General features: G+C 31.5%; 3 protein-coding genes and 1 pseudogene across 8 annotated transcripts; 1 reads left to right on the top strand and 3 right to left on the bottom strand.

Annotated features, from left to right (window-relative positions):
- Positions 1 to 20,566: 20,566 nt before the first annotated feature.
- On the top strand, positions 20,567 to 23,219 carry LOC118035365 (uncharacterized). 3 transcript variants are annotated; one of them, XM_035040914.2, is made up of 3 exons: positions 20,567 to 20,787; positions 21,072 to 21,168; positions 21,636 to 23,219. In XM_035040914.2, exon 3 carries the CDS (start codon positions 21,655 to 21,657, stop codon positions 22,951 to 22,953), a length of 1,299 nt encoding a protein of 432 aa, XP_034896805.1. In that variant the 5' UTR covers positions 20,567 to 20,787; positions 21,072 to 21,168; positions 21,636 to 21,654; the 3' UTR covers positions 22,954 to 23,219. The 3 variants fall into 3 exon arrangements, with proteins under 3 accessions (XP_034896805.1, XP_034896806.1, XP_034896804.1); XM_035040915.2 differs by having other exon boundaries at positions 21,066 to 21,168; XM_035040913.2 differs by lacking the exon at positions 21,072 to 21,168 and having other exon boundaries at positions 20,568 to 20,787.
- Positions 23,220 to 29,503: 6,284 nt separating this feature from the next.
- LOC118035363 (uncharacterized) lies at positions 29,504 to 33,797 on the bottom strand. Of its 2 annotated transcripts, none has more exons than XM_035040911.2 (5): positions 33,450 to 33,797; positions 33,209 to 33,333; positions 32,717 to 32,944; positions 31,100 to 32,300; positions 29,504 to 30,138 (listed from the first exon to the last, which is right to left on the bottom strand). In XM_035040911.2, exons 3-5 carry the CDS (start codon positions 32,936 to 32,938, stop codon positions 30,125 to 30,127), a joined length of 1,437 nt encoding a protein of 478 aa, XP_034896802.1. In that variant the 5' UTR covers positions 32,939 to 32,944; positions 33,209 to 33,333; positions 33,450 to 33,797; the 3' UTR covers positions 29,504 to 30,124. The 2 variants fall into 2 exon arrangements, with proteins under 2 accessions (XP_034896802.1, XP_034896801.1); XM_035040910.2 differs by having other exon boundaries at positions 29,504 to 30,089.
- A 9,821-nt stretch (positions 33,798 to 43,618) lies between these two features.
- On the bottom strand, positions 43,619 to 45,800 carry LOC118035382 (uncharacterized; annotated as a pseudogene).
- Positions 45,801 to 56,595: 10,795 nt separating this feature from the next.
- On the bottom strand, positions 56,596 to 63,741 carry LOC118035362 (probable WRKY transcription factor 20). 3 transcript variants are annotated; one of them, XM_035040909.2, is made up of 7 exons: positions 63,204 to 63,741; positions 61,722 to 61,880; positions 61,121 to 61,217; positions 60,674 to 61,027; positions 60,429 to 60,564; positions 60,190 to 60,348; positions 56,596 to 57,243 (listed from the first exon to the last, which is right to left on the bottom strand). In XM_035040909.2, the coding sequence occupies exons 1-7, from the start codon at positions 63,399 to 63,401 to the stop codon at positions 56,751 to 56,753; spliced, it is 1,596 nt and encodes a 531-aa protein (XP_034896800.1). In that variant the 5' UTR covers positions 63,402 to 63,741; the 3' UTR covers positions 56,596 to 56,750. The 3 variants fall into 3 exon arrangements, with proteins under 3 accessions (XP_034896800.1, XP_034896797.1, XP_073268795.1); XM_035040906.2 differs by having other exon boundaries at positions 60,674 to 61,217; XM_073412694.1 differs by having other exon boundaries at positions 60,674 to 61,217; positions 61,722 to 62,490; positions 63,204 to 63,335.
- Between the last annotated feature and the right edge of the window lie 8,348 nt (positions 63,742 to 72,089).

The raw sequence follows: 72,089 nt of genomic DNA, 5'->3' as shown, positions 1-72,089 counted from the left end.
ATTACTATTTGTTTTGCTTTTAATATTTTTTTAACTTTATTTGTTTTTCAATTTCATCCCTGAGCATTTTTTTATCCAATGTGACTCTCATTCTTTTTATTGCTGTTTTTTTTTTCATTTTCTTGATTTTTTTTTTTTAATTTCATCCCTCATCTTGATCTCATGACGGTCACTAGTTTCGAGGGTTAGTCGAGTTGACTCGGGTTTTTTTTTTACATTTCTTATTTTACTTTGGTCTTTTCTTCCGGATCCTTTTTTTTTTAATATTTTTTTATCCTAATCTCATATTGCAAATCGTAGGTTAATTGAGTTAACTAGGGTTCACTCATTTTTTTTATATAATTTTTTTAAAATTAATTTTTTAAATTTTATTATTTGACATTTAAATTATTGAACTTTGAGCTTCGTGCTTTTTTTTTTTCTATGGAGTTTGACCCATGTCGCCAATTAGTCAAGTTAACTTGGGTTTATTCAAAACAGAAGTCAATGTTCTTTTCCATTGATTTAACTTCATTTTATTTCCATATCATTTTAAAAAATAAATTTATCATAATCTCATTTTGCTGGTATTGGGTTGTCGAGTAAGCCTGGATTGACTCCGATTTTTTTCTTAGATGTTTCTTCTTTATTTTTTTATTTTTTTAATTTTATTTTTTAACATTAGATTATTGGGCCTTAAACTTAATATTTTTTTCTCTTTTCTTTTTACATGGTTTTATTGATTTATTATCCTGGATTGTAAGTTAGTTAAATTAACCCAACTTAATTTGGATTATCATCGCCTAGGTTTTTTTTCATATAAGAAAAATTTTTACTCAGCTTACATCATAGTGGGAATACCAATCTAGTTTAACCTAAATTTATTTCTAAATTCTCAAGACGCCCAACTGCAGCCTCAAAGATTGACCTCTTCATCATGGGAGGGTTGCGGCATCTATTAAAAATTTTGTTGACAATATAATTATGAATGAGAAATTTAGCAGGTTAATTATGTTTTAAGTTAATTGATTTTTACAAGAAAATAAAATAAAATAAAAGATATGTTTTTCTAAATAATATGGGCATGTTAGTCAAATATTTGTTTTCTTCTTTATTTCTTGTTATTACATTATATTTTTTATTTTTATTTTTTTATATTTAATATTTTTAATATTTGTAACTAAATTCTCACTTATATTTTTTAATTGGATGATGAATCTCTATGGTTTATTTTTTTAATTCAATTTTTCTTATATTTTTATACATGTAGTTTAATTTTTTAAACAATGAATTTATTAGTGAATATAGAATTTTTTGACGAGTATCACATGATTTAATAGGATTGGATAGAAGAAAGGACACATTAACATAATGCATAGTAATTGAATAGAATCTATAAAATATTTTTTACATTGGAAAATTCCATTAAGAAATAAAAATACAATGAAAAACATGTCATTAACTTATTTTTATTGATTAAATACATAAATGATTGACACGTGATCTTTTAACTAAGAAACAAATATATATATATATATGTTTGATATATATAGAATTCATAAACAATTTGTATAGGAACAAAATCCATTAAAAATAAAAATAGAATAATAGAATAAATAATTAACTCATAAAAAATATATAGCATTCCAAGTTTCAAAAGAAAGGTTGGGATGATAAAAATCAAATTAGTGTTACTTATCAAATAAAAAAAAAAGTATATAAAGTGACAAAATACCCCGCATTGTTAACCTACAAACCAAGATAAATTGAGCACCATATTTCCATCTTCTCAGTGTTTTTTCTTTTTACTTAATTCATGAATTATTGAAAAATAAAACTAATTCTTCTAGGAAAATTACTGTTTTACCAAAACTTGATTACTTGTAATGGTATAATCATTAATTGTTTTTACAGATTGATTTGTCATTTTATTTTCTTTTTTATATTAAAATTACTAATATAATGCCTACCACCGAAGAATATTTTTGTAGTTTTTCTTAAAAATAATATAATTATTTTGATGCTTTTTAAGATAAAATTAACAAAACTCTCATTCAAATTTTTTTTTTTTATCATTTTACTTTGATTTTATTCTATATTCTAAAGATATTTAGAGGTATTTACATTTGTTAAATATTTTTTTATAAAAACAAAACCCTGTTGGGCAGGCATTTAGAAGGTCTTGACAATCTTGATGCCATGGGATGGCGCTTACCCCTAATATGTATAAGGTTTATTGTTGACGATCATTTCTTTGTTTTTCCTTTTACTCTCTCCCTTCCCTCGAATCTCGCACTAGCCCTTTTAAAAAATCATACCAACCACTGTAAATTATTTTTTCTTTATATTTGGTTTTTATCCTTTTAATTATTATTTGTTTTTTTTTAAATAAGCCATGAAATTATAAATGTTTTTCAATTTTTTACCTCTCTTTTAATTTTTAATCTTTCAGATTTGGTTCTATTTTTTTATTAATATTTTTTAAAAAATAAGCTATAAATTACAATTGTTTTTCAATTTCAAACCCCCTTTCATTTTTTTTTTTATCTTTCAAATTTAGTTTTCATTCTTTTGATTGCTATTTATTTTTTTGAGATAATTTCTTAAGTTGTTTTTTTTTTTAATTTCATCCTCCATGAGTTTTTATTTATTTCAAATTCGATCCCTATTCTTTTTATTGCTATTTTTTTGACAAGTTTTTTTAATTTATTATTTTTCATGATTTTACCATTCAAAATTAAATTAGTTCAGAATTAAGTTTCTTGATTAAACCCAGTTCAAGGATTTCATGGGTTCTAAGTTTTAGATAATAGACTGGGTATAGGAGATTTGTTGGAATTAGCTTGGTTGTTTTCTTTTTTAAAAGCTAATGTTTTTTTATTCTTTATTTAGAGATTTGCTTTATTATTTTTTTACGGTTTACTTTCTATGGAATTAATCTCGAGTTCATGATTTCAAAGGTTAACATGGGTTACCTTTTGTTCTTTTGGTCCTTTTTTAAAATTGAATAATTTCAATTTTAATTTTCAACATTTATTTTATTTGAAATTGGTATTCCTATCTTTTGTTTTCTTCTATTGGGTTATCTTGATCATATACCTATGATCACGGGGTTTGCGGGTTTACCGGGGTTTGCGGGTTAACTAAAATTTTGTTTCATTGCTTTGGGGTTAATCCTGGGTTTAGGACCTAGGTCACTGGTTTCAAAGGTTAATATAAATTGATTTTTTAAAAAAATAATTAAATTATTTCAATTTTATTTTTTAGCATTTGATTTATTGGAAATTGATTTTTGTAAAAAAAAATTTATCATTTTTTTTAATTGGGTTATCTTGTTTATTTTTTTTTTCACAATCTCATTTATTATAAGTTTTTTTTCTATCAAATTTGATCCATATTCTTTTTATTGCTATCGTTTTTTCTGTTGGAAAGTTTTCTAAATTGATATTTTATTTTACAATTTTATCATTCAAAATTAAATTGGTTAGAAATTAATCTTTTTTTATTGAACTCAGTTAAATAAATTTCACTATTTTCATGGTTGCAGGGTTTGTTGGTTAACTCAAGTTGACTTATATATTTTTTCATTATTTTTTAAAATTAAATTTCTTTTTTATTTTTTGTCCATTAACGTGTTAATTAAGTTCTATGGTATTGTTCAATTTTCTTTGGAATGCTCAAATAGTTTTTTTTTTTTACTTTTTAAATTATATTTTTTCTTAATTTTCATCATTTAAAATTTTATTTGCTAGATAATAAGCCTTACTTTTTTCCTTCTTTTTTTTTTTTAGTTATGTTCTCATTTGATTTATTAAAAATTGATATTCCAACTTTTTTATTATTTTTTTATATGAGATTATCCAATCTTATATCCATGGTCGCAAAGTTTACGAGTTAACCTTATTTAACTAGATTTTTTTTTGTTGTTCTTTTTTAATTTTGTCTGTTATCATTGAGTTGTTTAATAATATAGTTGTTTAATTTTTATTGTTATTATTTTATTTATTTATTTATTGTTATTATATTTTTTTAATTAGATCATTTAAAATTATCAATTTAACTAATGAACAGATCTCGGATTTTTTTTTTCTTAACAATTATTTTTTTAGAATGAAAAAAAGGGTGTCCGGCCGGCAGGCTTGATATGAAAGAGTAATGTAAACGTAGATATTCGGAAAAAGTATACTTAAAAAGGTCTCATCCATCTCTATCATCCTATCATCTTTGTAAGAGAAACTAAGCTCCGTGTTCATGTCTATCATGGGACGCTTTTTATTTACTAGTTTCACCTTAGAGTAAAGGGAAAAGGACAGTATACTCTTTTGATTAATTGAATGCCAATCTCCTCCAAAGTCTACTTCCACTTTTGTCATCTTCTCAGTCTGTGTGCCTTCTTTACAAGAACAACACTCAAACTCTGATCAGCACACCCTATCCTAGGCGTCTGCTATAATGTCAATGATTCGGATCATATATATATAGAGAGAGAGTAGAGAAAACGAAATTTAATAGCGTTATCAAAGCCGCAGTGATGACATCCATTAAATATTTTTAAAAAATATGATGAAATAAATTCAACGACAATAAGAAAAACAACAAATGATGATGTGGTATAAATTGTTCTTAAGCAACTGAGTTCGGGTATTATTAAATAGCTCATATGTCTCCCTCTAATTTTTATTAATAATTTTTTTATTATCAAGATTTTTATTGTTATATTGATATATATCATTATCAGAATTTTAATATATCTTTAATTTCTTTTTCTTTCTTTTATTTTTATCTTTTTTCTTCATAATTTATTTAGCATTTAACATGTTTGACTAATGAGTCACATATATCATACTCACTAAACTTTATTATTCCCCTAAACATTTTTCAAACTTAGTTATTTTTCTATTCTTTTATTGTAATTAAATCATAGACTATTGTAATCAAATGACACATGATTTAAATATAAAAATATTTTACACTTCAATTCTTCTATATAACAACACATTACTTCTATATTACAACAATTTTTATTACCAAATTGCCCATGCTACCGTCCACTTAACTAAGGTAATTGATTGAATGACATGTAATTGATAGTTTCTTCCATGTAAAGAAAGGGAAAAAAAGAAAAAAAAATAGTTTTAAAATATAAATAAAAATAAAGAAAAGAAAAGAAAAGAAAATCCTTTTTTAAGCTAGACAATATTCATCAACACAAATAAATCAATAAATCTTAGATATGAACAAGTAAAACTCAACTCAAATTATCAATTAGACACTTAAGCGTGTAATTCAAGGACAAACTTGACTCAATTGAAATATAAGGATATATTCTGTGTAATAAGAGGAAAAACTCATTTAACTTGAACTTAGGGGTGAGAAGGTTTTTTCTTGAGATCTACTAGTTATTATAAAAAAAAGAGAGAGTTAATCAATATTTTTACATCTTTGTTACACATTGTAATTACTAAAATACTTTTTTAAAAAAATATATTTTTATTAGGTAGAGGGGCTTTTTCAAGTTTTTTTAATTTTTTTATACAATGCAATTACTTATACAATAATCTTTTTTGACTTTAAATACAAAGACACTTAAGTTATTTTCTATTGGTTTTTTTATTATTATTCTAACTTGGGGTCAAGTCTAATTGGGTTTTTAATATATATATATATTAAATTAAATTAAATTAAAAATGGTTGACTTATGCCTAGCATGAGCCTGAATGTGGGCATCATTTATACCCTTTATATGACATATGTTGTGCCAAAACAACTCTGAACATCGTTGTCTAGGATGATGTTCGATGCTCTTCACTACCCCCATGACTGTGATGAGATGTGTGCTATCAGAAGATCAGCAGTTGAGCTACATCCACATATTTTTTATTTCCTTCCTCTTTCCTCTCTCTCTCTCTCCCCTTCTAAAAAAAACATGTTGGTCATTATAAAAAAAAATAAAATAATAAAGAAGTCTGGTTTTTTGTTTGTTGAATCAAATTAAGTCTTTATTCTTTTGATTATGCAATTGGTCTTGAATCTTTTATTGAATTAATTTTTTTTTTCATTTTATTCTTTGATATTTAATTTGTATATCAAATTTGATCTTCATTATTTTTAATTACAATGTATTTGGTCTTGAGTTTTTTTATTGATTTTTTTTCAATTTTATTTCTTGATGTTTGATTTTTACATCAAATTTGGTTCTCATTCTTTTTTTTGTTATTTTTTAGTTTTTTTTTCTTAATTGAATTTTTTTTTTTCAATTTTATCCTTTATGATTTGATTTGATTTTTTTATTTGTCAAATTTGATTCTTATTCTTTTTAAAATCTACATTTTTTTTTCTTTTTTTATCCCTTTTTTGTTGATTTTTTTTTAATTTTATCCCTAAATTATTTTGATTGGTTGAGAATTTGAGATTATTATTGTTCTGGATTTGCCTTTTATATTGTAATTCGACCTCATTATCAGTGTCACAAGTTCTGAAGGATGGACCAGGTTAGCTTCAACTATGTTTATTTTTTTTTTAATTTTATCCATCATTATTGGGTTTGTTGGAAATTGCTATTCTTTATTTCTTTACCTTTATTTTCTATAATGTTATCCTAATATTATGTCTTAGATCATGGATTCTGCAGGTTGACAAGGTTTGACTCGAGTTTTTTTTTCATTGCTTTTAATTGTTTTTAAAATTTTGCATTTCCTTATTAGATTGGTTTGAAAATTGAGTTTTATAGTTTTATCCAGTTTGCTTTTCATAAGGTTATCCTGGTCCCACAACTAGGTTTTGGATTTGGTTTAATTTTTATTCAAGCCGGATGATAAAACATTATCATGTCCAGTTTTGTTGGAGGATGTATTTTTAAAAATTCATAAATGTGCTGACTCAGACAAACTCATGTCAATTTTTTTTATTTTAAATTGTTTTCTTTTTAATTTTATCATTCAACATTTTATTTGCTAAGAATTAAGATTATTTTATTTTTCTTTCCATGCAATTATCTCATTATTATTTAATTTTTACTTTGTTAACAAATAAGATCATTGCGATGTTTTAGAAATATTATAAAGATATATTTCCATAATATTAGCAAGCGTTCACCTTCTACATTGAATCGTTATTTTTTTTTTGTTATTGATATCTTATTTTATAATCATATTATTAAATCAATCAAGCTTATTAAATCTATGCAAGTCAATGACCATAATCTCAATTTTTTTCTCTTTTTTTTGAAAATATTTATATCATCTTGATATCTTTTTTATGATGAAAAAATAGGTTGGCCCGTAGCATAACACATACTATATATATATATGAGCTAAAACATTTTCATATATGTTAACAAAAATTCATTTTACTTTAAAAATAATTTAAAAAATATTATGATTGGAAAAAAAATATTATTTTAATTTTTTGAACGTTAAAGATTAAATGATTATGGAGAACGTAAATTAAGCTAAAATGCATCCATTTTTATAGGAAGCTTTGAGGAAATCATATAAATTTACCTAAGTAATCTTAGGGTGGCTCTCCAAATATTTGCATATATATTCACCAAAACTAACTTATTTTAAGCTTGGTGGAGTGTTTTGTATTCAATCATGCAAACATCATAGAAACTTGTCCAACTAAAAAATTTATGATTTTTATGGACTTAAGGAAAAAAAAATTGGAAGCATTGTAACTTATTTTCTAATGGTTCAATAATAAAAAAAAAATTATTTTTAGCTAAAGAGAAATCATTCTCAAGAGTTAAGAAGATGAGTAGATCTTCTCCAAATAATTTTAGAGTCAACTGAGCAACACATTATTATTGTTATAGGAAGGATACTTAACTAGAATTTTATGCTCTAAATATTGAGGCAGCCTTATAGAATACTCGATTGATAAAATGAAAGAAAAGAAACTAGAGGATTTAATCAAATGACTATTAATTGATCTTTCATTATCTGAAAGGTATATAAGATACTTTCTTGGTATATAAAAGACATGTTGATTTTGTTAGTTATGCTGACTCTAATTATACTGAAGATTTTGATTGTTGAGGATATATATCACAAGTTATATACTTTCTTGGTATGTCATATTGTAATCTATTATTGCATTGTCTACCATAAAAGTTGAAAGGTTTTTAGCAACTTAAGTATACAAATAGCTATTTGGTTGAGAGGTTTGTTTAGTGAACTCAATTTAGAACAGGATATGACTTTGTGCATGATAGTCTAAATGTCATACATCTAACTAAATACCATATGTTTAATAAGAGGACAAATATATTGATGTCCCCATTTCGTTTGGGTTATTACTACTTTTAAATGATGCTCTTGTGAAAAATGTTGTTATTACAATTAACTCAATTAATATGTTGACAATATTACTTTTTTTATACAAGTTTAAGTAGTGCTTAGATTTTATATGTGTTATTAAAGTGGCATAACTTAGCCTTGGAGGTGTTTGAATGCAAGGTGAAGTGTTTTTAACTCTAGTAGAATTCAACTAGTATGAAGACTTGTTGAGTATATATTGTATTATAGGGCTAATGTTATATGACAAAATGACCCACTTCAATTAGATAGTCTAAAGGTGTGGTGACATTACTCCCATAATATAAACCTTTTATGGTTGTATGGCCTAATATACCTTTGGATTATACTAAATATATGGTGTACTTTGTTTATATGTTATACAAGACATTTATCATGTGTTATGAGGATTGCAAATACTTGAAAATAGAGTTAAAATTGTCCCAACTTGTGCTAATTCAAAATAATAAAATTTTCTCCTTTTTGCATGTGGATGTATGCATGAACAAACTTGTAAAACACTCTACTTATGTGTGATTGTTTTGTTTCTGTTTATAATGACTATTTTATTTGTCAGGTTGTGTGATTTTAATGAAAAAACCTTATATAATTAATTAATTGAGCATGAAGTTCAAAAGAAATTAATATATAATTTATCTATTATTGTTTTTGTTGTTGTTGTTGTTGTTAAACCTTATTTCTTGTATATATCCTATATATTATATGAACCATGACTTGTAATTCTTTTGGCATTTGCTACCTAGCTTTTGAGATTTTAATTTATTTTTATGAATTTTTTATATTTAATAAATTATATGCATAATTATTTTCCATCCTTTGTTGCACTGCAAATGTGGTTGTGTAAGTTTAATAAAATGGTCATCAACTTTATATTTTGAAAAAAACATATTATACAAAGAAAGTTTCATACAAATAGTGATAACAAGTGATTAAGTGATGAATTATTAGTATCCACCAAGGGCAAATGGTCTTCCCAATATCTCCCAAATTCTATAATGCACACCTTTAAAAGGTTTTCTAGTATTTGGATGGTCCTTTTTTATTGACCATCTATTTGTGGATGGTAAGGTGTGCTCAATTTCAGTCTTGTTCGCAAGACATTTTAGAAGTTGGGTTATAGTTTAGAAGTAAACCGTGGGTCTCTGTCTGAGACTATGTAAATTGGAATACCACACAATCTAACCACCTCATTTACATACATCCTGGTTAGCTTATCTATTAGATCTGTCATCTTTATGGGTAGAAATAGGATAGACTTTGTAAGTCTATCTACAATCACCCACATTGTGTCATTCCCCTCTTACTCTTTGCTAGTCCCATCACAAAACATTTCCATTCTGAAATTGAAAGGGTTCGTAACCCACCTGTAAGCTTCTGATATTTGATCTTTACTTGTTGATTTATTGCATATTTAGCCACAAACTTTGCTATTTCCTTTTTTATTTTAAGCCATCAATAAAAACTCTTTAAATCCCTATACATCTTCATACTACTTGGATGGGTTGCTAGTTTCAACTCGTGTGCCTCTTTAAGTATTTCTTCCATCAGACTCTTATCATCGGGCATCTATATCCTATTCTTCATCCTTAATATTTTATTTTCCATCATCCCATATGGAGAATCCTTACTCCCCTCATGCGACTTGTGATTCTTCTTGGTACTAGTATTTGTTTATGGACACTTGCTATGACTTGTCCTATGTGCTAGTATTTGTTTAAGGGCACTCATCATGACTATTGTGCTAGGATCCTAAGCTAACCAATATGAATTCTCTTAATGTTAAAAAAATACTGATGCAACCATATTATTCGATAGTTTTACTTATATTTACCTAATATTTTGTTCATGTTTTATATATAAAATGGCTTAATAATCTTTATTTTATGTTTTGAAGGTATTTTTGGATGTGAGATTAAAAAAGAAGTAAATTAGAGATAAAATTAAGACCATGTTCCCACCCGTATTGAATATTGACAAATTTGATCTCTAATCAATGTTTTTATGCAGAACTTGAGTTGTAAAGGTCGAAATGAAGTGAATCCACTAGCATTAGAAAGATACATCCATACCTTTCTATACATATATGGCAAGAAAAACAAAAAAAGAAAGAGGATGGAAATTATAGCCTTAAAAGAAACATCTCGCATTGTGCTAGTTTTGACCTTCACCATTCCGACTTGAATATCTTGAGTTAGAGAAGTTCATTTAATACAAACACAATGTTTTTAGATTTCTGAATTAATGACCTATTATCCTGCAAACGTTTAGCTGAAAAAGAGATTATATGAGAGAGATATGTTTTTTATAAGACAACCTATAAATTCTGTCAGCATACAAGTTTTATGAAGAAACAAGTCCAACTTACTTAAATGTAGATTGTTTACTTTAGAAAGAATTGTTTTTATATGTTTTAGGAGAATGCAAATGGATTGGAGGGATGTGGGGATTAGGGCTTCCTATCAAATAAAAAGAAAAAGAAAAGAAGGGGCCGATCAGGTTTTTCTCTTGATAAGTTTCAGATTTATTTAATTTAGCTTGATTTTTTATCCTGTTTACCATAGCATGGCCTAAATAATCTCAAAACCCCCCAAGTTTGAATCATCTAGCATAAAGACCTGAACTAGATCTTCCTCGTGGGATTGACCTTTTACTTGCTCTATACTATCTTGTTTGTTTAAGCTAGGGTAATTAATTTGTGTGACCACAACATCGTAACACATTTTGGCGTTGTTGCTAGGGAAGTGATTCTAGTTAACTCTTATGTTATGATTGTTATTTATTTAGTTCAAAAGAAAATAGAAAAAAAAAATTGAATTTTTTGGTGGAATTAGGCTTTGACATTTAGTTTTCTAAAGAAAAACGACGTTCTGAGCGAGACTAATTGCTTTTAGCTACTAGCTCCACCCTCTCGAGGCCAAATTCCAATATTTTCTAGGGGTTTTATGCAATTTTATTGATATTAATAAAAGTCAGTATTACAAAAAATAAGGGAAAGTGATAAATTAAATTATAAGAATGATGATATATTCGAGAATCTAAATTAAAATATTTTGTTCAAGTGTTAATATATATAGATAAATAAATAAACACGAAAATGTGAATAAATTTTTTTTAGAAGTGAATTTCATGAAACTAAAAGTACCAACGAGTAACTTAGTGAAATTCAATATAACTCGAGCAAGAATTGACATAAACAGTATCAGGATTCAAGAAATTTTACCCAAAAACTTAAAAGTTAATGTTGAAGGATATAGAAGGCATTTAAAACAAAAGTTAAAGAAATAATATGTGTGCTAAAGTGTGTGCGCGGAAGAAAACATTTAGGGACATGGATGGTATTTTTTTAAAAACTTATATATATATAGTGTAGGTGTGTGTGTTGTAAGGAGAAAAAAAAAACAACAAAACTTGTTTTTCAAAGAGAAAGAAGAAGCATTCAGCCAGGAGAGGAAAAACAAATTTAGGCAAGGAAAATTTCTCAATACAAAAGTGTTAAAGCTTTGGCTATTGCTTGGTAAGGTGCCCTCACATTTTTAAATAAGATTCTTGAAGAATTAATGCTTTAAATTGGTTGAACTTTGTGAAATGAGGAATTAGGGTTCATGATAAATTTTGGGAAAAATTACAATTGATTGTGAAATTATGTTAAGATTGTTAAACTGAGTAGAGAAAGTAATAAATTATGGTATTTGAAGTAAAATTTTAGGTCTTCTTGAAGAAGGGATTTTTTTTTGGAAAAATAATAATAAGAAGAATAAAATTTAAGAATTTGAATAAGATGATGGGATTATATAGGAAAGAGATGATATTAATGTTAAAGAGTGAATGAATCATGAAATTTTTTTTATGTTTTTCTTTAATTTAAATTTTGGTAAAATAAATTAAATATACATTTAAAGAATATATATATATATATATATATATATATATATATATATATATATATATATATTGTTTTGAATGATGAAATTTTGTGTGTTACAATGTGGAAATTGAAAGAATTGGAAGGGAATTTACAAAAGAAAGAAGGGAATTTTTCATGTTTCCCTTTAAAATTTATTTTGGCAAATGAAAGGATAATTGGAAGGATTTTATTTATTGAGTGTGTTGATATGGAAAGTAGAATAATGATGTGATATACATGTCAATTCAGGAGAGGCTACCAAGCCGACACCACAACAGGGAACTTCGGCTCGAGCTCAATCGTCAAGTAATTACACGATGCCCGAATTTAATATTGGTCAATATGTATTTTTTTTATCTGATTAATTGTGGTTGATATATTAGAAATTATTATGTTATTTACTTGAGAAAATAAGATATGCGATATGATGAATTAATTCCCGAATTAATGGGATTAATTCCTGAATTAAAGGGATTAATGCCTTGGTGAATGGATGTGATAAGAAATTAATTCTGTGGTTAATGGGATTAGAACCCTGGTGATTGAGCAAATCGTTGAATTAATTACTAAATTAATGAGTTTAATGTCCAGGCGAATGGGTGTGATGAGGAATTGAGTCCTTGATTAATGGGATTAGTATCCTAGTAAATGGGTAAATTGTTGAACTAATTCCTGATTTAATGGAATTAGTGCCCTGGCAAATGGGCGAGATGAATAATTAATTCCTTGGTTAATGAGATTTGTACCCTGATGAATGGGCGAAATGTTTTTTTCTACTGATGACAATAATGCTTGTTCAATGGATTGGTAGCAAAAGTAGTCATCTATTAGTGAATGTAATGTCGTGTTAATTGGGCGACAGAAATAATTATATTTTGTTGATGTAAAAAAATAAAATAAAAAATCATAGATTATTCTGAAATTTAATTGATATATAATACTAGATGAGCAAGTTAATTTAATGATCTTTTGACTAAATTTACAAAAAGAAAGGAAGAAAGAAAGAAAGTACAAAGAATTTTATGAATGTCTTTTTTTTTCATTTGTCTAATTGAATTATTGTATTAAATCTTTTTTCAGGTACATCCCCCTAACGGACTGAATAATAGATTAGTTTCCTTATATTTTGTTGGATATCATGTTGTAATGAATGAATTTATCATTTTATTATGTAATATAATGCGTCCACAATTTATCGAAAGCTCTTTTGTGTAGTATAATCTTAATTATGAATTTCTTCTTTAATTATGAACTTATTTCGATTATAATTTCGTTAATGGTCTTTATTTGTAAATCTTTGAATTGTGTAATGTACTTCAGTTATCATTTTTAGAATAATTCTTTAGATTGCATCCGTGTAAATGTGGGATATTGAATTGTTTAGACATGTGTGAATTTGATTATTGAAAAGTTGTGATGTAATGAGAGGAGGATGTCTTGGATGATAGGACAAGTAAGAGATTTGTTAATTGAGGATTGTGGAAGAAGAGTCTATAACTTGGTACCTAAAAATATAGAGAAAATTCTGTCGAATTTTTATTGATTATAGAAAAAAAAATCCCTTATCTTAATTGAATTATTATGTCCTTGCTCTTTGTTTTGAATACAAATGTTGGGGTTGTTACACCACCACTCCAAAGGTAAGTCCTAACTTAATGAATTTCAATTTCATGAAAATCCCTTTATTTCCTTTGAGTTCTTCTAAGTTTAGGAAAGAAGACAAAGAAAAATAGATTTTAGAGGCTTTCAAGAAAGTAGAACTCAACATTCTTTTGATTGATGTTATCAAAAAAATTCCTAATTATGTCAACTTTTTGAAGGAGTTGTGTACTACCAAAAGAGCTTACAAGTTAAAAGGCCACAAAATGGTAAGTATGGGTGAAGTTGTATCTGTTGTTGCTCAAAAGAATTTGCCTTTAAAGAAAAAAGACCTGGGTGTGTTTACTATCCCTTGTGTTATTGATAATGCTAGCTTTAAAAGGGCTTTATGTGATTTTAGTGCATCCATTAGTGTTTTGCCTAACATGTCTTATGATTCTTTTAATCTTGAGCCTTTGATTAAAACTAGTATTGTAATACAACTTGTGGATCGTAGTTTTGTTTATCCTCTTGGTGTGATAAAAGATATCATAGTCAAGATTGATAGTTTGTTTATTCCATGTTACTTTTATATTTTTGTTATGGAACGTGATTCCTCAAATAACAACACTCTTATTTTGTTTGGAAGACCATTCTTGAAAACTGTCAACACTAAAATTAATTGTGGTAAGGATACTTTGTCTATGGACATAGGAGATGAAGTAATTGAATTTAACTTTAATGATGTAATCAAATATCCTTACAATAATGTTTATTCTATCACATGCTATGACTAAATTGATGAGTATGGGCAACAAGTTCTTGATTTTGATTACGAGGGTAGATTAAATGTGGCATTGAGCTATGATGTTGATTTTACCAAGATAAATAAGATAGAGAGGAATGTATATGTTCCCTAAAATATGCAAGAATCAACCTTGACTTTGCAAGCTTTACAAACCGCCCCCTCTAGCAATGTTTTTGTTGATTTAGTACTTTCATGTAAAAAGCTTTCGTTATCTATTTTACAGGTACCCGAGTTAGAATTGAAACCTTTTCCCGATAATTTGAAGTATGTATTCATTAACGACAACAATACACTCACCGTTATCATAGCAAAAGGTTTGCCAAGTGCGTAAGAGGAAAAACTTGTCAGATTATAGAGGAATCATAAAACAACCATTGGTTAGACTTTAGCCAAAATCAAGGGTATTAGTCCCTCAATATGTATGTATCACATACTATTAGAGGACAATGCAAAACCAATAAGGAAAATACAAAGAAGGTTGAATCCGTCAATGATGGAGGTAATGAAAGCTCAATTTTAGAAACTATTAGATACATAGGTCATTTACCCCATCATGGACAATAAGTGGGTGGTGCTAATCCAAGTGCTGCCCTAAAAGACCAGAATCATGTTGGTAAAAAAAAAGATGATGAATTCATTTCTAATTGCATCTCGAGTGGTTAGAGGATGTGTATTGATTATAGAAAGCTTAACCTTTCTACAAGCAAAGATCACTTCCTAATACCATTCATAGATCAAATGTTTGAACACCTAGCAGGTATGTCTTTTTATTGCTTTCTTGATGGATATGGTAGATATAATTAGATTGTTATTAATCCTGAAGATTAAAAAAGAACTACCTTTACATGCCTATTTGGTGCATATGTATATAGAAGAATGCTTTTTGGTTTGTGTAATGCACCCACAACTTTTCAAAGATGCATGATGAGTATTTCTTTTTACTATATTGAAAAAATAATTGATGTTACCATGCAACTTTGAGGTATCTTTTGCATAAAATAGAATCCAAACCCAGATTGATTAGGTGAATCTTGCTTTCACTAGAATTTGATCTTGAGATCAAAAACAAAAAAGGTGTCGAGAATCATGTAGCTAATCACTTAAGATGATTGCGGCCCAAAGATATACAAACCAAAAAAGTCAGAGAGACATTCCCAGACGAGTAGTTTTATATTTACATTCCTCTGTAAAACCATGGTATACTGATTTGATGAACTATGTAGTCACTAAATAATTCCCTTCAGTTTTGTCTAAATCTCAAAAAGACAAGTTATGAGTTGATGCTAAATATTATTTTTGGGACACTTCTTATTTGTGGAAATTTTGTGCGGATAAAGTAGTTAGAAGATGTGTACCACATGATGGATTTCATTCTATTCTCACCTTTTGTCATTCTCATTCTTGTGGTGGGTATTTTGGAGCAAAAAGAACAACCCATAAGGAATTTGAGGATACATATCCCTTTTATAAATCATGTGAAAAATATCAAAGAACTAGCAATATCACTTATAAGAATCAAATGCAAAGAATATTTTTGTTTGTGAAATTTTTTATGTTTGGGGTATTATTTTCATGGGTCCATTTTCTTCTTCTTTTGATAATATTTATATCCTTCTTGTTGTTGATTATGTGTCTATATGAATTAAGGCAAAAGCCACGCGAACTAACAATGATAAAGTTGTTTTAGATTTTGTCTAGACTCGTATACTTGACAAGTTTGGAATCCCTAAAGCTATCATTAGTGATCATGACACTTGTTTTTGCAATCGTTCAATGGGAGCATTACTATGCAAGTATCATGTGACTCATCAGACTTTTATAGTCTACAATCCTCAAACGAATGGCTAAGCTGAAATTAAGAAATCAAGTTTATTTTGAAGAAGGTAGTGTAACCTAATCGGTAAGATTGAAGTATGTGATTTGTTGATACACTTTGGACTTATCGCACTGCTTATAAATCACCTTTAGGAATGTCACCTTATAGGATGATTTCCAAGAAAGCATGTCATCTACCAGTAGAGCTTGGACACAAAGCGTTTTAGGCATTAAGCAATGCAAATTGGATTTTGAGAATATGAGTATTATGTACAAGAATTAGTTGAGATAAATAAAAATATAAATCAAATGAATGAGTGTGCATACAAGTTTTAAAGTTTAATTAGTTTAGGGATTGACTTTGAAAATATATCATGTTGACTTAATAATGTTGTACCAATGTAAGTTTTTAAGCCCTTAGCATTATATTTTTTTTATTGTGCATTCTTTCAATGATATTTTTTTTTATTCATGTATAGCTTGTAATATTTTAGTAATGAAGATGAGATTGAAAAGCAAGCTTATGGTAGAACATATTCATTGATTGAATTAGAGAGATTTGAATGCATAAGCCCTAAACACGTGAGTGTTTGAGTGTATATCAATGAGAGGACCTATCACTTTGACATGACATATATTTCATTTAAATCCTAATGATTAATTGAGTTTTGAAGTTTGCATGTAAATAAATTCATGAAAATTTATGGTTTTACCCTTGTTGATTGTATTCTTGTTTATAATACATGTACTGTTGGACATTGATGAAAGATTACGAGATTAGTCACAATTATTTTATTTATTTATGCTTTTGTCTCCCTGAAGTTTGATTTTATCTCTCCTTTCTCAAGGACAAGCAAGAGTTAAGTGTGGGGGTATTTGATGCAACCATATTATTCAATAGTTTTACCCATATTTACCTAGTCTTTGGTTCACATATATATATATATATATATATATATATATATATATATAATGTCTTGATAATATTTGTTTTATATTTTGAAGGTATTTTTGGATATGAGATTAAAAAAAAGTAAATTGGAGATAAAATTCAGACTATGTTCCAAATTGTGTTAAATATTGATAGATTTGACGTATGATTGATGTTTTATGCAAAACTTGAGTTGTAGAGGTTGAAATGAAGTGATTCTAGTGGCATTAGAAATGTAAAATCCATACCTTTCTATATATATATGGCAAGAAAAAGAAAAAGAAAATCAAGAGAATAGAAATCACAGTCTTCTAAGACAAGTCTTGTATTTTGTCAAGTTTGATTTTTGACAATTCCAACTTAAATATCTTGAGTTATAGAAGTCTATTTGATGCAAATATAATTGTTTTGAACTCTTGACTCAAATACCTATCATCCTGCAAAATTATAGCTGAAAAAAGAGTTCATATAAGAGATATGAGTTTCTCTAAGATAAACTATAAATTCTGTTAGCAGATAAGTTTTGTGAAGAAACAAGTCCAACTTACTTATATGTAGATTGTTTACTTTGAAAATGACTATTTTTATATTTTTTTTAGGAGAATACAAACGGATTGGAGGGATGTGGGGATTAATATTTCCTATCAAATAAAAAGAAAAAGAAAAAGAAAAAGAGGGGGCAAAAAGAAGAAGAAAAACTCCACCATTTTCTCATATACCTGAAATTATGCTCTCATCTATTATATTATTATTTTTTCAAAAGACATGCAAGGAAAAATTATTTTTAGTTTGTATGATGACTATGAATGTTTTTCTATGTTTATTTCCTATGATTATTTAGTTTGATTATTAAAGCGGACTCTAAATTATTATTCTAAACCAATTTTACTACTAAGTTATGTTATCAAAATCAAAGTTGTGATATTTAAACTTATAAAATGACCAGATTTAATAATTATGACGGATTTATGTTATGAATCTTAGAAAAACATTACGAGGAACTTTATCTTAATCCCCTGCATCGTCTCTTTCTGTTTCCTTTCATGTACAAATCCTCAACTCTATATTTGCCTTCTCTTTCACCTCCGACCTATCCCTCGCATGAAGGGTAGATGAAGCCTATAAAAGGCAAACCATATGAATGCAAAAGGAAAGCAAAGACCAAGTTCTCACATTGCATCTCTAGTCAATGTCGCTTCATCATCAAGAAGCATCCCACACTTATCCTTGCAAATACACTCAGCTTCTTCTTCCATACTCTTGCAAAGCCTTGTCAACCTAACAATATAGAGAAAAGAAGTAAATGGAACCATTCACAAAAAGATCATGTTCATATTTATGCTTCGCATGCTCTGGTTAGAAACACCAACAGCAGGGTCAGACAGAAATTGATAGACAAAACAAACTAGTACTAAGCACACATTTATGCAAGGCCCAAATTTCCACAAGAAATATATGACTAGGATCAACCAAGCCAATTCTCTAACATTAATTAAAATTTTAATTGATATCATAGTTGTGAATAGAATATCATTTAAAATTTGATTTGTTGTAGTCCTTTATAATCATAATATTTAATAAACTTTAAAAAACACATCCCAATGCTATCTCATTATAGCTTATAAATATATATTAGTTCGCATTCATATAATGTTTTTTTCTTCCTTAAAGTAACAATTTTTTTATTAGAATTATATTTGATTGCTCATAACTATCATAATTATGGAGTAATTAGCTAAATTATGAAAATATATGATAATTGTTTTTGGTATATTAAGTGATTCTATATAACTTTTCATAATTATCTACTTCTTACGAACTGAAAATTATTTATTTTTCTTTTGCAGGTAATATGCTTCGAGCTAGAACCATCCAATAATATTAGTGATGGTGCCACCAATCCTATATTAACTAGGAAACGAGGGGCTTGTTGTTTATAAGCATAAAATGCATCTCTCTTTAAAAAAAAAGACAAAACTCACTATGTGAGTTAAAAGAGATAATATTTTTTAGAAGATTTATCATGGTAAATATTCATACATATCATTAATTAGTAATTAATATATTTATTTATTTATATATTTTAAAAGAGTTTTTGAAAAAAATTTAATTTTTAAATTTTTTTTTTTTAAATTAATTTTTTTATTTCAAATTAATTTTTTTAATGTTTTCAGATTGTTTTGATGTTGTAATATTAAAAATAAAAAATATTATTTTAAATAAAAAATAATTTAAAAAACAATAATAAGTACACCATTAAAATTTTGTTTTCGCTTTTAGGCCCTGTGATTTTCTCATCCCAAGGCATTCTAACAAAAGTTCAATTGCGAAGCCCTTAAATCAGCCGTAGTTTTCCAATTAAAATGGCTTGAAGTGGGGCCTACCATTCCTTAACTATTTCTTTGAAAAAAGTCGGGATTGACTTGGTGTCCCTACCTATAAAAACGCAGATATATCCCTTCCCATTGGTCCGTTGCTTGCCACCGCGTGGGGCGGTGTCTCTTCTCTTCCTCTATTTATTAACCTGTATCAATAATGTACATGCCATGCCGTCCCGTCTCCATCTCTCTTCTTCTTGATTACCAAGAGTTAATAAATTAAAAAATATAATTGAAAAACTATTAAAAATACAGTGAAGCTGCAATTCCAAACACCACCTCTGTATTCTACCCGGACGTATCATCGTCACAAAAAAAGTGGAAAAGGGAGAATGATCCAGTATAACTACATAAGCTCAAACATTGTACGTATTTATTTACACTGCAAAGGCTGCCGACAAGACGCCCGTCGCTCATTCTGTATTTTGTTGGATTGTTATCTAACTTTATAAGTATTTTGTCGAGGTTTTTTTTTTTATATATTACTCGGTGTTTGAGATTGTACTCTTGAAGAGTTTTAATTTTAAATTAATTAATTTTTAATTTTTTTAATTACTTTAATATATTAATATCAAAAATAAAATTTTAAAAATAAAAATATTATTATAATATATTTCCAAGTAAAAACAATTTTTACTAAAACCTAACTTTAAAAATATTTTATCAGGTGTTTTTATATATATCACTGGTTTTTATTATTTTTTTTAAAAAATAATTTTAAATTATTTTTTTATATACTTAAAATGTTTTAAAATATTAATATTAAAAAATTATATCATAAAATATTTTATTAAAGTAAAAATATTTTAAAAGACAATATCTTTTCCGCAGGATAAATATATGATCATCCGAAAGAAGAGAAAAGAGAGCAGTAGCGAAGTGGTAGATTTTATTCCTTTCTTTTCAGCCTATTATTTGTACGAGTTTTCACTTGCTAGCGAACTCTTATTTGAACAACAAAAGCAAAAGCAAAAGCAAACACCCCGTCATCAATAACAATAAGACCCGATTCACGAACTGGGTCTTGTCCAGATCTTGTATTAGAACCTCACTTCATCTTAACTTTGTTGCTACAGGTGAGTTTTTTTTTTTTTAAATAAATTTTCTCTGTTTTGGTTAGTTCCTTTTCTTACTTTCTTTGGTATTTATTGAGGGGTTTCGAGGAGAATTTTAGTGGGTTTTGTTTTTCAAACCTCGTTAACTGTGTCATCTTTGGCCTTTAGTTAATTACGGCTTGTTTCTGGCTTTCCCTGTTTCACTCTCTTGGATTCCGGTTTCGGTGTGGAAAAAGTTGATAGCTTTATTGATATCTTGTCATGTCGCATAATTGTTGATTGGTCTTCCTTACTTTAAGTTTCAGGGTCAGGGTATACAGCATTTGTTCTCTAGAAACTCTCAATTTTCAGGGTTTCTGGCTTCTGGGTTTTTGAGAAGTTGGGGACTGCCTTCTGCTTTAGGTGGGTTTAGGTTTGTACGCTTGTTTATTGTTTTTATTAGGGTTTTTTTAGTAGTTCATGTTCAAGGTCTCTTTTTTGGGTTTTGGGATTTGATGATTCTGTTAAATCGAACTTCATTTTGTTAATTTGAAGGTTGGTTTGGGGTTCTGCAGTTGATCTTGTAGAAGCTTAAGGTTATATTTCTTTGGGTTGTGGCTTCTGGGTTTGAGAATTTTTATATTCACACCTGCTCAACAAGGGGGGGCTACAGCGGTTTGCTTGCTTCTGAGTTTTATAGTTGACTGAATTTTAAGAATTTGTGGTTGTTTTAGCTCAGACTTGGTGTTAGAAAAAGTGTTTCAATCATCAAAGACCTCCTATTTTGGGATTTAATATATGGAATTGAATTTTTAGTGCAGGGTGTAGAGTACTAAAAAACATAGTATCTGCCGTTTTTTCAAATAATAACTTGTTTTGTGCTTTGCCAGGTCTATTATCGGTGCAGTTATGGATTCCCCTCAATCTGTTGTGTCACCATTCAAGACCTCTGTTGGCTTTGAGACAGAGAAGCAGAAGTATGATTATCCAGTTCAGAGCACTGGCAGCTTCTCCAAGGGAAGTGAGATCCCCAGAAACGATGCTGTGGTTGGCAATCTCGAAGATTTTGTTGGTGTAGTTGAGGTTTACATACACCAGGCTAGGGACATCCAAAACATATGCATTTACCACAAGCAAGATGTTTATGCTAAGTTTTGCCTGACTAGCGATCCTGAGCACACTGTCTCCACCAAAATCATCAATGGTGGTGGGAGGAATCCAGTCTTCAATGACAGTCTGCGGCTCAATGTTAAGACTATTGATTCCTCCCTTAAATGTGAGGTATTCATGATGAGCAGGGTGAGGAATTATCTGGAGGATCAGCTGTTAGGTTTTGCTCTGGTGCCTTTGTCCGAAGTACTAATCAACAATGGGAATTTGGACAAAGAGTTCTCTCTTTCTTCAACTGATTTGTTCCACTCTCCCGCGGGGTTTGTTCAATTATCTCTATCATACAGTGGAGCTTCACCAGAGGTAATGGCGATTCCAGCAATACCCACTGCTTTAGCTGCAAATGGAACTATTCAGGATTCAGAGATACAGGAATCACTTCCTTGTGAATTGGACAAGATTGAGTTCCCGGATCCAAAGGTTGTGAATGAAAACCAGATGATGGTCTCTGAGTATTTTGGAATTCCATGTTCCAGTCTGGATTCTGAAGCCTCTGAGAGCTTGGCCACCTCTGATACTGAGAATTATCTGAGTTCAGAAAATGGAGTTCATTTCGTGGAAAGCTTCTCAGCTGCCACTTCCGATTCATTTCAACTTCCGAAGCTTGGCTCTCCTCCAAGCAGTGTGTCAACTAACGGTGTTTCTTCTTCTTCTGTTGATGCAAGTTCAGAAACCTCTGACAGCCCAGCAGCTTCTAAAACACCAAATCTGGACCGTGTCTCAGACCGTAAAGAGAGAGAGAGTACAAATGTCAGAGATGGTGAGACTGATTCCTCTGGTGGAGCATCAAATGAGAGAATTGCCAAACCTGTTATTACAGTAAACATTGAGCCGGAAACAAATATGGTTCAGCAGGACATAGTAGACATGTACATGAAAAGCATGCAACAATTCACAGAGTCACTGGCCAAGATGAAGCTTCCTTTGGACATTGATAGTGGACCAGCTAGTTCAGGAAGTTCGAGCTCTGATCAGAAGGTGCAGGCATCAAAGAACACTGGTTCCCGTGTGTTTTATGGGAGTAGAGCTTTCTTCTGAGCTTTGACTTTTCTATTTAAGAGGAAAACACACAGGTGACTTTAGACTTTAGCTTGGTGACTAAACTAATAGTGAAGTGTAATAATGTATCATGTAGTGTGTTGTTTCCTTCTGTATGTTGAGATGACGGGGAAATCATGACTTGTATGTGTTATCAGCTTTGTTTCATAACAACTGCTGTTATTCATGAAAATTCCCTCTTTCGTTGTTACTTTCCTCTATGTTTATTCAAGTCTTAAATAATTATGAAATTGATTTTCATCTAATTATAAGCTAATAATGAGTGTAATCATATTGGTGTCCGCATTCACATGGTGATTTTAGTCGAATAGTCAAGAGTGGCTAAAGCTTCCATGATTTTGCTTCTGGCAATTTTGAAAAATTGTGTCCACAAATATCAGTCGACATTAATGTCGTCTTCTTCTCTCCATGCTCGGACTATGCTAGTGTGTCCTCCCAAGGAAAACATTTCCCTCTAACTAGACAGGTTTTTCTTCCAATTTGTCTGCTATGCTGGCATCGATATTTGCTATTATTATTATTGTTATTTTTAAATTGTAATGTGGACATTAGGGAACAATTGTCTTAAAAATGGATTCTTCCGATACCTATATGACATTACATTTTGATCTATTTCGCGAATTTATATAACCAGTATTATATTAAAGAATCACTACAAGCTGGAATGGAGGAGGTCATTCTGTCACCCTTTCTTTCGAAACAACCGCTACTGAAGACAACATGCATGCATATATAATGAAGAAAAACAAGAACGAGAAACACCATTTCCCATACTTTCATGCATCTCAATAATTTTAAATGGGTACTTCAATTATTTCATTCGCCCTCATAGCATGCCCCCCACAGAAGCATGCAATTTGCTCATCAACTCTATCTAAACTCTCCACAATCCAAACTTCTCTGCAATATCCTTTCCAGTTGAGCACCTGCGGTCCCTTAAAAAACCCACCAACCACTGCTAAGCTGCTCTTAAATCTTGTTTCATGTCTCTTGAGCTTTCTGCAGCCCTGCTTCTGTTCCTCCTGCTTTGTGCTGCAGCCCCCACAGCTCAAGCAGCAACTGCTCCTGCTGCGCTACGTTCAAAAGGGAAGAGCCAGTCAGATGGGCTCCTTCTCTGCTCAAATCTGGCATCATCTCCCCCATTGCAGTTGCCAGATGCGCTCCTATCTTGAGAGAAAATGTTACAAATTTCATGAATATCTTCATGTATGGAGCCGAACTCTTTACTGCCATGTTATCAACCTGCATCACTTCACAACCAATCTGATCTTCAACAACATGGATTTCCCCCCTAAATTCACAAAACATGTGCAGACAAAGTGCAGTCATTCCAGAAATCATGTTGGTGATCAATCTTCTCGAGTAATTTTCTGTTCTAATAGGAAAGAAAAAGCGTGGCACTTTCCTTTTAAACTTGGTTATTGCAGCTCACAAGGTAATTAATTCACTTTGCGTTGAAGTTCAATAAGGAGTCTGCGCTCATAGAATTTCAGTCTTGTATCTCCTGTTTCAAATCTCATATTTCTTGTTCAATGATCTTGAGTCTCTGCAATAATTGTTCCCCCCTTTGCAATTCCAGCAAAGCTTGGAACCACTTTGTCAGGTATGATGCAGGACAAAAAATAAAAGAATTAAAACAGGAAAGAAAGAAGCTTTTAAAGAAAAAAAAAAGTTAAAAAAAGAAGATAAATAAGGATCGGAGATATGCAAAGTCTACAATATTTTTATTAATCATCAAAATTGTCTAACATTTATAAAAGTAGGATATAAATATTAAAACCGTAATTAGAACAAACGATTGATTTTATGACCCACTAAATAAAATATCCAACAATAATTAAATCAAACCCAACAAATAAAGCCAAATTATAAACCTCAACTAAAAGTTCATATAAATTAAACCAAAAAAATGAGCTAAAGTCCAATTTATCAATGGTTTGGGCTATCCTCCATCGTCTATGATCATACGCATGCGTAAACAATATTTCTAGTTCGGTGTCCCCACCAATTTTCCTGGGGTTGGAAGAACTTGATCCCTTTGAGTATAGGTCAAGGTGACTGCGATAATACTATCAAAGATAAGGATCAAGTTATTGTGATGCCTTTCTGATAATTTAAATATAATCTGAATCTAATCGTCGAGCCAATATATTGGGATTTGCTGAAGTTCACCATCCTTGGTAAAAACAACTTATGTATTCAAAGTAGCATTAATAAGTTCCTTTTATGCCAAAGATAAGGATAATGAGGCAAGGGTTTCAAAAGGAGCATCAGGGATAGGCTGTTGTGTTTTATATATAACAAGGTCTTTTATGTCAAAACTAGAGCTAATATCAAAGTTTAATGGCAATTTAAAGACATCATTATTTGATTCAATCATTTGCAACACTTTGAATGGCCTAGCACTACTTACTTGCAATTTATGATCGATTCTCAAAGTACATCGTTTAGGTCTAATCTGTATCATTAAATAATCTCCAACATTAAGTGCATCATGGTACTTAAGTAAATCAACTCAAAATTTGTATTGTTTGTTGCTTGCTTGAATTTGTTTCATGATTTTAATATGCAAATTATGAACTCTACATGCTAACGACTCAACTGACTTAGACATCCTATCGTAAGGAGATCTGGAAAGGTGTTCTATAAGCTTCTCGGGTTTGTAAGTGTGACGCTAAATGATAGGGGGGTGTGGAATAAGACAAACATTGTTTGAAACCTGTGTAGATATGATATGACGACAATCAAGTAAACTAGGATTATCTTCATCTTCATCTTCCTTATCACGTGCATGAGGTAAAGGATCAGGAAGCTCAACATGTTGCTTTAAACTTATGATATGCCAGACACCAGGCATGTGGGGGTAAGGAATCAGGTAGTTTAGGAAGACTAATATCATGAGACTTTTCTAAGTCTATACTTATTCTATAGGTGATTCCACTGAAGAGTTCCCTAAAACTTCCTCTACCATTAAAGCAGACATATCAGACTCCTTCTAAACCTCATTCTCAAGCTCACGTTGACTTATTATGTTAAGTCCCTTTTTTTGCACATCCTCGTCATCTAGGTCACTAAAATCCTCAAGATTAGGCTCATACACTTCAACACTACAATATTCCTCTTTACTTATATCCTTATATTTTTGGACGACTAAGGGTTTAGAGATCCAATCTAAAAAGATATGACCAAAACCTAGACAATTAGTACACCTAACCTTTGAACTCACCTTAGACACTTCATTGACAACTTGTTTGTCCTTTTCTTTCTTAACCTCTGATGGGTTTTGTTCATAGCACAATTCTAGTTTCAACATCTTCATCATGAGGTCACTTGCCTCAAAGCTTTCAAATACTTTCGAACAAGCATGCTGCTAATGAATCCACTCTCCAAGAACTTTACTTTCTAACATCTAATTTTACTAGTTGGCTAAGAGCTTCATTGTAGAACCACTCACGATCTAGCATAAGGACACCTATGAGATGAAGGCAAATAGCAACAGCCTTCATCCTTATTTCCACCTTACCTTTATTATCATGTCTTGATCGAATTCTCCATGGTGGAATCTTCACTTGGGAAAGCTCATCATATTATTTCCACTTCATTGTAACAGGCTTGTTCTAATTATCTGCTCTCTAGTCTCATAAAATTTGAAATAGGTCATTGCAAGGTTGATAAACTCTGGACAATTTGTGGGGAATTGTCTTGTTTGTCTTTTGAAGTTGATGAGCGAGTTTGATACGGGACTAATTAGAGATTTAAGAAAAGTAAGACGAGAGAAGTAAAAACTATTTAGTTTGGCTTTAAACTAAATTAAAGCCTTAAAATAAAATTAAATCTAATAGCAAAACTAAGAGTTTAAATAATCTGAAAAAGCATAAGATAAAGTCCAATCTTCAAACCAATGAACTATGATTAGGCTATCCTCTAAAATGAAAGGTCATATGCGTTCATCAAGCATGTCTTGAGTCCAATATCTTTACTAGAGTTTATTAACTGATACAAAGAATCTTGCATCAACTGTGAATAAAATGGGATATAAGTTAGTGAACCCTAAAAACTATTCTCATACTCACTGAATTGAATTCAGAGTAAGCAGTGGGTTTTGTGATGGTTGATTAATTTTATCAAAATGTGTAAGAATTATAGTTACCTTTGGTAACATGCATTACAGGAGTCAAAGGTTGTTAAAAACACATTTTTAATACGATATGAAAAAAATATAATATAAATTCAGATCATAAAAAAGTAAGTAAAATCTTCTAACTAATTATATAGACAATTTCAATAAAATAATAAATAACAATATAACACAATTAAGACAAAAGTGAAATAAACAATATAAAAATTCGAGCACCTTACAATACTTAGTTAAAAAAAAACCTATACATAGTTAAATTTAAAAATCCCTTACCATATAATTATGTCCATAGAATTTCATTAACAAATAATCAACAAGCCTAAAATAAATAATTTGTTAGTGTGTCATATAAATTAAAAACAACATTATTGACTTTATCTTCCTTCTTATTTTTAAGATATTCATCAAGATCATTACCATCTAAAAAATTATTAGTGTTGTTGCTAGTACCAACACCAATATTTTGAACATTAGTTCTACTACTAGTACCAACACTATTATTGTCAACAATATTTAACTCAAAACTTCTTGAATTCTTTGAATTGACATCAATTTGAATATCTAAATCATCTTTATTATCATGACTCTCCATTTTAACATCATTAGAAATTTTTTCTTCATCACTTTCATCTTCTTTACCATTTTTTCTTTTTTTTACGCTATCAATAACACCAAGAAAATCAAAGTTTGATGAACCAACATGATTTTCTCTTTAGTTATTCAATCATCATCAGATGAGAGTTCATTTGGAACTTTATCAAAATTATCAGCAAGCTTTTTGACTTGGTTGTCATTCAATTTCAAATTGAACATTACAAACACCAAGTCATTTATTTTTTTCATAGTGCAAACAATTTTTTTTATTTTATTTTGTATGAACCTAAGCAACTAATTTAAATTTATAACTTATTATATTCTTATTAAATATAAAAAAATAAAAATAAAAAATAAAAAAATTCACCATCTTAAATGCATTCTAGTTACGCTCACATCTAGAATGTATTTAAGGAATCAAGTAATAAGTTGTTGCTGCATTTAAAGATATGTAAAGTTGAAGTTCCCATCTTGCATCAATAATATTTCATATACGTGTATAACTACAAAATAATAATAATAAGAATATTAATAACAAGTTAAATAATACAAAATTAAAATAAACATAAATGATCAACTACTAGTAATAAATAAATAGTTAACAAGATAGATAATTGGTACCTTTTTTTCACGGAACCAGAACTCATTTTGTATCTTCATTTTTGTTGATCCATTGCTTCATATTGAAACTCATTAGTTGATTTATTATCTGAATCTACTAATTGAAATAAGAAACTTTTTAATTTAAAGGATCTTTATATAAAATGTTCCAATATCAAGTCTATATAATGAGTAACATATGGTGTCCAAAATATTCCTTTTCTCTTGTTCATCACAATTGTCCTGTTGCCTTTAATGTTTAATGTGTTTTAATTATTTTGAATTTTAGTTACTTGTAAACATGTAATTTGTAGTGCTTGTGGTTTAATTAGTAAAAAGAACATGGGTGTATGTGTTTGTATTTTTTATTTTTATTTTTATTTATGTTTTTAAATATTTAAAACCAATAAGATAAAAAGAATTAAATGTTTTAATTGCATATACCTAGGTGTCTTAAAAATATAAAGAAAATCATATTGCATAGTATTTCCATACAAAAATTCAAAATATATATTCACATGGATTTTAGAATTTAATAGCTAGTTTATTAAATTCATGAAAATTTGACTAATATTTCAATAAACCACTATTTTTTTAATCCATGAAAATTAATAGTTAAAAATCCTGGTATAGAACGTTAACCTATAAATGAGGCTGGCATTTGAAATATTTGAATTGACTAGAAAATTTTTAAAGTTATTTTAAATATTTATCAATTTTAATTGAGAATATTTTTCACCGTAATACAAAAATTACAAAGAACCTTTTTTTAAGAATTTATTTGGATACATGATCCATAATAAATTCTTAAACGCCGAGTTTATTTATAAGAGTAAATCTCAAATCCTAAACCACAAATAGTCCACCAACTAAAAAACTATCAAAACTTTTAAACCACACCAAACCACAAAACAACGTACCTTAGATAAAATACATTAGGGGTGTTAATATCTTCTCTAGCCATAACCAATTCCTTACCCTCAAATCTCTGATAAGACCAATATATCCGATTTTTTTGAGATCCCGAACCAAACAACCAAGTAGCGACTCCAAACACCGCGTGTCCACGTGCAATTGGCATTTTGCACAAAATATTTATTTATGCTACCTAATAATTATAGAACCATATGAGGGTAATAACAAGCAATCGCAATCAGAATCTCGCATTCATTTAAATACATGAAAGAACAGCATCCATCCGAGTGTGAACTTGCTTGTATAGTACTGTCAATTAATAAAAAATGAATCAGAATATTATGTAACTTATTTCTGGGGGTGGGGATCGTAAAAGAACATCCCTTCCTTATAATGTTTCACACTAGCAGATAAGAAAAAACCTCAAATACAATCTGGGAGAGACAAATAAAGAGGAGCAAAAATACTGACAGCAACCAGCACCTTAGGCAGGCAAAATCAAAAAAGAAAATGAAAGAAAATCCTTCTTCTTCTTTTTTTAACCAACTACCACTACCACAGGGGCACCTCGCTGAAGATGCACGTACATTTATGGAACCAATCTTCCTGAGTATATGTCCCACAATCCGATTTTACACCTCACTCAAATGCCAAAGGAACCTAAGCTTTTGACTAATGTAGAAAGAAAAAAATAATCAAATCTCAAACCTTACACAAAATCCCTTGTAACTGCTTTCTCTCAATGTGTATAATGCAAATCAAGAACCCTCGTTAGCTCTGTAAGATAAATTTCTTTATAAGCTGAACGTAATCAAGACGGGACGTATGAAATTCACAATTCTTCACCTGTTTAAAGAGATTCCTTCACCTACAATTATCAAGTGATATCCATTAACAGATCTCCTAGGTAGCAATTCCTGAAGCAAGTACCAATTAAAAGAAAAGCTAAAATTAGTACCAGATGTTAGCAATTAGCTACCGAATATCAGCACCCAAAATAGCTAAAAGCTGAAGATGTGTCTTAATATTTTATTATATCTTTTAAAACTCAGATTGCTCAAATGCATGTCTGGACAAGTCAATGTTTTAGATGAACTCGCATATTTAGATAGACATACACACATGTCCACTAAGTCAAACATAGCATAGGAATACCTTTTGAATTTATAGATTATTGACGTCCACTTCCACTCCCAAATGAAAGAATGAGAGAACTATATATATATAAAAACCTTCTGCGCAGTTCTTAATGCAAGTGAATTCCAGCATAAGAGAATTACACAATATATAAATAGGCCTACCAATTGGTTAAAAATCTGGAAATGTAAAATAAAGTTCTGATATGTCATCGATCCAAATTGTTAAGAACTCAAGGATTATATGCAAGACAAGGTCAGTCAAAATAATTTTTTTAAAAAAATCAATGTAGAATCAACACGTCTAGAAAATTACTAAAGCATGTCATATATCATGTGTAGTCGAGGCAGCAATGTGGATCCTTTTCAACAAAAATGCAGGTTAAGGGAAATAAAAAGTTACGATACTAATCCAAAGATATTAATATTGATAAGGGCATGTCTACATGGAAATAACATCGTTCAATGAGATAAAACCATCTTTTACTTTATAAGCAAAACTAATTGAGATTTTGCTATGAACTTGTCAATGCAAAAGAAATAAAAGAGCGCCCAAACATCATATAATTGTTTTGATGCTCCAGTAAAAGAATTCTTCTAGAAGTTTTCACTCAACATAAATGTTTGTGACAATTGCAGACACACAGATGCCCATGTGCACTAGCATATATGTTTATATAGTTCTATTAGATTTTATTTACAACCTAATCTATTTCAAAGAATGTTCAAAGGAAAGTGTTACCTCTATTTGACTGTCTACTTGTAACACCATAACTTCCAATATAACCCTCAGAACTCTTAGTTGTAACATCTGAAGCTACATCTCCGAGTCCATAACCAAATGATCCGGACCCATCTAGCTCAGGGATTGCAGTTCGCCAAGTTGAATCACCATAAACTGAACCACTACGGTAAAGTTCCCCATAGGACCCCTCATAACCACCAATTGAACCAGAGAATGATGAAGTTGGTGGTACACTAGCTCCACTGTTTCTTGCATATCCTGACCCACCAAAACTATAATTGCTGTCACCATTCCCATAACCCATGCTGCCACTAGTATAGCCAGAAGCAATCCCTCCACCTTGAGATGAAACAGTTGAGGTGCCCCAATTTTCTCCACTATTCCCAAATGAAACTCCAAAACTTCCAGATCTAGATCCCAACAGAGGACCAGGGCTGCCAGGATTTGTGGCAGTGTTGAGGCCCCCATTTCCCCAAACATTCCGAGTAGTAGGGCTCGAGAGAGAATCATTTCTTGCATTCCCAACACCATAACCTATTGGGGTGCTGTACCTGCTTGGATTACTACTATAATAGGGACTTGAGATCCGCCCATATGCAGGAGCATTGCCAAAGTTGGAACCTCCACCATAGCTTGGACTCAAGACTGGCTCTAAATTCATACTCGTTGCAAAACCACTGGTGCCAAATGGAGCAAAGCCACTTCGACCAGTGGCAAGTGGATTAAACCTACCATCCATCCTCATTCCAAAACCTCCAACAGAGCTCATATTATATCCCTGAGCATATGAATTAAGAAAGTTGTTGGCCCTAGTCAAACCATAGTTGTACCCCATCAGAGGGCTCCGACTAGGCCCTGGTGATAACTCCTTTGGGACTGCCCGCTTGACCTCAACCATTTTACCATTGAGTTCATGAAATGTTTTATGCAGAACTCTGTCAACTGCTTCCTCTGAATCATAAGTGATGAAGCCAAAGCCTCTTGGCCTTTGAGTGTTATGATCATACATCACCACAACGTCAATAATAATACCATACTGCTCAAAGTACTTCTTAAATTCATTTTCGGTAACTGTAGATGCCAGGCCTCCAACAAAAATCTTTTTGGTGCGTCCAGGACCTGGAGAACCATGAATATTACTAAAGTTTCTACTTAAAATGTGCTGATCATCCCTAGGAACAGCCTTCTTTGCTTCAACCTGAGACATTGAGAGTGGAGTATCTAAAATCAAGCAGTTACATTTCATTCTAGTTTCTAGTGTCTAGCATACAATAAGTTACATTTCATTCTACTCCAGACCAAAATTGGTTTACATTTCTCACCATGGTCGGAGACCATATAACCATAAAGTCTCTTTCACTCTTTAATACAGAGTACTAAACTTGAAGTTGATACATTTCAAAACATTCCGCAACTAAATTAAAATACGAATATTTTAATCGTCCTAATATTAATTTCACAATACTAACTCAGAGTTCAACATGGGAGAAAGAGCATGTTCAACTCATGAATTTGGACATCTAAACAAATATGATCTGAATTAGAACAAGAAAGTTAACATTGCGCCATAAATTTTCACAATGCACAGAAGATTTTTGCAATCAAGCTACTCACCGTGCGGCCGTCAATCACATGCTTCTCCATGATGACCCTCTCGGCAACAGTAAGATCTGCAAAGACAACAAAACCAAAGCCACGGGCACGGCCTGTTGCTCGATCTCTCATTATCACTGCCTCAACCACTTCCCCATACTTGCTAAAATATTCCTTTAGACGTTCCTCATCAGTGTCCCATGAAATCCCACCAATGAAGAGCTTACCAAGATCTGATTCCATCTCTTGCTACAAGAATCCATTACAACAAATTCCCTCATCCATTGCGAATACCAATCAAAAGAAAAGGTAGTTCAAAATATAACATCCAAATCAAACAAAATTTATAATTCAGTTGATAATCTTATAATCATTAGCTTAATTAGTAGTAAACAAATATGAATTATACAAGTGAATAAATACTTCGATGCTAATGTTCAATGTTTACCAATAGAATAAGAACAGATTAATCTGTCAATAAGAACAGTCAGAGAAGCAAAGAAAAAAGAATACCCGTTTAAAATGATTTAGATAGAATCTGATTGATGCCCAGTCAAAAAAGGAAGGTGGGTGTTTAACAAATCCAATCTAGGACCATCTGATCCTTCTAGCACCAATCAAAAGCCAATCCATGATAACTGATGAACCAAAAAAATAATAATAATAAGCACAGGAATTGTTGTGGATGTATCACGACCCAGATAATGCTTGATTGAGATCAGGAGAAAAGAAGAGTGAAAGATTAATAATTTACCATATTGGAGAGGACCAAGATGGGAAATTTGAGAGAAGCTAAGATCTAAAGGGAGGAATTGTTGAAATGTAAACAGAGGAAGAGGTGCTCATGCTTTGAAGAGAGGCTTTTATGTGTCTCTCTCCGTTTTTTTCTTTTTTATCTTTTCTTAGTTATTCCACTCCTCTTAATTAAACGAAAAGAAAAGAAATGGAATTTGTAGCTGAGAACCGTGAGAGAGAGAATATATTTATATAATACAAAAATGGAGAGAGATATTGAGATTTGGCAATCCTCTGTTGCGAGAATATTTGAAGGAGCTTAAACAGTGAAGACAGGAGAGAGGATTTTTTTTTTTTTTTACCTTTTTTTTTTCTTTTTAGATTCAAGAGGGATGATGATTTCATTTAAAAAAAAATAAAAATTCCACAGGCACATAATTTATTTTCGTGCTATTTTACTACATTACATTTTAAATATTTCTGTGGAGCATAATGTTTCCTTCTTCTTCTTCTTCTTCTTTACAATGCATGAGTAGCATAATAATGGTTAATTTGCACTATTTTGTTGAAATCTTAGAGGATGGAGCTAAAGGCTTGTGGGAGATGTTGAATTTGAGATTATGTGAACGTATCATATAACTATTTCCTGCTTGGATTGGATGCGAGAACCAAATCTTAAATACAACTTTTTTCATTTTTCAGCACATGCTCTCTCTTTTTTATGTACATTTCTTTCTTTCTTAAGATGAAATTAAATTTAAAATTCTTTTTTCCCCTCCCATTTCTCATTTAAGTTTCATACATTTGGACCAAATATATTATAGGAGATGATTAATATCCAAATTGATGTAACTACGGCACTTTCTTACTTCTGACATTATATGATTCAAAACCTAGATGATAATATGATTTTAATGTGGTTTTAGGTTGCACATTTGTCTTTATACACCTTACCATTGTTATATATATATATATATATATATATATATATGAATTTCCTCACCTATCGAATTGAGGAAGTGCTTAATTGACAATATGAGAATGCACAGGCACATAATAAAATACTTCGCAAAATTGCTAAGCAAACATAAAAATAAATTGAGGAACAACTCCATAAAGCTTTACCTATCATGGAGCAAACAACTCAATAGATTTCCAAGATAATTCATCATTTACATGTAGAGTTAATTCATATGGTGTCCTTGGCCACCTCTTTCACTCTAGTTATGATGGCTAAAGAATCTAAACTCAAAAACCTGCCAAGTTAACTTCATAATGATTGGATTTCTGAATATTATATATATAGCGGAAATAATAAAATAAAATTATTTGAGAGTTTCTAAGATCTTTTTAGAAAGATTTAGAATTATTTAAGGATTTATTGCCTGAAAATATGATCTTTTTTTACTTTCAATAATTCTTTAAAGGCTGAGTTGTCCCAAATCACAAATCGTCTAATTATCTAGCCTCCAACAATAATCCAAGTGAACTACCAGTAAAAAATCTCTTAAATCTTTATGTAAACAAAAAAAAAAAGTTAAGACAAAAATGACTTCACTGTGACTGCTGATTTCTGAATCAACAACAACACTGTTTTGGTTGACGACTGTTGCTACCCAATTTTTGACCCATGTTTTGATAAATTTTCAGAAAAATCCAAAAATAGAGAAAAACAATGAAAATTCAAAAAATATGTATTTTTAATATATTTTCATCATTTTAGCATTTTCAACGTCGTCTAAAACAAGAATTTAAATTTTTAAGGGTCTTTCGAACGCGTTCGACTTTTCACGCGTCATTTTTAAAATTATTGATTTTCCTCATCGAGTCAACGTTGATATTGCTCGTTTTCAAAAAATATAAAAAAAAATAAGAAAAAAAATCAAACTTACAAAAAGAAAGAAATTGAGGGACCAAGTTTGGAAACCTAGCAATATTTTTACCTATAAATATTGGTCTCTACAACACACACAAGGGGGGGCAATTTTGAAACATCAGAAAAATACGAAAAAAAAAAAACCCTAAACCCTAAAAAACCTAAACACAGCTGCCCCTACCTTGGCCTTTGATTTTCCACACCAGCCAAACAGCAACCCCCCGACTTGAATTTCTTCTCCCCCCTCAGCCAGTTGATTATCCATCCCTCACAAACCCAAACTATCTCGCCGCCAGCCATACTTAAACAGTCCAAACACAGCAGCTCCAAAGCCCCCCCTTCCACTTTCAAACCCTCCCCTTCCACTTTCAAACCCTCAGCCACGCTTATCTCCTTCTCCAAGACACAACCATCTCCCCTTAGCATTTCCCTCTCCAAGACAGCCTCTCCACCCCAACAACAGCCAAACCAGTCGCCAGCTCCACCGTAGCTTCAATAGCCCCATCTCAGCCCCACGCTGAACAGAGACCAGCACCGTCCCCCTTCACTCTCCCCTCTCACCGGCCGCCTGCTTCTCCTCCCCCGATCTCTTCATCTCCATCGACAACGAAGCCAGCCGAATGGACAACAGCAGTGCAGTGACCACAACCGCGACCCCCTTTGTAACCGCTAGATTGGCCACCGAAAGCAGAGAAGAAGGCAAAACTAGAAGAAAAGCAGATAAAAAAAGAGAAGCAAATCCAAAATGGTGAAGAAGAGAAAGAAAAACAGATCTGTAAAGGAAAGAAAAATTAAAACGGACTGTTGTTTGTGTGTTGCTTTTTATTGTTGCAGGTGGCGGTGACCCTCACCGCCGGCGTAGGGAGACAGAGGAGAGGAAGACGTTCCCAATCCACCGGTTGCGCCACCTTCATCGGCGGTGACGCGTGAACCCACGCGCCGCCATTGGCGGTGGCGTGTGGGAAGACGCGTTGCCACTGTTCATGCTATTCTAAAGGGCTTCCCAGCACTGTTATGGATTTTTGAGGGGTTATTTTGTAATTTTCAAATTGTTTAATATAATATTTGTTTAGTTTGAATTTTTATTTGTATGTTGTAAATGTGGATGTAACAAAAAAAGAAAAGAAAAAAAATATAGTGAAAGTGTATGTGTGTGTTTGTATTTGTTTTACGGAGTTGTTATTTTTTTTATATATTTTTTATGATAAAATCGCAAAGGCAAAAGAAGAATTTAATATTTTGATTGGCTCACGGTTCAAAATTATTAACTTATACGTAAGTTGTATTTCTAATATCTGATGAAAAAACAAAATTTTAAAACTTCTTTAACACGTCAAAGCCACGAAGCAGCTTACCTCAGGTAGGGTGCATTAGGGGTGCTAATACCTTCCCTAACCACAACCAATCCCTACTCGCGAATCTCTGACAATGCCAATATATCCGGTTTCCTAGTAGCCTTCAATAAATTACTAGGTGGCGACTCCCAATGAATCCAATCAAACGCAACGCATAACAGATGAAAAATTGCCAGCTGACACTGCACGGATTTTGACATGCGACAACGATTTCTGAGCAACAAGGGTTGTGTGCGCTAACGAATACACGTGTTAGCTGTGGAAGTAGTTTTGTTGATGATTTCTGAGTTAGAAACGACTCAGTTTTTATTGATGATTTTTTAGTCAACAGGGGTTGTATGAGCTAACGATTTCATGTGTCAGTTGTGGAAGTAGTTTCGTTGACAATTTCTAAATCGACATCGACTCAATTTTTGTTGATGATTTCTAAGTCAATAAGAGTTGTATGCGTTGATGAATCCATGCATTAGTTGTGGAAGCAATTTTGTTGATGATTTTTAAGTCGGCAATAACTCTATTTTTGTTGATGATTTTTTAGTCAACAGTGGTTGTTTAAGATGACAAATCCATGTGTTTTGTAAAACCCGACAAAAAAATTTAGTCCTTAACTGACTAATATTTGGAAGAATTGAAGGATATAAACTAGCTAGTCTTAGAGAAAATCCTAGAGTAAGAGGGTTGGCCTATCCTAAGAGAGAATTGGAATATAAACTAGCCCAAAATAACCATAAAAAAGGGATACGGCCTTGACCTACACCCAAACACCTCCACCTCATTAAAGAAGGGGTATAAATGCAAGGAGGAGAGAGAAGGTGGCCCTTTCTCTTCCCAAAAACTAACTCCAATTGCTACATGTGCCTGCATGCTCTTGTTTCTCTTCCTCTTTCTCAAAGAAAACCTAACAAAACCCCAACTATATGCAAACCTCCTTGGGTGCTGAGTGAGAAGAGACTTAGAAAAAAAAAAGAGAAAACCATGAAAGGAAAGTGAGTTGAAAGGGCCGACTACAATCACTAGAGGATGAAAAGGAGAAAACCGAGATTTAAGGGAAGAACCATACCACCAAAACCTGCTCACAAGTTTTCTAAAAACATGAGGTAAGATCAATATCCTTTCCTTAGATGGTTGTTACCCCAAATTTCAAACAAAAAGGAAAGGAAGAAAACTCGAAAATGAAAGAGGTAGTGTTCTTGCACCTTAACTCAAGGAATCTTGACTAAATGGACATACCTAAGTAGAACAAAGAATGAATGAACACATGCACAAACCCTTACCCAAGAAACATGAACGATTTTGAATACATGAACCTATGGGAGGGCTGACCATAGTGAGGGTAGACAAAATGTGTTTGTGCGATGAAATGCAAAGATGATGACCTTGTTAGAGTTGTTTGATCATATGAAACTGAAATAAAAATTTATACATGTGTTAATGACATAAATTATACATATATTTGATGAAATGGTGTGAAAATATGTCTGAAGGATGTAATGCACAAAATTATAACCTTGTTGAACCTTTAAAATGATGTAATGCACAAAATTAAGACCTTGTTGAACCTTTAGAAGGATGTTTGAGCTAAAACAGAATTCATGTTGAAGTTAATACTTTGAATTTGTCATGTAAATGGCAAAATTGCATGGTTATGAACCAAGTGAATAAATTTATAATTATAGCATGTTGTTGTGAATACACTGGTGTTAAAAATAAAGAATTACATGTGTAAACTAGGGAGAAAATGGACAACAATGTCTGGTCAAAGAAGAGAGAAAAATCATAAAGGAAACTATGCATGATGAACACATTTAGAATAACATGAGATGGAATGAAAATAGAACCCTTATGTGTTGTAGAATTGTATTAATTGTGCAGGCGCATTACCATGATACAATTATGAATATAAGAATGTATGGTTGTAGCAAAGCTACGTGTTGGTCTTGGAAGTGATGACTTGGGAGAAACTTTGGCAAATGTACTTACGGAGATGTTGTTTTTGTGTTGCGTAATAATATATGATGATAGGAGTATGGTTGGTGATGTTTATATTCAGCTAAGTCAGAATATATGTAAGGAAAAACACGTAGCGTAAACCTTACGAGTAGCCCGGAGAGAAGGAAAAACTAGAAATGACTCACCTTGTCGTTAATAATTTCTAAATTGGTAGTGACTTAGTTTATGTTGATGATTTCTAAGTAGGCAACAACTCAGTTTTCATCAATGATTTCTCTGTTTATAGTAGGATATGTGCACTGATGATTTTAGCACCAATTGTATAAATAGATTGCGTTGATGATTTCTGGGTCAGCAGTGACTCAGTTCTCGTCAATGATTCCTGAGTCAATAGTAGCTTATGTGCATTGATGATTTTAGCATCAGCCCTTTTTGGATTGCGTTGATAATTTCTGAATCGTCAGTGAATCATTTTTTGCTGATGAGTTTTGGGCCACCAGCGAACCAGTTTTCGTTGTCCAATTCTGTGCCACCAGCAAACCAGCTTTCATTGTTGATGTTCTGCAACAGACTTCCATATCAGAATTGACTTAAATACTTATAACGATTTCATTGTATAATCGTGTAATATTTGGAACACTTGAATATGAACATGCGTATTTTTTGAATATGTAGGGTGATGAGTTATGTGATTATAAAATTCAAATGTGCTGATTTGTGATCATTGATGTGTTAGGTGGTACGATCGGGATCAGACTTGTGACTGGATAAGTACACCCCTAAGTGAATTTATTACGAAGGGTCTTTTATTGTGTTATAGCTAGTACGTTCAAATTACCATAAAAAAGTAAAAAACATAAAAGACAGAAAGAAAGCAGTTTAAAATAGACAGATGAGCTATGCAGATATTCAAAGAAGACCTCTTAAGTTTATTATGGGTGATCGAGTATACTTGAAGGTTGCTCCTTGAAAACACATGTTAAGATTTGGTATGAAGGGGAAATTGGCCCCAAGGTATATTGGTCCCTACGAAGTCATCGAAAAGATTAGACTAGTGGTTTACAGATTGGCTTTGCCCCCACATCTGAATAAGATCAATTGCATATTTCATGTTTCGATGTCAATAAAAGATTAAGTGGATCCATCTCAAGTACTACCATAAGTTTCTTTAGAGGTTGTAGAAGACTTGAATCTAGAAGTAAAACAAGTTAAGGTGTTGGATTATATTGAGAAAAAACTAAAGAATAAAAAAAATTCCTATAATTAAGGTGTTATGGATAAGTTCACAAATCAAAGAAGTAACGTGGAAAAGGGAGTTCAGAGTTCAAAATGAGAAGGAAGTATCCTGAGTTATTATTGAATACTGGTAAGGAGCTAATGATAAAAGGGTATATTTATAAGAGTATGAACCTTGTATTGTGCTAGTGTTACTTGTTTATTAAGAATGATGGAATATGAAGGATGTGCGTTGATTGTCGAACCATCAACAACATAACGATAAAGTATAGACATCATATTCTTAGGCTTGATGACATGTTAAATGAGTTATATGGATCATGTATTTTTTCTAAAATTGATTTGAAAAGTGGGTATGATCATATTAGGATGAAAGAAGGGGATAAATGAAAAACTGCATTTAAGACTAAGCATGGTTTGTATAAATGGTTAATTATGTCATTTAGACTTACAAATACACCTAGTATATTAATGAAGATAATGAATCATCTATTGCATGCATTTATAAATTAATTTATGGTTGTATATTTTGATGACATCCTGATCTATAACAAGAACATGAATGAGAATCTTAATCATTTGTGTAATGTACTTAATGTATTGCTTAATGACTAATTATATGCTAATTTTAAGAAGTGTACCTTTTGCGTGGAAAAAATTGTGTTTTTTAGAAATGTTATAACTACATAGGGTATCAAGATAGATGATGACAAGGTTAAGGTCATCTAAAATTGGCCTACACCTAAATTTATAGTTGAGTTAAAGAGTTTACATGGTCTAACTAGTTTTAATAGATGTTTTGTGAAGGATTTTAGTACTGTAGTTACACCATTAATTAAGACAGTGAAACATTCTATTAGTTTTAAATGGGATGATCAACAAGATATGGTTTTTAACTTACAGATAGATAAATTATACATTTCTCATGTTTTAGCTTCGCCATTCTTTAAAAAAGCTTTCGAGATTGAATGTGATGCTTCAAGTATAGGTATTGAAGCCATGTTAATGCAGGATAAAAGGAACATTGAGCTACCTTATATATGAAAATGAGTTTTATACCTTGGTAAGAATGTTGGAGACATGACAACATTATTTTTTGGCCTAAGGTTAAGAAAGAATTTTTTTTTTGTATCGCTTAAATTTGTGTTTTGAGATGTATTTCGGGATGTTTTTGGTTGAAAAAATAATTTATTGAGGTTTCTAGGGTGTTTATTGGTTGTTTTTAAGTGAGAATGGGTTGAAAAATAGGTTTTGAAATTAAAAAAAATAATTCTATTAGCCCTATTTTTCACCTTAAAACAAAAATTAACCTCATTTTTTACAACTATTTAGATGGTTAGAAGCTAGGCAAGCAAGCAAAGCATTATCTACTTTTGTATTTAAAGAAAAGAAAAAGGATTGACAATGCATTTTAAAAAGAAAAACAAAAGTCCCAGACCTTTAGGTCTAGCTTGATTTTTAATGGGCCATGTGTGATAGATCATTTAGCCTTGCATGCTTGGCTTGTTTTAGTCCTCTATTTTTTTTTTTAATTTTAATGTTGTTTTTCAATTCAAATTTGATTTCTTTAAAAAGTAAATAATTAAAAAGATGTTAGATATATTAATTTATTAAATTCTTAAATTAATTCGGAATATATTTCAGGTATTATTTTATTAAATACCATTCAATTTTTGTTTTGCTTTCAAATAATATTATAGCTATCATTTTATAACATTAACAATCATTCTTTTTGGCATAACCCATAATAATTAATTTTTCTAAATCTATTTAGTGATTTTTCTACAAACATCTATTTTTATTATCATATAATTAAATAAAAAATATTTTTTTAATAAATTATTAAAATAAGCTATGTACATAATCTATATTGTTGATTTAACGAGTTAACTCAAGTTAATTCAGGTTGTTCTAAGACATCATTATCTCAATTTAAAAAAAAATATCTAAAATTATTTTTTTAAGTCTATCCAACCTCATTAAGGATAAATCTTAAACTCAGATGAGGCAAGGGGCTGGGTTAAAGGTCTTCAAGTTGACTTGTTAAGCCTAGTTTAGTAACATTATCAAAGAGTTCCCAAAACAACTAATTAATGTTGGATTGTTTTTATGATTTCTCATTAGATTTGCATCAAAATTATTAGAATATTTGTTTTTTAATTAAAGTTAAAAAAGAGTTGTTAACAAGAGTTCTAATAATACTAGTTGATATGCCCGCACGTTGCAGCGGGCTTATGTCATGCTTGTGCGTTGTTATGGATTTGTAAAAAAATTTATAAAAAAACAATTATATGGAGAAACACTATTGCAATCTATAATATTTTCAATAAAAAATAAACTAAAAAGCTAAATTCTCAATTAGCTTAATATTAAAATAATAAAATAGACAAAAATAATTTTGAAAAAAAAATCATAAGAAAAAAAAACAAAAGGAAAAAAAATCATGTAAGGAAACAATGCAGCAATCTATAGTGTTTTGTGAGGAAATATACAATTATAACTCAATATTAAAAAAATAAAATCAATAAAAATAATTTTGAAAAAAATCATAAAAAAAAACAAAAGAAAAAAAACTATATAAGAAAACACTAAAGCAATCTATAATGTTTCATGAGAAAATCTACAGTTGTAATTTTTAATCAATTCAATATTAAAAACAATAAAATCGATAAAGATAATTTTAAAAAAAAAATTATAACAAAAAAATCATATAGGAAAACACTTTAGCAATCAGCGGTGTTTTAAAAAAATATATAAAAAAATAAAATAAAGGAACAAACATGTGGGGAAAGTTAAAGCTAAATTCTCAAATAATAATAATTCAGAAAAGATAATTTAAAAAAAAAAACATGTAGAGAAATATTGTATCAAAACAAAAACTATAGGGGGGAAATACTATAGTAATCTATAATGTTTTTTTTATATAAAAAAATTACAAAACTAAATTATCAACCATCTTAATATGAAAAAAAAAAAACTGAAAAGGACTATTTTGAAAAAAAAAATCATAAAAAGAAAGAAAAAAAAATCATAAAGGGAAACATTGTAGTAATCTACAATGTTTTTTTTTTTTTTAAATAACAAAACTAAATTTTCAACCAATTCAATATTAGAAAAAAATCAACAAAAATAATTTTGAAAATATATATATAAAAGAAGTCAATCATGAGAAAAGAAATAAAAATATGTAAAAAAAAAAAGAAAATAAATATTGGTATAATGAAAATAAAAAATGTGGAAAAAGCTATATTACTTTCCCATATGTTTTAAAGTATTGTTAATAGAGAAGAAGATTTTGAGTTCACAATTCAAGATATTATGATGGATCAATTGTGTTAATAAATATTAAAAAGAAGGTGTCGAATATTATAAATAATGTTATCTACAAACATAATGAAAGGAAATAAATCAAAATGTACTGGTTAATAATTCTGAATAAAATAACTAAAAGAAAGATTTCATTCTTTTATTGGGTATTGGAATATCTCTCGATCAATCCTTGGTATTCTTTTCGAAAAGGCAGATAGCCAAATCATTAGATGCGTACATTAATTATATAAGCAGAAAGAAGAAAGGATTATGCAAGACATTGGTTGGCAAAGTAAATACATCAAAGGTCAACTCTCACTCTTCATTGATGTAGTCGGCTCCTGCCTTCATTCGCAGTTACAGGCTTGGACAGGCTGTTTATTACATAGAATATTAAATCATGCGATTGAGATGTCTTCGTACGTAAAAGCCAGATGACCAAATCAAAAAGAAGGGGGAGAAAAGAGAAAAGAAAGAGAGGGAAAAAGCTCCTAGTACTGGATCAAAGAAATGCCGTCCGTGGTCACTAATTTGAGCCCGGAGTATCCCTAGTCTCAGGTATGACAGAGTGAAGTATGCACCACTGTAGTGGACTGGATAGTATTGAGCCCATGGAAGAAATAGTGAATTCCTCATTTGCATTCACTATCTTCTCCATCACTTCTCCCATGGCTGGCCGCTCTTCCGGTGATTTTGATACACATTTGAGAGAGATATTGAGCAAAGGGAATGCATATTGCCTCACAGCGTGATTGAACTCCTTGTCGAAAACTTCTCCTGTCCATTCCTCCCTTACTATGGATCTGACCCATTTAGGAAGGTCTATCCCACTCTTCTCCACAGTTTTTCCTGTTAGTAACTCAAGCATAATTATTCCAAAACTGAAAGCATCGCCTTGTTCCGACAAGATTTTCTCAGGGGCTGCATAACCGTTGGAGGAAAAGGACCAAACTCTCTTGGGGTCCAAAAATGTTGAAAATCCGTACTCACTGATTAGTGGTTCTTGATTTTCATCCCGCAGGATATTTGAAAGCTTAATGTTCCCATGAGGTTTGATCTCAAGCTCAATAGGATTCCTATATATGAAGTCCAAACCCCTTGCAATGCCAATTGCCATTGACAGCCGATGCATGTTTCCATGGGAACTCCCTCTTGCCTTCAATGTAGTCTGCAGGTTACCAACAACAATCAGCTGAGATACGTGTATGCATGTAGGAAAGTAACACATTTCAAGATCTGAACGTGCTGGTCATAAGAATATGGGTCACTTGATACTGTGTTGTTCTTTATATCTCAACCTCGTTAGTTACAACGAAAACCGAACATTAATTCTCTTAAGAATATATTCTGAATGGAAAGACATGCATAAACTATATTCGAGAAGCAAACAAGTTCAGACATTCTTTTATTCTCTTTAATTTGATGAATGTGGAACAATTTCAGACATGGGAGAGAAGTTCCAGAGTGGCCAAGCATGCCGCCTTTTACACTTCTCAGGCCTGAAATGGCTTGCACAGATCCTTTTGCATTTGAACACCCACGTGTGTGCATGCATGCTTGCTTCTCCGAGTCTGAGTGCTTTTGTGTGTGCAGCAAGCATGTTAGGGACAATTTTAAATCAAGAATAGCAAAACTTACCCTCTAGCAGGTTTAGCAGGCTTCCACTGCTTTGATACTTGTATATTAGAAGTTTTTCCTCATCAGTGGAATTGTAACCAACAAGGGGTAGAATGTTTGGGTGCTTCAAAGTCCCAATCTGCCTCATTGTTTGGCCAAACTCCTCAAATGATACCTGCAATATTACCAAGCTTCACCTTGTACAGACTGCTGCTAGGGGTCTGGCTTTGTAAGTCAGCGGTAGCTTCAAAGAGGTCATCCAATCCGAATCTTTCTTTCTCTTCAACAAAGAAAACGAGCTCTGAGCATCTTTCTTTAGGCTTCAAGTCTTCTTGAGGCACAGGTGGAGGAGTTTTCTGAGGAGAATGTGCCAGAGATTTCAGAATCTCCCTCTCTTTGGCCGAATCAGAGAACTTCTTATTCACAAAATAAGCTAATACAGAGAGAAATACAATGCCAAAAGCTAACGGGACGACGTATATGGCTTTGTCGAACCATTTCCTTTTGCCAGAACCAGGCTTGCTTCCATTAGATGGGTCTGCAGGATGTTCGACGGAACCAGCGTCAGTGCTATTTAGGGCCACGGAGTCTGCCACTATTGCCAATTTTTGAAGATTGTACATCTTCACTGCACCATGTTTCATAGAATAATTTTTTAGATGCTTGATTCCAGTTCGGGACGAGGAATAATTACAGTTAAATAATTGTAAGAGATATCCAAGGTCCGGAGATATTTCAACTTGAATAGAGGCACGGGCACCCTCCCAGTCAAAAAATTACAGCTTAGATTTAAAAAGGTCAGGCTTCTGCAATTCAATATGGAGTGAGGAATATTTCCTTGGATGTGATTCTTTGCTAAGCGCAGGACTTGCAGGTGTTGGAGCCCACAAAGGGAGTCTGCCAGGGCCTTGAAAGTGAAGAAAGACTCATTTTCGGACAACTCACCTCCTGAACATGCTGTGATGAAGAAAAACACGATGATGTGTGCCAGGGCCTTCAATTGCAGATAGCAATTCGTCCTCCACATTTTGCTAACATCTACTTATTTTTTTGGACATTCGAAAACAGGATGAAAATGTGATCAAGGTGGAAAAGTTTTAATCAGCAGTTTTTTCACTTTCTTTTAAGGTATGTCAGATCAGAGAAATGGACTGATACTACAAACATCACTCCTCCATTGTTTTTGTTCCTCAGACGAAGACATTTCTTTCATCATTTCCAAAGATTATGTAGATATGGCCAAAGTTTTAAATATTGTTCAATACTTCGTTGTCTTCTATGGGATACCGAAAAGCATATTAGAGATTCTTCACTATAGATATAATCAAAGTTGAGATTGACCCACAACCAGAGAAGGCTGCGAATCCAGGCTCAGTCTTTGCTTTACTGATAACAGTTTGAAGTTGGCCTTGCATGATTGTTCTTCTGAAATTATCACATTAATGAATGTTTGTAAAACCTCGGGTTAGCGTAGGCCAAATTATAAGAAAAAATTACCCTGAAGTTTGGATGAAATTGAATTTAGTTTTTGGATTTTAAATTTTAATCGTTTGAATACCTCAAACTATTTTTTATAAAAACAGTTTTTTTTTAATTAATTTTGATGTGAAAACATATTATTTTTTTAAAAAAATAACAAAGTGATGGAAACCTCAACAGAGAGGATTGTTTTTTATAAAAAATAGTTCATTGTATTTAATTAAAAAACTTAAAATTCAATAACTAATAAACCTAAAATTCATGATAACGTACTTTGAGTAACTTATGCCATTAGCATAACATGTCACAAACATCAGAATCAAAGAGATATGTAGAGAGGATATTTTGTAGAAAGCAATGCATTCTTTTGGAACTTCGGTCTCAAAGAACACGCATTTTCAAAGCTGCCATCATTTAATTTATCGATTAAAAAAGAAAAAAGAAAAAATTTGTGGGAATTTCTTCAACTTCAATTACAACGGAATTTTTCAATATTTTACTCCAAGCCGTGAATTAAAAAACCAAAAAAACATGTTTACATTTGAATCACTTAAGCTCATCGTAGGGATATCAGAAGCTGTCAGTGCTGGAGACCGAGAAAAACCTTTTGGGTTGGAAAAGCATGTGGATGTTTTTGCATCTGTTCATCATGTTAGGATTATTCATAGCATTTCATCACCACTTCTATGAAGTGATTCAAATGTTTATATTTGGCTAAAGAAGGAAACACAAGTGAAATTACTTTATATTTGGCTAATAATAATGAGAAATCAAGAAGGATTATTGCCCTTCGCTAGTAACGGCTTTGATTTGCTTGCGTAGGACTCCTATAAACAACAAACTGGTGCCAGGGGATAAGGGTGGAAATGCAGATGTGCCGTGCCGTTCAGTCCATAATTATTAGCTGTCGTTTGTATGTATATCAGTTTCATTTGCGATAAGGTTCACTGAACCTCACAAGGATGATATTTCTTCCGAAGTTGATCATTAGGCTAAAATGTTGAGAATAGATTATTAGATATTTGAATCACGAACATTTATAAAACAAGGTTTTTCTTCTCTTCTCTTTTTTTCTTTTTTTTTTTTGGATAAGGTAAGTAAATTAACAAAAAAATAAGTAAAATAAAACCTCACAGAACTCGAAAACGCAAACAAAACTCTACCTAACCTTAAGCAATAAACAAGAAAGTAAAAACATACCCGGAAGATAGAGGCTAAGATAGCATGCCTTCAAAACCTAAACAAAAAACAAATCAACAAGAAATTAAAATATCATCAGAAAATCACCATAAAATATGAAATAGTCTATTAGTATTAAAAAATATCATATTACGAAGATGATTAACTTTAAAAACAATACAATGAACAATAGCATTATAAACAATTGAATTGTTACGAGGAGCTTCACCATGGAGTCGAGCATTGCTCTCCCTCTAAATATCGTAAACCGCAACATCTAATATCAATATTGTTATCAACAATTTAGGAGAGCTACCTCCACCTAAAGAAGAAAGCCATAAAATGGTACTGACCCAGGATCGACACCTAAAAAGAATGAGGCATTTAAAACAAAAATCATACCAAATACGATGAAAGAACATGCAATCAAAAAATAAATGATCAACATCTTCCCTACCACCCCTACATAAAAGGCACTAGTTAACCTAAATGAAACCGTAGGACATGAGCTTATCCCAGGTTGAAAGTGCCTCGTGAATAGCAAGCCATAAGATGAAAGAGAATCGCAAGATAGCATGTTTATGTCATACAAGCTCTCACAACTCCACTTTGTTGTATAATGGAAGAATAGAATTTCAAATACTATGAATGGAGAAAATACTTCTAGGATCATCCTTCCAACACACATTATCAAACATCCTAACATCCAAGTGAAAAGAAACAGGGGTACATCAAATAAGCTCAATCCACTCAGGAGATCTAGTAAGAGGCCAAGTCTACTCTTGACTAACAATAATACAACTCAACCTTACGTCTCTACCTAAGCTAGAGTCAATAATAATTTTGTCTCTAAAAACCTTCACCAAGTGACCCCCAAGATGCCAATTATCAAACCATAGAGAAATGGAACAACCATCACCTACACGGTAGCATATAAACCTTCAAATAAGACTGCGAAGACCAATAATCTTCCTCCAACTCCAAGAATAGTTCTTAAGACAAATCACCTCCCAAATACTCTTACCTTGCAACAAGTATGATTGTATCTAAGATGATTAAATTGAATGAACTAGTCTAGTGCGTATAGCCCATAAGTGTTTAACCATGGCGGCTTGATTCCAAACCTTCATATTTATACCACCTAAGCCCCCTTCCTCCTTTGGTAAGCAAATCTTATCCTAAGAAATTTTAGCACCTCCTAAAGCAAGATTACTATCATTCCAAAAAAAAGATCTCAACAAAGAAATGATTCTTTGAAATAATAATAGAGATGACCAGTACACTTGAATAAAGAAGAGAAAGGATTTGATAAACTGAAGTCTAGCTGGATATAAAAGAGTGAGATTCATTCAACTCTTAGCCTTAGCCATAATACAGTCCACATGGATCAAACAATTAGGGGATATGAGTTTTGTAGTAATAAGAGCAACACCAAGGTACCTAATTAGCAACTTCCCTTCCTTGTAACCGAGAACATCAAAAAGTTAATGTCGCACCCGACATCACAGCGGCCTTAAAAATAATCTCAGTGTTGGAAAAAAAAAATAGATTTTTGGCATCTTATTCTTTTAGGGGAAAATGTCTTGTTTAAGAAGTCGCCACTTAGTATTATGGTCACTAGGAACCCTGACTGGTAAGCAGAGATTCTATGGTACGAGATTGGTTATGTAAGAGGAAATATATTATCACCCCTTAAACGTCTGCCTGAGGTAGGCTGCATTTCTAATTTTATCATAAATTGCTAATATTTTGTTGGTTTATGCTATGATGGTTTGCATGTGATATTCATGACTCTAGCGCCAGTGAATATTTAACTACGAATACTTCCACTCTGCGTTGGTAAATATTACGTAGTTATAAAACAAAATAAATTTAAATCCATATTTTTATTCGTAACTCTAGCGTCAGTGAATAAAAACAAAAAACAAAATTTATTTTTATGCATACACATATTTTTTTATTTTTATATAGCTAAAATAAAATAAAATAAATTTAAATCAGTATTTTTATTCCTGACTCTAGCGTTAGTGAATAAACCAATAAATCTATATTTTTTTATTTATACATACACATATTTTTTTATTTTTTATTTTTTATTTTTATTATTTTTTATTTTTTATTTTTAGACTGGACCCAACTCATCTTATATAGATTGGGCTGGGCTAGACCTAGCCGACCCAACCTGGTCATTGGCCAAGCCAGTGACCAGGCGGCTTTCACCTACCAGCATGCTTGAATTGTTCACGCACGCTGACTACAGTCATTGTTACTTAAATTTCAACTGCACATTGTTGGGGAATTATTTTGCAGAACTAGAGACACTTACCTGAGAGCAGGATGAAGGCGAGGGCGTGTTGTTCCTCCTTTTGTTTTCTTAGCTTCTTTCTCTGTTTTGCTATGTTCTTCCCACGTTTATTTTTGTTCGTCCCTCTGTTTCGTTCCTCTGTTCTCTCCTCTCGGTCCGTTCTTTTCTTTTGTTTTTCCCTTGGTTCCCTTCTTTTCTTTTTATCTTTGTTCTTGCGTTCCGGGGACGAAGGCAACGCTGACTTTTATTCTCTCCACCTTTCTCTTTTTTTGTTCTCTAGTCTCTCTCTAAATACTCTGTCTTTTTTCTGTATCCATCTATTCTGCTTTTTTTCTCCGTTCTTCTCCTTCTGGTCCTCTTTTTTTTTTTTATGCTTTTCGTGATCCGCCCCCCTGTTTTTGCCTCTGGTTCTCGGCCCCTGTTTTGTTCCTCCCCCTGTCTTCTCTTTTTTTATCTTCTGTTTTGGCTTTCCCTGTTCGTTCCTTTGTGTTTTTTTTTTGTCCCCCCTGTCTGTTCTTTTTCTCTGGCTTTTATAAAGCCAGAGAATGTGGTAATCATTTTGGGAGTGAGCCATGTTCGTCCATGCGTGCTTCAGAAAAGAAAAGAAAAGAAAACTGAGGACGTCGACTGCATTGTGTCCCACGATCTGCAGTTAAAATTTCTTGTTAAAACGGTCTTGGGCGACGAAGAAGGTGAAGCAAAGTGGATTCAAAAATGACGTCGTTCATATCTGGAAATGGCTATTTTCAACTTGGCCTCTAAACTTCTGGCATTTAACAATTGGATCCTTGATTTCATTAATTAAACAATTTCAAGTTCAATTAAGTCCCTAAACTTTCAATTTATCTTGTCTTTTCCCAAATTTCAATTTATTCCTCATTTTTATCATTTCACATATTATTTTTTTATAAAATAGAAGAAGAAAAAAATTAGGTTATGACAACTGCATTTTAGTTTCAAGCTTAACACCACATAGGAACATGTTACTCTTGTTATTATTAGGAGACAAACTAGACAAAAGTCAAAATTGATCAAGGTTATACTTAATTAAGGAAACCATAATCACCTTAGCTCGATAAAAAATCATCAAATCATTAGCAAAACATAAGTGAGTAAGATGTTCCCTCTCACAATGCCAGTGAAATCTAAAGTCATTTTCTCTAACCATCCAACCCATCAAACTTGAGAAAACTTCCATAGCAAGAATAAACATGTAAGGCAATACAAGATCTCCCTACCTTAACCCTTTACCACTAGCAAAGAAACCATAAACCTCACAATTGATAGAGACCGAAAATATAGTAATAGAGATACATTCAACAATCCATTTAACCAAACGAGATGGAAAACCAAACATATGAAGAACAACCAATAAGAAGTCCCACCTAACTGAATCATAAGTTTTTATCAATTCCACCTTCAAAAAACACCTAGAAGGACTCTCTCTCTAATGATAATTATGAAGAAGCTTTTGAAATGATAAGATGTTATCACTAATATTTTGTCTCTCAATAAATGCATAATGAAATAGGCCAACCAAATCTGGAAGCACACTCTTAACTCTATTAGCAATAATCTTTGCAATGCATTTGTAATGGATTACAACAATAAATAGGCATAAAATCCTTAACCCTTGAAGGATGAGGAGCTTTTGGAATTAAAGCGATAGTAGTAGCATTCACCTGTTTGAGTAACTGACCAAAATTGAAGAAATACTAAACAACATTAATAGTGTCTCAACTAACAATACTCCAAGCTTTCTTAAAGAAACCCATATTAAACCTATATGGATCAAGATTCTTATTATCTTTAAGAGAGAAGAGGACCTTTTAAATTTCATCATCACTAATATGAGTTTCAAGATTCATGGTTTAAGAAAAAGATAACCATCGAGGAAAAGCCTTAGAAATAAAAGAATAATCAATATGAGAATTTTACCGAGACGCTTAAAAAATTCTCAAAATAGTTAACAATGGTGTCATTTACCTCCTTTGAATCAGTAATAAAAGTGTCAATATCAATATGAAAATAAATAATTTTTTTCTATGACAGTTACGATTCTTGACCAAGTTAAAGGAAAACTTTGAATTCTTATCCCTTAAATCCAGCCATGGAACTTGATATTTTTGCCTAATACCAGAATTTGAACGAGACCCCCCAAAAGATTCTCAAAGTAGTTAATAATGGTGTCATTTACCTCATTTGCATCAGTAATAAAAGTTTCAATGTCATTATGAATGGAAAGAATTTTTTTGTGATAATGATGATACTTGACCGAGTTAAAGGAAAACTTTGAATTGTAATCCCTTAAATTCAGCCATTGAACCCAATATTTTTGCCTAATAAACCTCTCCTTAGCTTGAGCAAGTCTCACATACTCCTTTACCAATATAGACTCAGTACTATAAGTATCCAAATCAAAAGGGTTTTCCTACACCAGATATTAAGCATTTTTTTATGGCTTTCTTAGCCATCAAAACCCTCTTCGGTATCTTAATAAAAAACTTCTTATTAAATTCATTCAAAACAACCTTAACATGCTTTAACTTTTTACACAAAATGAACATCGGAGTACCAATAACTTCCTCCTCCTAGGCCTTGACAATAATCTGTACAAAATAAGAATAATCAACCTAAAAACCTTCCTTTTAGGCATGTACACAAGCTTAACTAATATTAAAAAATGATTCGAGATACCAAAAGGAAGAAAAAAAAGCTTCAAAAACTGCAAAATCACACTTCCATTTCATATTAATAAGCATATTATTACATTGCTGATTATTCCAAGTAAACATAGAACCAAAGAATCTAAGATCCTCTAAACCTAATTGAATAAGACAATTATTAAGGTCATTTTTCAAGGCATCCACCATATAGCACCACCTCTTTTCTTATCTAGAGAATAAATGTCATATCCCACATCGGCGGGTGAGGAATTGGTAGCTGGCCTTATTAAGAGTGCCGGTTACTAACTTATCATACGTGTTTTAAGGCATGAGGCTCAGATGTGGGCTCGTGTCACTAGGAACAAAACCGTGAGAGTGGTAAGGCCCAAAGCAAACAACATATGGCAAGTTGGGTCGGGCTGTTACATTTGGTATCAGAGCTGATATCATTGGTTGTTTGGTTGTGCCAATGGGGTCGTTGGGCTCCTTAAAGAGGGTGGATTGTCACCACATCGGTGACTCTGATACCAAATGTAACAACCCGACCCAATTTGCCATATATTGTCTGCTTTGGGCGTTACCGCCCTCACGGTTTTGTTTCTGGTGACGCGAGCCCACATCTGAGCCTGATGCCCCAAAACGCGTATGACAAGTTAGCAACCAACACTCTTAATAAGGCCAGCTACCAATCCCTCACCCGTCGATGTGGGATATGACAATAAATAGCATTAAAATCACCTATAAGAATCGATGAAGTGGACTCCCAACAATCATTATAACTCACAATATCAAATCATAAAGCCTCACATTTAAACAAACTATTATCTCTATAAATGATAGAAGCATTAAAGCAAGTATTGGTACCCAACATATAAACACAAACATAAATAAACTAATCCGAACTACCAAAAACATCCACCTTCACCACATTAACATCCCAACAAATTCAAATTCGAATGCAATATGAGAAATCATAATAATACAAGAAAGACCAATTTTGAATAAGAAGAAATCTAGAAACACTAACTTTATTTCTTTCTCTAACTTGAGTTTCAACCAACCCAAAAAATCCACCTTTTCATGCTGGACAAGAAGATGCAATTATGAATGCTTTATAGGATCATTCAAACCTCTAACATTACAACATTTGATAAACATTGAAAATGTAGAGAGGAAGACAAACAACAACACAAAGATTACCTCAACTTACCCTCGCAAGGAGCCTAATTTCTTTTTCTTCTTTGAAGAACATGCCAAAACCTTATTCTTTTTCTTAAGAAAGTCTTTATCCTTACTTGCAAGTTGATTAACATTTCACTTGTTGACAAAATTCAAATGAGATTAAGGAGGACTTACTGAAACAAAAAACATAGACTCTTGATCAGTACACTCCCTATCCATATCACCTTCCCTAACTTCAATTTCAATCTCCTTCTTATGGCCATTGAACTCACTTATAAAAGAAGGAGCCTGGATAGATTTTCCATTAATGGTCTCACAAGTAATAATGTTGGATTCGACAATCCTTTGATCTAAAATAACATATGTACCCCCCTTGTTTTACATTATATCTCCTCATAAACAATTCATAACAAAAGCAGAAAAATAGATTCTTAGCTTTATTACAATCAATGTCACATACACTAGATGCATAATGACCATTCTCACTATTCTTAGAACCCCTATTCCTTTTAACAACTTCCTTATAAAATTGCAATCTAAAAAAGTTGTATAACATCAGCATTGCATGTACATTAACTTTAAGCTCGATTTTGACCTTGATACATCCAGTATCTCTCAAAACTCAAGACATGAAAGTTGTGGATATTTGGCTTGATCTTCCATACCATCTTGAATCACCTCAATCGGATCTCAAATGAGAGAGTTATACCTAGATTACAAAAGATTACAAAGAGGTGTTGAAATTGTCCAAAATCACCCAATTAACTTTGTTTTACACTTAATGCTTCCATTTGCATCCTAAATCAAAATATATAAATAATAAGTACATTTAGCATCAAATAAGTATAAAAGACTAAACATTAAGAGAGAGAAATATGATATTTTGCATTATCATCAATAACATAGTTTAATACATATTGCGATTGGCAAAATAAAACAGGTTGGTACACTCTTCGTTGAAAGGAAAATGAGTCATCATTATATATGGCCCACTCCGATCACCATTAGTAATCTTTCTTGATGTTATTAGATTCATCTCATCGAGATTAGCTTCGATGTGCCTCACTTGTCTTTGAATGGAGAGTATGGTCCACTCTGGTCAAAATTGATGATCTTTTTTAGTGTCATTGAATTTGTTTTATCGAAATCTTTCTTATGATACTAGTGATGTCATAATGAAGTTTCAATATACTTTTAAGATCTCATTATTTTTTCTTTTCTTTTCTCTCTCCCTCGTATCCTTATTTTAACTCATGTAAGTCCATTTAATAATTTCTTTGAAATACAGCATTTTCCATTAGCAATATCTTAAGATGTCACAATTTTTTTAATCAAGACATCTGCTAAACTATTTTGTTTCTCCAAAACTTTTGATAATTGTGTTATTTGCCCAATTTTGTTTTCAAATGGTGTTCGTAACAAAAAAAAAAAAAAAAAAAAGCCTGAAATATTCCTTTAAAATATGCTTTCAAAGGATTGGCTTCTGAAATTAGCACATGTAAATTGTAAGGTCATCTTTTATGTACTTTTGTCCCTGCACTCTGGGCATTAACATAATACAACTCAGTATAAAAAACCAGTATGATCTTGCAGAAAAATTTAAAGAAAAGAAAAACAAACAAAAGAAAAGAGACTTATTTTAATTTCTAAATCAGTAATTGAAACCACTATTTACATTACTGTTTTTATAAAATGTTTAAGATTTGCTTTTCAAAAAAAATTTTGTTTTAAAATATATCAAAATAATATTTTTATTTTATTTTTTAAAATTTATTTTTAACATCATCCCATTAAAACTAAAATTTCAAAATTTTTCATAAACATTTACACTCAATCCTTCAGGTGTGTTTGGTATTGTGGTTGCTGTTGTAGTTGTGGTTTTAAAAAAGTTGTTTTATAAAAAGTACTTTTAGTTGAGGTTGGTTTGAAAAAATATATGTTTGGTTAAAACTGTGGTTGAAATTGAGGTTGAACAAAAAGTAGTTTAATGTGTTTGGTTAAAAAAAAGCTTTTCAAATTGAGGTTATAAAATAATTAAAAAATACTTTTAATTTAAATATTGTAGATTTAACTACCATTATTACATCATGAAATAAATAACTATATTTTTCATGATTTTTTAAGAACACAACAATAAAAACTGAATTTTTTGTTACTTCATCAAGTGATCTCCTTCTAATTTTTTTAATAAAACAGAATTAAAATAAAAATAAAAATTGAATTTAATTTTTTTAACTGGGTCTGACACGGCAAGAACATAATTGGAATTGCGATCAAATTCCACAAATGCTACGTCATCATGCTATATCCTTCTAATTTATGTAGTGTTATTAAATAATAGTTTTTTTAACTAAAACTCAATTTTTTTTAAAAAAAAAATTACAATTTCATTACGTACAAAATTTATTCAACAAAAAAATATAGTTTTCATGATTTTTTGAGCATGCAATAAAATTAGGTAAAATATTATCAAGAATAAAATTGAGATTACAGTATAAGTAAATTTAATTCACCTTAAACTAATTTTTTTTAAAAAAAAAAAAATAGTGTTCACGTTTACATAAATAGTGCGAGTGAAATCACTGGTTTTTTTTTAATTGCACTGATTTTTCAGAAAAAAAAAAAATTCTTGGTTTTTCGAAAATTAAAAAAAAAAAAAAAAAAAAAAAAAAAAAAAAAAAAACTAAAACTCTGATTTAAGTTTAGAGAACAGTGTGAGTGAATTCACTCGCACTGTACATTGTAAACTTTTCTTGGTTTTTTGAAAAAAAAAAAAAAAAACGTTGTTTAAGTTTAGGGAACAGTGGAGCCATGCTCCACTGTTCCAGCTTTTTTCCTTCAGGAGAAGCAGCATTTCCCAAACCGCCGTTTCAATTAAAAAATGAGTGGACCCTACCAGTCAAAAACAAGTTTCATTTTGTTACCAAACAAAAATTTACATGGCTGCGGGTGAACCTCACCCGCAATCACGTTCCCAAACGGCACCGAAATGGAAACTGGAGGGAGGAGAGTACACGTAAGGGAAGATCCCAACACCAGATACGAGCTCTAAAACCATCAGCAAGAATATATAGAGAGTAATACATAAATTTTAAATTCAGTTTGTAACCTTTCTGTTATTTACCAGCTGTAAGGCAAGAGACAAATTTAAACAAATTAGACAAACTTATGGACCCGTTAATAAACTTCCCACGTTCTGCGGATATGGATACGAAGAATGGTTTAAAGGTGGAATTTCAATGTTACGGCCTTCACTCGGAACTTGTCTAGATCCATACTGATTCATGCCTCCATTTAAAACACCATAGCAAGGCGCAATTGGGCTCGCATGAACTATTCTGAAACTGGAACCACTTGCTTGGTTTTCGAATCTGACAAGTTCAGCATGCAAAGCTTGTTGCTGATCGCTGGACCAGTTTTCAGATGTAGAACTGATCCCGACCCCAAGATCGAGGCTAACTGTCTCATTTTTATCTGGTCTCCTTGAGGTTCCATTCACAGCTGATGGTCCTGCTGTGTCATGACTGTTTGTCCTAGCTGTAGGTACATCATGGTTGTGTTTCCCCTCATATGTGGTTATAACTGCTTTTGGATCATGTGACGCCCTCTCCACATGCTTTCTAACTGGGCATCCAGCATTTGTGCATTTGTAGTAACTCCTGAAGGATCAGTAAAACATCACAAGGAAACATCATATATCTCCTAAGAAATAACGAAATGGGGAAAGAGTAGAAATTTTGTTTTAAGAATGAAAATTGACAATTTAGCTACAAAACAAAGGTAAGTTAAAGCAAAGAATTACAAATAACATTCAAAAAATCAGCTATCACTGCATGTGTGTGTATTCTGAGCATCACTATTGTTCTGTTATTGACGTGGTAACTAAGGTAGAAGTCCCTAGAGATTGTTCTTTATGGTTATTATAATTGCAATCTTCAGGCCTCCACTGCAAACTTCCAAGTTTCTCCAGAATATTGATTAACACAATATCAAGCATAGTGTTTCACATCCATAAGAATTCCTATTGATCTTTCAAGGACCCTCAGTTTTGACAGACTTGAAATCAGCATATTTGGTTCAATAGCTAACTTTCATCTTCATAAAAGGAATTCAAAAGCCTGTAGTACTTTTGGAGCGAGGAAAAGGTCCTCTAATGGCAACCTTGACAAAAGATTTTGATCAAAAGCAAGGGATTCTGGCATGGAATAATAAGAAATGAAAAATCAGCATTAAATCCCTACACTGACAAAGTTTTCCAAGAATCGGGGTGGGTATTGCATGTTATAATTACTACCGATTAAATATTCCAGTCCAATCAGATTTTAAGAAATTAAGCATTTTCCCAGTAGGTTGTGGCTACATAGCGTATATTTTTCCTGCATCATCCTCACATACTTTCATTCTATGGAGAAGGGGGGCTCCTTTTTTCTTTAAGATATTGAGTGGGAAGGAGGACTTCTTAAAAAGTCTTCACAACCTTCTTCTGCATTTCACTGAATGTCTGCAATTTCTAGACACAAAGATTCACTTGTAAAAACATATTAAAAGATCTTCATTTTCCCAACCTTTTACTTAAGTTTAAAGAATGATCTGATCCAGGAGCTTTCTTTCAATTTATTTTATTTTATTTCTGATATTAGAGCTACTTAATTAATCTAGGGTAATGTGATCAGCATGTGACTTTTTAAAGTGTTTATTTAGAAGCTAGGTAGTTTATTTGGGGACTAAGACTAGGAATCCTTTACCTACAAGAATGTTGGGCTTAAACTAATATAAATAGGCTGCTAGGGTTATTTTATAGTTGTTCCTTGTTATTTTATCACTCTATTCAAATTCTAGAGGTTTCTTATGAACCCTAAACTCAATTATCTTGTTCCATTTTCAATTGCATCTTCATTCTAGTCATTATTCTGCTGTAATTTCTGTTTTCTAATGTTTTCCCCTTCCCACACTAAGTCAAATGGTAGAGTGAAAAGATCCTCGCAATTGTGTTGGGTTCAATCCTTATAACCATGTCGGGATGTGTTGGAGGTTGTAAATGGAGAAATCAAGATTGGCAAACAATTTTGGTTGAGATAAGTGGGTATAATTGAACATTTGATGTGCACTATTGATGTTTTGAAGCAACAGGAACTAGTGGAAGCCCAAGTGGAGATTCCAGAAGGCAATCACAACTCCTTAGACATACCAGAAGGTAATCATAAGGATGAAGACTATGATGCTGGAGCCATAAATCTATGGTGCAAGGTGGATTGGAAGGGTGGAAAAATTCTGCACGAAAAAAGTTGAAGGGCAGCAAGTACAAATGGATGAAACGTTCATTGGAAAGGAGATATGTGGATTGGGATTCTCCACCAATCAATGATGTTTATTACGACAATGATTATGAGAATAATTATGGCAGCAACAAAAACATAAATGATAGAGATGATGTTAAAAATGATGCCCTCATTGAAAAGCTAGTAGTTGAGTGCAAAGAGAATAGGATAGTTGTACAAAAACAGTAATGATAGTTGGTTGCTCAACAAAAGAAATTTATCTAGTGAGGCCATGCAGATCCTTTCGATTACATGCATGATATTATCCCAAAGGCAAAAGAATTTTGCAAAGGTTATCTGTACAAAAACACATGTTGAAGCAAGTTTTAAGGTTTGCAATTCATTACTCTAGAAATCAATGTGAGAAATATAACTTGCATCTAGATGTTTGTTCTGCAAGCATTATCATGGAGGAACTAATTCTAATATCTATTCGTGTTATACAGTTGAAGCAAAGAAAGAAAAGGGGGATAGAGACTCTTAATTGGACATCCTTAAGATTGCGGCAAGAATCGTTTTAACTCAAGAACAAGTTTCTTCCAACCCAAGGACAGTAATGCAAGAGCTTTCTTTACAATTTATTTTATTTTATTTATGATACTAGGGTTAATTATATAGGATCATATGATTAATGAGTTTTTGAAGTATTTCCTTAAAAGTTTAGTTTTACTGATGGAATAAGATTACGAACCCTTCTTCCATATGGATCTAGGGCTTAGACTAATATATATAGGTTGCTAAGGTTATTTTATGGCCGTTCTTTGTTACTTCTATCAATCTTTTATATTTTATCAATTCATTCAGATTATAGATGTTTCTTATGAACCCTAACCTCAGCTATCTTGTTCCAACTTCAAATTTCTAAAAATTTTATCATGCTACAATAGGAATGCTAAAGAAACAATCCAAGTAGGAATTATCCCCTATTGTTGAAATATAATCCAACCCATTGTCCCACGACAATGTGCATATTGTAAGCCGGTTTCACACTAAAGCTCATATTTATGAGAGTAGTTAAATTATGAATCACAATGATTTCATGTCAAACCCATAGTCAGAAAAACAGGGCATTAATCAATTCAAGAGATGATATCTGCCCATTCCATCACTTTATCCATTATCCACATCATGAGAAGGCAAAGATGACTGCTACAAAGGTACTAATGCACAGGACATTCCCCAGAAATTCAATAAATTACTGAAGAAAAGAGTTACAAAATGATAGAATGGACCATAACAGTGAAAAAGCAGAAACTATTTAACTCATCATCAACACAGAAAACATACCTTGGATTAGGATTTCCTCTCACCACTTTCTGGCCATATTTGCGCCACCTATACCCATCATCCAGTATATCAACCTCACTCTGAGTTTGCACGACAACACGTGGTTCTCGGATAGGTTTGATCACTGGAGTAACATCAAAACCTCCAGCATCCAACCTCCTGCTCAAATGGTGTTTTATGAGACCATATTATGGTTAATATATGTATTTTATGAGTAAAATGGTGTTATGAACTGATACCTTCTTTTTGAGAAGGGATCTTTGTCATCCTCAGCACCCTCTCCAGTATCATCATTTGTTGTGCCAGGAGACAGTTCAGGGGCACCATCTGGTTCAATAGCATGAGACACCTGTCCATATGCACCAGGTGACTTGTCTGCAATGTAAGTGATTGAAAGAGAAAATGAAAGGAGTGAAGGAACATTGGTTAGTACATATGAAAAGTAGATAGCAAACTGAATTCCCTAAGAAGTTTCCATCCATACCATCTTGACTGGGTAGAGAAGAAAACTTGTCAAATCTTTCTTCTTGCATGAACAAACCAGAGCCAGAGGCATATCGCCGGCTGGGTTGAGGTTTAGGATGATCGTGTATACCCTTGTAAATAATCCCCGTTATTTGTCCATCATGAGAGCACTCAAATAACTTTTTCACTTCACAGTTAGGATGTGTGCATTTGTAATAGCTGCGTGGGAACTCACTTCCTTTAACATGTTTCTGTCCATATTTTCTCCAGTTATATCCATCATCAGATGACACTGTAGGTGCACTTCCTGTTTTATGATCAGACTGTGATGCATGAAGCCCACTGCTAGAGAGCCCCATTTGGTTTAGTTCATCTGAATCAATTTCAGCAGGAACACTAGAACCTGAAGTAACCATGTGAAGTGGTGTTGATAGAGTCAACTCATTTGTACAGACTGCCATCTCACCTTTTACTGAGGGTGATGATGGAAATGATTGAGACTGGCATTGGCTTTGGACTTCAACACATTGTGCACTTCTCTGATGGTTCATATCTGCAGAAACCTTGAAATAAATGAAACATGTTAGGCAAACAATGCCCCTAAACCAGCAAGGCTACTTGTAGATATCAGGAATTGAAATGGGTTTATAAACATATAGTAATTCCAGAGAAGGGAAAACAGGAAGGTCGAGTAAAAAAACACGCCTCATCATCTAAGTCTTCATTTTATCCTTCTGCAAATATTGTTCAGAATGAGAATGAATAAAACCAATGGCTCATTGGCAGTGAATATTTCAGTTTTGTTGAGAAACCACAAACTAGTTAATATAGGTCAGGTTTTAGGTTTAGAAGCTCTTGTAAAATTAAACTCGTTAGAAAGTAGAAGACACTGAGTGATGTGAGGAATTATTGGAGCTGTTATTTAAACATGAATGTAGGGATAGAAGCACCATATAATTTATTGGAGTAATTATCAAGCAATTTAATTCCAAAAAAAATTACATAACACTAAGTATCTAAAGTCGCCACGCATTTTATGAGAGCCTGAAATTTTGTTGGGATCTTACCATGTCTGACCTAGCATGTGGTCTAAACTCAAAGCAGTTGGATTTTCTTTCTCCAAAGGTGGTGGAGGAAACAGTAGTAGCTGAATATGAAGTGGAGCTACGAGAACCAAGCACAGTTTGAGGATTAGTAAATGTGCCAGTAGTAGGGGAAGGCTCTGCCTGTGAAGTCAAGAAGATAGGAATCAGCCTAAAGATATTTCTAAGGCAAATTACAAGCAGATCAAGTAAACAAGACTTGAAAGAATACAAAATCAAGATAAAGGCAAGTTTCATAATCCCTGAATGTCCTAAGGCCCTCATCAATGGCGCAACTGATAACTATTATGCCACTGTCTGGAGTCTGGCACCAAATCTGTGAAGCTCTTAGATCTTTCTTGTTAGCATCAATACATAGACAGATCAGTGCATCTAAACAAGTGACGTGAGCTAACCGATCATTGCCAGGTTACACAAGCTTAAGGAAATTCAGAAAATATAAAAAGAGGGAAATAAATATATATTGAACCCAGTACGAGACACATCAATTTTCAAATATTTCCATTTGGCCCAGTACTTCAAATGTAGAAAACCACATACCCAGCTGAACAAAGCCGCAAACCCAATTTCTCATGCTTGAACTCAACATATGCTGTCTATCACATTTAAGCTTCAGCTCTATATATGGTCATGGACTCATGATGGGCAACCAAGTTTGTTCTCTCTATGGATAATCAAGTTTATTCTCACTTGTTTGATTCACATAAACCTTCAAGCTTCTTTGCAGTCATATCTGTAAACCCAACAAGACCAATAGAACATAGACAAGAAGAAGCATGGCAAAGACTCATTATGTGAGAACACAACACAGGCATCTAAGATTAAAAAAAAGATCTAAAAGAAAAGAGAACATAAAAAGGGGAAGCTTAGGCTAATAGTAATTAAAAAAAAAAAAAAAGTAATATTCTCCAGACAAATTCCACACGAGACATGGTACCAAAGTCATAAAGCATCAGAATCTATAACTTCAGGCTACGACATAAGCACTCCCGAATCACATAAATTAAAATAACACGAAACGAGACAAATATAGTAACTGGCAATTCGTTTTTTTTTTTTCTTTTTTTGAAAATAAAAAATGAAAGTAAGAGCATCTTGTTTTTTAAAGTCAATTCTCCACTTCTTGAACTCAACGACACGAAGCTGTAAAGAGCACCGTTCTTTTGATAGCTGGTGAGTTGAAATAGTAGAAACACGGTTTTATCATATATATATATATAACAGCAACAAAACTACTTTGATTGCTACCTTGCCTTGGTGAATGCGACAAAACAAAGATTTTTATTTCAATAATGGTCTGTTTAGTCACTTCAATTATCAAGACCTCCAGTTCAGTTGGCTCTACTTATCTCACCTCCCAATCACCCACATCCTTAAACAACTCCAACCAAACAGAAAAAACCATCAACTCCGATCCAAAAAAGTATATATACTAAAACCACTAACCTTAACATTCGAGAGAAGAACTGGAGACTCAAGAAACGAGGTCGGGCTGAGTCCAGGAGAGATCATGATGCAAGCCGACCTCGAGATCGGAAGCTTGGCCGGCGACATCAGCTTGTACCTAGCGCCGCCGCCACAGGTATCCAGCCTCGGCGGTTCGCCGCCGTCGGGAACCTCAGAGCGAGAGTTAATGTTGTCCATGGGGAGGGAGGGTTCCAAAAGGGAAAGGGGGGAGGGGTGGTTCGATAATTTAAAGAGAGTGTTTGTGTGTTTTCTGGTCAGGAGAGAAGTATGCAGCTGTTAGTTACGGTGACAACTGACAAGTGTGAATGAAGTGTGTTGGCGAAGGAAGAAAGGTTTTGAGGATTGAGAGAGAGCGAGACCGAGTAGTTGACTTGTTACCTTGGATCTGGAAGGAACTATTGGTTTCGTGTTTCATATGTTTCCATATTTCTTACCGTTGGTTATCCTCCATCTCCTTAATTAACACTTCATTAGCCGCTCGTAATTATAATATATATTTGATCTTCCAAATATCTCAATTCAAATCTTCATATCATCATTACTTCAATTCGTGCCTTATAGAATGAGAAATATATTTATTTATTTATTTATTGGCATGAGCTTCCAATATCCATTTAGGTTTCCTTTTATATTTATTTATTTAAGATATTGATAAAAGGAATCTTTGTTCAATTTAATTCTAATGTTAGACATAAAAACCTTAAAAAACATAATTATATAATTAAAAAGTTCTAAAACACGTTTGGCTTTTACTGTAGCAGTAAATGTTTTTTTTCAGCAGATTTTTTTTTTTTTGTTTTTTTCTTCTTCTTCTTCTTTTTACATGTTTTTTGTTTCTTTTTTTTTTAACCCAAAATTGACTTCTTCTTCTTCTTTTTTTTTTTAATTTTTTTTCAAAATTATCTTTACTAATTTTTTTAAAATATTGAGCTGGTTGAAATTTTAACTATATAGTTTTTTTCTTTAAAACATTGTGGATTGTTATAATATTCTCATACATTGTTTTTTTTTCTTTTTATAATTTATTTATTCTTTTTTTTTTCAAAATGGTCTTTGTAGATTTTATTTTTTTTTTATATTATGTTGGTTGAAAATTTAGCTTTGTATTTTTTAAAAAAAAAATAATATTACTATGGATTGTTATAGTGTTTTCCCTACATGGTTTCTGTTTTGCTGCAGTGTTTCCCCACATATTTTTTTTTAAAATTATCTTGATCGAATTTATTTTTTCAATATTAAGCTGGCTGATAATCTAGCTTTAGCTTTCCCCATATGTTTTTTTATATTTTTTTTATATTTTTATATTTTATATTTTTTTTATTTTTTTCCAAAATTGTCATTTTCTACATTTTTTATTTTGTTTTAGAATTATTTTTGTTGATTTTATTTTTTTACTATTGAGCTGGTTAAAAATTTAGTTTTTTTTTTTTTTTTCTTTAAAACACTGTAACTTTTCCGACGTGTTTTTTTTCGCTTTTGTTTTTTTTTTCACATTTTTTTTTTCATTTCTTTTACCCAAAATTGATTTCTTCTTCTTGTTTTTTTTTTTTTTTGAAAATAGTCTTTGTCGGTTTTTTTTATATATTGAGCTGGTTAAGAACTTAGCTTTGTAGCATTTTTCAAAAAAAAAAAAAAAACACTATGGATTACAACAGTATTTCCAATACTTGGTTTTTGTTTGGCTGCAGTGTTTCCCCCACATGTTTTTTTTTTTTAAATTATCTTTGTCAAATTTATTTTTTTAATATTGAATTGGTTGAGAATTTAGCTTTAGGTTTCCCCACGTTTTTTTTTCCCCAAAATTGTCTTTCTTCTTTATATATATTTTTTTTTTCATAATTATTTTTGTTGATTTTATTTTTTTACTATTGAGCTGATTGAGAATTTAGTTTTTTAATTTTTTTTTAAAACACTAGATTGCTGCAGTGTTTCTCTACATGGTTTTTTATTAAATAATTTTTTTTTAAATTATCTTTGTCGATTTTATTTTTTTCATATTAAGCTGATTGAGAATTTAGCTTTGTAGTTATTTAAAACACTGTAGATTGCTGTAGTGTTTTCCCACATGATTTTTGTCTTGCTACAATGTTTCCCCACATGTTTTTTTATCGATGTTTTTTTTTCCAAATATGTTTTTATTAAATTTATTTTTTTCATACTGAACCGATTGACAATTTAGCTTTTTTTTCTTAAAACATCATTGATTGCTACAGTGTTTTCCCATATGATTTTTTTTGTTATGTTATTTGTTTTTAAATTGTCTTTGTCGTTTTTATTGTTTTTAATATTGAGCTGGTTAAAAATTACAACTATAGATTTTCTCATGAAACACTATAAATTGTTATAGTGTTTCCCTGTATGTTTTTTTTTTTTTTTTTCTTTTTTTTATATTTGTCAAAATTATATTTGTTGATTTTTTTTAATATTGAGCTGGTTGAGAATTATAGTTGTATATTTCCTCACAAAACACTATATATTGCTATAGTGTTTTCTTAAATGATTTTAATATTGAGCTGGTTGAAAATTTGGCTTTAACTTTCCCCACATGTTTTTTTTCCTATTTTTTATTATTTGCTTTTTGCTTTTTTTCTTCCAAAATTGTCATCTTCTTTTTTTCATTTTTTTTTGTGTATTTTTTTCATAATTGTTTTTGTCAATTTTGTTTTTTTAATATTGAAATAGTTGAGAATATAACTTTATAGTTTTTTTCTTTAAAATAGTGTGGATAATAACAGTTTTTTTATATGATTTTTTTCACAAATCCACGATAATGCACAAGCATGCCACAACCCCGTGGCATCGCGCAGGCATGTCACGCCTTTTACTAATATATTTACTTATTAATATGTTATATTATTATAATTATAATTATTATATTATATTATATTGTATAACTGTTTTTTTTCTTTTTATTTTTTTTTAATGAAATTTTTTTGATTGATTTAGTTTGTTAATGTTAATTTTTTTTAATTTAGTTATCAGATAGATTTTCATGATACGAATCTCATGTTTAATGAGTTAACCTGATTTGACGAGTTATTTTTTTTCATTTAGTTTAGTTTGTTAAAGTTAATTTTCTTTCTATTTAATTATCAGACTTCATACTTTATTACACATATCCTGAGCTTGACGGGTTAACTTTGTTTGATGGATTAATCCAGTTAATTCTGGGTAAACCTGCCATTTTGTTTTTTTTTAGTTATCAAACTTTCATGACGTGAATCTCAGGTTTTATGGGATAATCTAGTTTAAAGGGTTAACCCAATTAATTCATTTTTTTTTCTTTTTCTTCATTCGTTTTTTCTTTTCTGTTGATTTTTTTTTAATTAATCTATTTAATTATCACACTTTTATGACACGACCTTATAGCCAGACCCACATCTAATATTCTTGGGTTCGGTGTTACAACCAGACTCACTTAAACTTGGGTCATGCAAATTTAATTCTATTATTAATATTATAAATATTACTTTTAAGTCAGGTGTTGCAGCTAAACCCAAGATTCTTGGGTATAGCTTTGCAGAAAAAACCCAATATTTTTAAATTTTTATTTTTTTAAAATATTTTTTATGCAAAAAAAAAATAACCTGCAAAATCGCGTGGGTCATGCATCTAGTTGATACTATGTTTCATCTCACAATTAATTTTATACAAAATCAATAGGTTGAGTGAATTGATTAAAAATATTTTTTATTTATATAAAATCAAATACATATAACAAAAATAGGTCCAAAAACTTTTCCTCCATAAGATACTTGTTTGGTGATTTTAGTTTTTCTATTTAATGTTGATAATTTTTTTTTTTAATTTCACTTATTAAAAATTAAAAAAACATGATTATTTTGTTTTTCTTTATTTTTAACTTTTTTATTATAATTATAAATTTATTTTTTTATTTTCTATTATATTTATAAAATAAAGGTTATTTAGTCAATTTTAGTTATTAATCATGTTATAGATGAAGGGACCACATTTAAGTGCTTGTTTAGTTATAAAAAAAGGTAAATAGCCTCATTAAAAAAAAAATCATGAATAAATATAATAATTTTATTGTAACTTATTTTTTACCTTCTCAATAAGTTTTCAAAAAATAGTCAAAATAGATTTTTAAAAAACAATTCAAGCATATTTTTCAGGACAAGCTTTTCAAAGTTCTTTATTTTAGTTTACTTAGACAAAAATTTCAGATTTATTAACGAATGCCTTTTGAAGGGTACAATAAAAAATTATTGACTAAAATTAAAAAAATTAAAAGGTCAAGGGCCAGCATGACTTGAGAGGCCCCATTAACTGAAGCATAGACTAAATTAAAAAAATTTCTGACTTAATAGCCAATTTTCACTTTAATTGAAGAGAATTGTGGAACCATGAATCTTGATGTAAAAACGAGGAGAACTTGGAAGGGCCTATTGATTTTGGTCGAGGACCAAATTGAGATTTTTTTTTTGTTCAAATTAATTTGTCCTCAATTGCATAAATTAAAAGTCCCATAGAATTAAAATGTAAAAGCATTGAAAGTTAGGGATTGGTCCCAGTTTTGATCACCCTATATGGAATGAGGCATATAAAACTTTTATACTTTTTTGTCTTTTCCCATCAAGACCAAAACCTTAATGATATGCAGTTGATTGCTCTCTCTCTCTACAAGATCTGTAACCCCTATCATTTTTGTCAATTTTAGTGTTGTTGAACCTAATTTAGATGTTGTTCCTCTTTATTTTGGGGTCATTTATGTTTTCTTAACCAAGACAAACCTTAGAGCTTGCATTATTCCAACTCCATTTTAGCGATTTATTCATTTTGCACCTATGAAAAGCCTATATGTACCTTTGTAACACCTTATCTGGTTGCCACTGACATGTACCTCGTGATCATGTGGTCACGTAACCCACAATCAAAATTAAAATCTAATCTTGGAAAGCCAAAAGAGGTCTGATAGGAGTGTGACACAATGAAAACATGTCTCAAGATACTAGCACTATTGGAATGAAGTCAAATGACACCACGAAACCAGTTAATCTTTGAGATGCCAAATTCAGTTCGTTTTAAAACCTCTCTTACATATTAAACTAAAAATTTTAGAAATATTATTGATCAAAAGTCCTAAAATTTAGGTTTACATGTGTTTAAATAGTTCTGAGAAATTAACCCTAATGGATTTACCCTTGTGGACTGAATTTATCCACTTACAAAAACGAATATAAAATCTTTACTAGTAAGCACAAACCTTGATCCAAATAAGTCTTCTTGGATCTTGGCAAAAAATAAAGTATTAATTAACCCCAAACAAGTCTTAGGTTATAGCTAACAAAATAAAAATAAAGCTCATAAGTATAAGTCTTGTTCTACCGTGAGAACAAAAGAAAAGAAAACTTTTATTGCAAGTTTGATACAAGACTTATTTATAGCTTATAATACTGCCCAATAATACTAGAAACTAAAAGAGAAGTGGTCACCTATTTGGTTTCCAAGTTAGAATAGGATTCTAATCTTAACCTTATATTTATCATTCTTTTGGAAGGAAAAGGATCTTGTCTTTAATACTGCCTCTTGGTATCCTTCCAATAATAGGAAAAATAATTAAGTTCTTGAATTATTCTCTTTGCATAACAAGGAAACTTTGCCACCACATGTGGTTCCTAAGTCAGCTTGGATTCCTTTGTTTTCTTTGTTATATTTTCACCCTACCTGACAAGGAAATAAAATAATAAATCCTAATATTTAAAAGAAATAATTAATGTTTCCACACATAATAGGAAATCCAAAACTAGTTAGGAATCCAGAAAATACATAGAAACATCATAAAACAAGGTTGGCTGAAACTAATACAAAATTGACAACCTTGATGTCAAAACTTTATTGCCCAAATAAGGGTGGATTAAGCCCTATTTCACATGAATTAAATGTACTAAGACCTTCGCTTGATGCTCCAAATGATCCCCAAGTTCAACCTTAGCCGAAACATCCATAACTAGCTCATTCAATGCTTCTTTAAATGTCTTCACTTTAGACCTTATGATTGGCCCATTTGGAACACGTAATGGGTCTTTGGTGTTCAAGGGATAATCCATGTCATCTCCTCTCTCTTTGAAAGTATTTGACCTTGAATCAAAACCTGTGTCAAACAAAGTAAGATCAACAATATTTAAAGGTAACACTAACACCAAACTCACCTAAAAGATCAATTTTGTGAGCATTGTCATTGATCCTCTCTAAAACTTGGAATATACCATCACCATGAGGCTATAACTTTGATTTCCCATTATTAGGAAACTATTCCTCATGCATGTGCATTCAAACCCAATCATTAAGTTGGAAAATAACCTGTTCACGCCCTTTATTTGTTTTATAAGCGCACAACTTGTTTCTTTTCTCTAATTGCAGTCGAGCTCTCTCATGGAGCTGTCCCATCATCTTTGCCTTATTTTCACCATCTAAACTTACTCTTTCTTCCAAAGGTAAAAGAATTAAGTTTATAGGAGTTAATGAATTAAACTCATAAATAATTTTAGAAGGAGAAAAGTCGGTGATTGAATGAACAGTTCTATTATAAGCAAACTCAACAAAAGACAAACATTATTCTTAAGTTTTCATATTCTTTGGAATAACATGCAAAAATTATGATAAAGTTCTATTTACTCCCTTAATTTGTCTATATGTTTGAGGATCACAAGTTGTCGAAAGTAAAAGTTTAGTACCCAACTTTTCTATAAAGTCTTCCAAAAATAGTTAAGGAACTTTACATTATGATCTGAAACTGTACTCTTAGGAATGTTATGCAAATGTACAATTTCTCTAAATAATAAGTCTATGAAATGAAATACATCATCATCTTATAACATGTAATCAAAAGCATCATCTTAGAAAACTTATCAATCACAACAAAAATAGAGTCTCTATCTTTATTTGACCTAGGTAAACTTAAAACAAAGTCCATAGATATATCTGCTCAATGTTCTATAGTATAGGCAATGGTTTATACAATCCATGTGATTGCACTTAGATTTTGCCTTTCTACAAGTAAAACCATTGTTTAAAGATTTGTTGCACGTCCCTTTTCATTTTTTTTTTGCCAATATAAATGTTCATGTAATACATCCAAAGTTTTCTCAACCCCAAAATGACCCATTAAACCACTCCTATGTGCTTTACAAACAAGCAATCCATGTAAAGAACTAGTAAGAACATAAACGATTCTTTTTGAAAAAGTAACAATCCATCAAATAAATCTTACCAAAAGCCGAATGTCCACATACATTATATATTTAGGCAAAGTCATAATCATTAGCATATAATGCCTTCACATATTCAAAGCCTAGTAATCTAGTACTCATAGTGTTTAGAAGAACATACCTACGCGAAAGTGCATCAACCACTATGCTCTCTTTACCTTTTTTTATATTTGGTGATTTAAGGAAAAGTCTTCATGAATTCAACCTATTTTGCATGTCTTTTATTCAACTTACCTTGTCCTTTTAGGTGTTTCAAGGACTTATGATCTGAATAGATCATGAACTCTTTTGGCCACAAGTAATGTTGTCATGTCTCAAATGTTCTTAGCAAAGCATACAGTTCTTTGTCATAAAGGAAATCATTCAAAGTTGCTCAACTTAACTTCTTACTAAAATAAGTAATAGGTCTTTGATCTTGTATTAACACAGCTCTTATTCCTATTTTAGATGCTTCACATTCAATTTCAAATGCTTTCGTAAATTTAAGTAAAACTAAAATAGGTGCAAAACATAATTTTTCTTTCAAAAGAGTAAAACTCGATTCTTGTTCCTCCTCTCATTTAAACCCAACTAACTTTTTAACAACTTCATTCGATGGTGCAGCTAATGTACTGAAATCTTTTACAAAACGCCTATAAAAACTAGCTAACCCCATGATAACTCCTTACCTCACTTACCAATTTTGGTGTAGGCTAATCTTAGATGGCCTTAACTTTTTCCTAATCCATCTCAATACCTAGTGTAGTTATAAAATGGTCAAGAAACATAATTTTCTCCATATAAAAAGTACACTTCTTAAGATTAACATTCGATTTCTCACTACACAACATGTTAAGTACATTACACAAATGATCAAGATGCCTCTTTAAGTTCTTGATATAGATCAAAATATCATTAAAATACACAACCATAAATTTACATATAAATGCACATAATACATGATTTATTAAATGTATAATCGTACTAAGTGTATTTGTAAGTCCAAACAGTATCACTAACCATTTATACAAACCATCGTTATTCTTAAATGCAATTTTCCACCCATCACCTTCTATCACCCTACTCTGATGTTACATACTTTTCAAATCAATTTTAGAAAAAATACATGATTCATGTAACTCATATAGCATGTCTTCAAGCTTAGAAATGAGACTTTTATATTTTACCATTATGTTGTTGATGGCTCAATAATCAACACGCATCCTCTATGTTCCATCCTTCTAAGGCACAAGTAACACTAGCACAACACACGGGCTCATACTCTCACGAAGGTACCCATTCTCCATTAGCTTATCAACTTGCATTTGAAGCTTCTTCATCTCCTTGAGATTGCTTCTAGAGGCTGTCGATTAGGAATTGTATTTCCAAGTACAAGATCAATCTAATGTTCTATTCCCCTCAAGGGTGGTAATCCCCTAGGTATATCTTCAGGAAACACATCTTCAAACTCTCACAACAAATAAATAGCAACATTAGGCACAACATGATCAAGATCGTTAATATTAAAATAAGTCTCCTTGTACATAAGTAAAATCATTGACTTATTAGTGAAAAATGTAGATCTGACCTTACCCTTCTCAACACAAAAATTAGGTGTTTTTTTTCTCATACAATTCTTATCATATTTATTGAT

This window comes from Populus alba, chromosome 11, assembly GCF_005239225.2.
Source record: "Populus alba chromosome 11, ASM523922v2, whole genome shotgun sequence".
NCBI classification, from domain to species: domain Eukaryota; kingdom Viridiplantae; phylum Streptophyta; class Magnoliopsida; order Malpighiales; family Salicaceae; genus Populus; species Populus alba.
This window is presented reverse-complemented; position numbering and strand designations above follow the sequence as displayed.

Bases quoted from the DNA above. Each gene is read 5' to 3' on its own strand.
- LOC118035365 (XM_035040914.2), top strand. From the start codon at position 21,655: ATGGATTCCCCTCAATCTGTTGTGTCACCATTCAAGACCTCTGTTGGC.
- LOC118035363 (XM_035040910.2), bottom strand. From the start codon at position 32,938: ATGGAATCAGATCTTGGTAAGCTCTTCATTGGTGGGATTTCATGGGAC. The intron at 32,301-32,716 runs GTGAGTAGCTTG...TCAATGTCTCAG, and splicing joins ATGTGATTGACGGCCGCACG to GTTGAAGCAAAGAAGGCTGT. The intron at 30,090-31,099 runs GTAACACTTTCC...TGATAATTGTAG, and splicing joins AAGTAGACAGTCAAATAGAG to GTGAAGGAATCTCTTTAAAC.
- LOC118035362 (XM_035040906.2), bottom strand. From the start codon at position 63,401: ATGGACAACATTAACTCTCGCTCTGAGGTTCCCGACGGCGGCGAACCG. The intron at 61,218-61,721 runs GTAAGATCCCAA...ATTTATTTCAAG, and splicing joins CACATGCTAGGTCAGACATG to GTTTCTGCAGATATGAACCA. The intron at 60,565-60,673 runs GTATGGATGGAA...CTTACATTGCAG, and splicing joins TTCTCTACCCAGTCAAGATG to ACAAGTCACCTGGTGCATAT.